This window comes from Pollicipes pollicipes, unplaced genomic scaffold (assembly GCF_011947565.3).
Source record: "Pollicipes pollicipes isolate AB1234 unplaced genomic scaffold, Ppol_2.1 Scaffold_3087;HRSCAF=3621_pilon_pilon_pilon, whole genome shotgun sequence".
NCBI classification, from domain to species: Eukaryota; Metazoa; Arthropoda; class Thecostraca; order Pollicipedomorpha; family Pollicipedidae; genus Pollicipes; species Pollicipes pollicipes.
In genome coordinates this window covers 29,116,298-29,188,386 of record NW_023596225.1, presented here as the reverse complement: position 1 = coordinate 29,188,386, position 72,089 = coordinate 29,116,298, and the positions used below count along the sequence as shown (strand labels likewise).

General features: G+C 52.9%; 1 protein-coding gene across 2 annotated transcripts; it reads right to left on the bottom strand.

Annotated features, from left to right (window-relative positions):
• Positions 1–35,999: 35,999 nt before the first annotated feature.
• LOC119089480 (putative phosphorylase b kinase regulatory subunit beta) lies at positions 36,000–71,019 on the bottom strand. 2 transcript variants are annotated; one of them, XM_037212196.1, is made up of 23 exons: positions 70,958–71,019; positions 70,080–70,331; positions 58,812–58,979; positions 57,857–57,992; positions 57,254–57,461; positions 56,891–57,087; positions 56,322–56,481; positions 54,724–54,921; positions 54,305–54,443; positions 53,837–53,854; positions 51,861–52,114; positions 48,837–48,983; positions 48,331–48,414; positions 47,635–47,822; positions 47,162–47,277; positions 46,594–46,742; positions 45,882–46,014; positions 45,229–45,371; positions 43,962–44,164; positions 43,288–43,422; positions 42,302–42,542; positions 40,619–40,726; positions 36,000–37,482 (listed from the first exon to the last, which is right to left on the bottom strand). In XM_037212196.1, the coding sequence occupies exons 3-23, from the start codon at positions 58,975–58,977 to the stop codon at positions 37,321–37,323; spliced, it is 3,285 nt and encodes a 1,094-aa protein (XP_037068091.1). In that variant the 5' UTR covers positions 58,978–58,979; positions 70,080–70,331; positions 70,958–71,019; the 3' UTR covers positions 36,000–37,320. The 2 variants fall into 2 exon arrangements, with proteins under 2 accessions (XP_037068091.1, XP_037068092.1); XM_037212197.1 differs by lacking the exon at positions 53,837–53,854.
• Positions 71,020–72,089: the final 1,070 nt, after the last annotated feature.

The window sequence follows — 72,089 nt, the reverse complement described above, 5'->3', positions numbered from 1 at the left end:
CGGTCTGTTCGAGGACACGAACCTGTGCGCCATCCACGCCAAGCGGGTGACCATCATGCCCAAGGACATCCAGCTGGCGCGTCGCATTCGTGGCGAGCGTGCTTAAGAGCGCTGAGAGCGAAATCATCAACTCGCATTGCGGGATGCGTAGCTGCATCCTCTGAAATTTTGCATTGCGCCACTGATTTCTAATATGCTCGTATTACGCGCTGTCCTGACATGGGCTTAAACAACACATGGGTGTAATCACGTCTCTGATATTGGGCGAGGACAAATCAGGATTGCATGAATCAAGCGGGCATCTGAGGGGCAAACTTCTCTGAAAACCAGATTTTAAATCAGAAGCGTGACAGCACACGCGTTCTACGAGCAAAATTTGAAGGCGATGATTTTAGCCCTTTTCCCAAAGGATTGCAATCCACAACTTTTCAAAACTTTACAGAAAATCTCTGCGTTTATTTTCTAATCACAAACTTTTATCAGATATTTTCTTCTAGCGATGTTTTGCAGAGATTTAAAATATGTTTGTGAAAAGACATACTTTGATAAAATGGTGGTTAATTGGCCATGGGCAAGATTATACTTGTAGGGACATGTATGGTGCCAGATCCCTTCCTTCCAATTTTTTAAAAGTTACGTAAAGGATTCGGCGCCATCTCCGGCGCGGACGCGGCAAAACAAACTCATATATCCTTGTATCGTTCCTGTTCATGGGTATGCAGTACTTACAGAGCTTACAATACTTACAGAGCTTGCTTACGCTACTTACAGAGCTTACAGGGCTTACACACCTCCATCATGATCAAAAATGAGTGACCCTTGAATGAAATGAGCCTTAAAGCCCGCGTGATGGTGATGATTATTTGGGCTTTGGGGCGCGCCGACTGTGTTGGTCATATGGCGCCCATGCCTCAAAGCCCGCCTTGCTTCACACAGGACCGATATAAACGATAGTGGGCTATTCGTTAGCCAACGCCGTTGACCTCGACACGATGCACGTGGCTGATGCCGAGCGATATGATTTTCCTAGAAATTGGTTGAACTAAAGGCATGGACTGAAGAAATGTCTATTAAGGGTCTTGTTTGGTAAAACAAACTTTTTAGTTGGATACATGTGGGTTACTTATTGCATGTTAATGGGATTGCGTGAATGCGGCATTCCCGTTGTCAGAGTAATAAGCATATACCAAATTTCGTGGAAACCTTATAAAAGATTTTTAAACTTTTCAGTGCATTAGCAAACCGTGAAAACGGCTTTTGTGAAAAATGAGGACTTTTCCGCTCCCATAGGCCCCCCCCCCCGCCCTCCCCAATCAGTTGCACACAAGCAGCAGTGAAAAGTTGCAGCACATGAGCGCGACGGGTATATTTGAAGTAGGACTGAAGACCTGCTCTCACAGCTGAGGTCCTGAGTCCTTTTGGTATTCAAGACATCTAACATTTTTTAAAGTTAATTCCATGCTTTTGGAATCCCAGAAGCGCCCGGATCCTATCACTTAGGATATCCAGCCTCGCCATGTTGGTCTGATCGGATGAAAAACATGGAAAGAAGTAAATGTGAGGAGTGTTCGAATTACAATAATTTTACGACGTGCCTGCGTTCACAGACGCGTTGTGAACGATGATTGGCTACGGGACTCCCACGTCACTTGGAAAATGCTATTTTCAAGAGGAGCTTTCACAGCCCATAGCTGCCACGCATTACGTTCTGGACTGCTGGGCGTCCTGGTATTCTAATTCACTTGACACATATGAAATATGTGTTAGCGCTACTGACACATTTTTTCGACACTATTTCCTTAAGGAATATACTACATTGCTGTAGCTGGTGATACGGACATGTCTGCGATGGGACTCTGGTAGGTGTGCGATGGGACTCTGGTGCGATGGCGCGGCCTTTATTGGTTTGTCTGCACTAGGTGTGTAGCGAGTGAGGTGCGAAGTTTTGTAGAGCACAGTAATCAAGTTGGCGACTCTTCACTGCCGCGCAAAATCTGAGCAGTACTGGAAGCTACACCAACCGCATCAGCTTAGATCATGGCATAGTTTTATGAAATAGGCTGTCAATGTGACTTGCCTTCAAGGGGTTACCTTCTACATTATTTATCGTAACGGGATGCATACACACATGCCTATATATATATATATATATATATATATATATATATATATATATGCCCTCAGGCACGTTAGCAGTAGTAGACGCCAGTGCTAGTGGTGGAAGGACCCTGGTCACCTGGGATACATTGTCAAGGACGCCAAATAACATATATTATTATTCATGATTGTTCCGAAAGACCTCACAAGGGCTTTTTGGCTTCGACCCCGGCCGTTGGAAGGACTCTGGTCGTTTCGGACCTTCGGAGGGGCTTGCTTAGCATTCGCCAAGCGGTATACAGCAGAATGAAGGACCAGTTTAGTGGCACTTTCTTGTCCCGTCTTTACTCGAAAAGTACTGGACTAGTGGAAAAATCGTTTTGGTGTCAACTGCATGGACACTGGCTTTTGGACATACCAAACTGACATTGCCATTGATCCGAGTAAGCATTGGTAGTTGAAAACGCCTTCTATGCCTGGAATCTCTCAAAATAGATATTCCAGACAAGTATGGACTTACCTCTCAAAAACTCGCACTGATGCTGATCCATGCCCCAACTTCGCCGTGGCGGGGGGAGGGGATATGTGGCGGGGCGGGGCGGGGAAAGGGCTGGTGAGATGAATGGGGCGTCATTTGGTGGTTCATGCAAAGGTTAAGAAGATTAAATAGGACATTTGTATGTCTGAAGTCAGGGTCAGGGTCATATCAGGCTGACATGCGCTCTGGTGGGGGTCAACTTGCTCCCCTCCCTTGAAGGTTTTTCCATGGATGATTTCATAAACGGCGCAGCGAAACCGCTCCAGATTTTGCATAGCTGTAAGCGATTGAATAGCAGGTCGACAAGTATCAAAAATGTAGTTGTACCTTGCAAGGTCACTGACCTACGGCAGGTTGAAGTCGGGCCATGGATTCAGTGAGGGCAAAGTCTAGGGAATTGTTCAAACTGATGCAACGACGGAGATTTAGACGAAGTCATAAACTGTGATAGTTTCCTAGGCAACACAACAATTGAATTAGCAAATTTAATTGACCCAGGGTAAGGTACAAAGGTCAAACCAAGGTCAAAATCAACATGCTTTCCCACTCTAGAGCTTGCTATATGAGGTAGTTTCTGGTGCTCATTTTGAATTCATTGATTACAGGAACCACATTGTTATATTTCATGGATTTCTTAAAGGTAAGAATAGGTACAGAACTAAAATGACCCAGACCAGCCTTTTATTTTGAAGAACATACTGCCCAGCGCAATCCTTGGCGTGTATCCAAATGCAAGGACTAATGCAGTCTTGTATGACTGTTCACCATGAACTTCATGACTTCACACAATGTCATCGACAATGAATAAGCACCAGTGACATTTTGCTTGAAACAAGCATCTAGGTTCACGGTGGCTGCCTGAGAAGATCTGGGGGCACTAGATACCAATATTTGTCCGTCCCGGTGGCTCAGTTGGTTAGAGCGCCTGCCTTTCGATTCACCCGCCCGTGGCGGGGTGGATTCGAGTCGCTTTAAGGCGCCCGCTATTTGCCCCTGACAGGTATGGCCTACGGCCGATGGCAGCGGTCGCACTGAAGGCCATTTGGCGTCAGAGGGCAGGACGGACCGTGCTGAGTATTCCGGTACGTTAAGCTTTCGGCACCAAATTCTGCCGTTGACATGGAATTGCGCGATCGGGTGGTAGGGGTCAGGGCTCACACAACAAGCACTGCCTAGCGTGAGCTCTGATCCCAGAAATCCAGCCATTCAAAGGGTGTGGATCGAATCTTTAAACAAATCTGAATTTTGTCCTTGTTTGACCTTATTTGACCCGAAGGTCATAGACTTGGAACCTCAAGTTCTGAAACAAGTGAGACTGCGTTCAGACGAGCACACACTGTGAATCTGGTGTCTCAAGCTTTCTTAGTTTCTAAATTCTCAGGGGGATCAAATTGACCTCCACCTGAGCGAAGGGTATTCAACCGGCTGCCCGGACGCGTGTTAAATGTTCTTTCTGCGTGCTCGCTCGGGTTTCACCAAACCACATCTCTTGAGCTTATCCCTGTAAATGTATCTGTATCATATGTTGCACGAACCAGTACGAAAGTATGAGATACAGTCTATGCCAGAAATAGTCGATTTTTGTCGCCTGCATGTCTGCAGCAACTTATCTGAGAATATGCGAGTACAGCACTGTTTGAAAGCCAGTATCGCTAACCTGCTGGACATCCTCTCGCAGCTTAGAGTCCAACAGCTCTAGACCCACAAACCAAATAGCACTGTAGGTTTTTCGTTGGTTGATAAGTAATAAAATTTCAAAATTGGTGTGATCAGCTAAAACAAAGCAGCCTGAGTCAAACCAGTAAATTCAATTGGTAAGAAGCGATTGCAAAATTTACATATTGCCTACTTACTCCAAAACTATCATGCTATTCACAAACACACTTTTGAAGGCTTCAGGTCGGCGCATAAGTGTATTTTGGAACCGAGTGAAAGCACACCACTCAAAGAGTCGTAATTACGACACACAACAAAATCACCTGAAATAATCACATTACCGGATGCTGTTATTTGAAAAATCGGCTTTCGCTGAGATCATCTAAAACAGTGCTAAATGTTTTCATTTTAAGTAGCAACATGACGTTAATTTCACTTGAGCGTAAGGTTGCGAACACTGCAGAACTATCGGGCTTTTGTTAGTGTTTGTCTGACTATCTTTCATAAAGCTCTTCATTTGCCAACAACGGCAAGTAATAAACTATTACCCCCAGGCACCAGCCCTCTGCTGTGATTTGAAGGAACTGGCAGCACAATCCACTCCCAGTTGACAAGTGCGTTTGAAACACGCTCTGGTTCGTCCAAGGTGAGCGCACCTTGCACCATCAAAGGCTAGCTTCAACAAAATTAATTCATACGGGCGAGGGGATCACAGCCACGACTGGCGAGGGACAGTGCCAGCTTAAGTGGAGCAGGGGCGATGAAAGCGCTCACGGACGAGCACACATGAACGCTACAATGGCTCGACACCCCAGACGCAGACTACAAGCATTAAGAGCGGAGAGTCGCCATACGCACAGAAGCACGGCTAGGAGAACCGTTCGGGGTCAGCAGCGCGGGCGTGTGCTGCGTGCCGAGTGACGTCACGGCGCGACCTCACCCGGTCTGGACGAGCTGACCGCGGCGCCGCTCCCAAAACAGCCCCCGGCGAAACAGCGTCGTCCGCCGCCGCGCCGCAGATCAAAGCCGAAGCCGGGCGGCGGAGCGAGCGCGGCGCCGCGTCCTGCCAACTGCCGCCCCGGCCGCACTTTAAAACATGACGCCGCCGGCCCATTCTTCGCCCGCCGCCAAGATGGCCGTCGTGTCACCATGGTTACACCTGCGCGGCGGCGGCGGGCTATTTTGGCGGCCGCGCACGAGTCGCCGCCCTGCCGAGTGCCCGGGCGAGTCCATTTCGGGGAGAAGCGCAGGAAAGAGAACGGCGCCCGCCGAAATGGACTCGCCCGGCCGTCGTCGGGCGGGAGGTGCCGCATCTCATTACCTGGCGGCGCGTGCTGATTGGCCAGTGGCGGACGAGGGGCGGAGTCGGGCAATCGGCACCGACGCTGCAGCATGAAACAGACGCCTTCAGGTGATAATTAATTGACGCGCTCAATGTTGGACGGTAATTGTAGAGGCAACGGGCGCCGCAACCGCGACGGACGTTAGCGTAAACAGCTGTTTGACGAAGCACTGAAAGGTAAACAGCGCACGGGGCGCCGTGTGATTTTTTGTGGTCGCTGCGTCGCGATCGACGCAAGCCGACAGAGATGAATGGCCGCTGGGTGTGAAAGCTGCCGTGATAAACACACCGCGAATTAGCCCGACCGCGGCTTCAAAATGGCCGCGCCCATAACGCTCTCAGAGAGGGACACGAAGGCGTCTCCGTGGCCGGCCGGGTCGCCGTGGGCCGCCAGAACCCGTGAGCTGCCTGCTCCTCTCCGTCTGCGACACAGCAAGGCTGTTTGCTTTGCCGCCCTGCCCGCGGTCTGTGCTCTAAAAACAGACGCCTGTGCCGGTCCGGGGGACCTTGCGGTGCGGTGCACGGGCTGTTGGCGGCCACGGCCCCGCTCTCCCGCACACGGCCTCCTCTGAGACGACCGGGGCTGGGGCGCGGCTCTGCGGGGGAGCTGGGGAGGCCGCCCTGCACGGACACGGCACGCAGAGTGGGTGTGTGGCGTGTCCGACGCGGCTGCGTGTCGTGCTGCGGACGGGCGGACAGCGCGTCGGACAGGGGACCCGTGACGTCATCCGACCCCCCAGGGTGCCTACAACACATCGGTAACGCGTGCCACAGGTGGCGTTGTTCTGCTGTTGGGTGCTGGGGCCGTACAACGGATCCATACGTGAAAAATCACGGTACACCCGCTTCAAAGGGCTCCAAATGGAACAAACGCCTTTTGTGGTCGCGAAACTGTGTTCTTCTGTCATTTGTCGAGCTCACTGTTTTAGCACCATCACAGTGCAATCGTGGTTGTTTATTTCATGTTTGCAGACAACGAATGTGCCCTCAGACGCCGTGCCTCACCTTCAATCCGCTCGAGCCCGAAAATATAGCAAATTTGTAACTTTTTGAGAGAGGTTTTGTTTCATGTTAATGGTCCACCAGATTCAAGTAGCTGGTGCACATGAAGTTGAATATTTGTCGAATAGACATGTCGGGGTAACTAAGCATCAGGGGTATAGTTCTCTTTGCATGGGGCCTCTAGCCACTCGACGTTAAGAAAAATATGGGCCAACTCCAAGTACCATGACATTTTTCGGCTACTTTGGGAGATGGTTTGATACTTTCTCGGTCCTCAGTCTACCTAATGCATTTCTTGAACTACTACCACCTCTTAGCGTGTCATTAACCGCAAGGAGGTTTCATCTATAGTTCATACGTTGCGGTTGTTCTCTACTACCCCTTCAGCCCCTACCCACAAACAGCTGGAACACCTCTCAGCTTTTGATATGCAATGAAACAGTTGAATACGTGTGATTCTTGTTCCCTTTTAAATCGACGGATGAAGCATGTTTGCCGCGAGCAAGTAGCGCGTACTTAACGCTTTCATTGACATTTCAAAACTGTATGCGCATTATGGACCCGAACAGCTGAATTCATTAAGACCCATTTATTATCACCTCGTCAAAATGTGGACTGGCCACTGAATGCGCGAACAGTGCGCGCCCCCTGCATATGAGTATCCTTTTGCCGTTTGAAGACGTGACCACAAGGCAGGTGCGGTATTTTCTTTTGGTGACAGGCGTGACAAATTCCGTGAGAACTGAGAATTTCGTGAGAACAAATGAGTGCGCTATATGCACCCATGGCCAACAAAAATGGTTCTGTTGCCTGATAATTCATGACTTTGCTGGAAACATTTCCAGCAGACCTATGTGACAAACTTCTAACACAACTAAGTTTAATTGACCGTTCGGATCTGGTTTCAATAAAATGAGGTGAGAATCACTTAACGTTCCCTTATGAATACCACTCGCGCACATTTTTTTTTCAGCTTGACACCGACTCTAACAGCATAATAGCCACGTTCATGTCTTCCACTTTTAGTTTGTTTCTACGACGCTATGCGGTGAGCCTGATTTAGTGCATGCAAATGAATTTCCTTCTCTTCTTTGCACCCTTTTCTAGAACGTTATTGAACCCTTAAGTTAAATACACTTCAATAAAAAAGTGATATACAGAGCCATACCATAAAACACGAAGTTTTCTCACGGAACGAGTTGCATGCCATCGAAAATACTTTTCGCAGACCACCGTAGCTAGCGACTACAGCGGTCATCTCAGTGCCCAATCTATAGGACGCTATCGGGATTGGAACCTCCCTTTCTCCTTTCTCCTTCATGTGAGTCCCCAAGAAAATGTGAATGTTAGTTAACAGAGTGTTGCGTCCCTGAACTGCGGAGATGAGGATGTAAACAGTGACAAGGACAGACAAGAAGACAGAAAGAGGGAGGAGCGACAGGCGGATGAGAGGGTCAGAGAGGGAGAGAGGAGAGAGAGAGAGAGAGAGGGGAGCGAGAGGGGAGAGAGAAAGGGGAGAGAGAGGGGGAGGGAGGGAAGAGGGGGGAGAGAGAGAGGGGAAGGGAGGGAGAGAGGGGAAAGAGGGAGCGAGAGAGAGAGAGAGAGAGAGAGAGAGAGAGAGAGAGAGAGAGAGAGAGAGAGAGAGAGAGAGAGAGAGAGAGAGAGAGAGAGAGGAGAGAGAGAGAGAGAGAGAGAGAGAGAGTGGGATGACTACTACGTGCTGAGGGAGTGGGATGACTAATCTGCGCCGACGCGCAGCGGCGGACTCTCCAGGTCACAGCTCCTGCCGTGCGGCTTTAGGTCTGACTCAGCAAACCGCGGCGCTGCGTTTATCATTCAGCAGACGATGACGAGACAGCGCCTTTCCCCGCGGAGAGATGACATGGGGGAGCTGTCGGCCTCGCGTCTGCAGGCTGCCGCGGCTGCCATGGCAACCAGACGGTGATATCATGCGGCCTCACAAAGAAACACACGCGGGGGACCGTTAGGTCAGATGATCTTATGAGGAGCAGGCACACGGGGCGCGATTGGGCCGAGGACTAATGCCCAGGGTCTGACTGAGCCAAATACGACTGAGGACTAATCCCCAGGGTCTGACTGAACCAAATACGACTGAGGACTAATGCCCAGGGTCTGACTGAACCAAATACTACTAAGGACTAATGCCCAGGGTCTGATTGGATTAAATGCATGTAACGGCACCTGATCTGCTTGAATAGTGATGAACGGAACGGGACTACAAGGAAAATGGAAAATGACGGAAAACGAGCCGCGATTTAAATAGATACTCAGAACGAGACCTGACCTACGTAACACAACAAAAGATGCGATCAGATGTAGCTAAAAACTTACGATGGGGCCTTGTCTGACTGCATATTGAGCAAGAACAGGTTAAAGTAAGCCTCGACAAAATGAACTCGGCCTAACCACACCTTACGAATGATAGATAATGACAGATGGGGGCCGATCTGCCTTGAAAACGGCAATTGGGAGCCGACCACAATGAACTATAACGACCGAGAACTGTGACGAGCATTTCTGATGAGCAATTACCGGACCTAACTAAATAAGGATGAAGGGGACCCGATCTGACCGAAAATAGTAAATGGAACGTTCATGTAGCTGAGTCGGTGGCAGCACTGTGCTAGACTCCAGATGGAGTCAGAATCGGCTCCGGAATCGACCGCCTTTGCAACTAGTCAAGGTGGAATCAAGGCCTCTGAATTTTGTCGCGGGTAGGGGTAGGAATGAACGCAATCAAATTAATAGTGTCTCGACTCAACTAAATGAAATCTAAGTAAAAGCATATGTGAGAAGTAGTATGACAGCTCACATGCAGGCTGAATGTGTTACAGCCATCTGGAGCCGCCCGGGGTTACGAAATTGACTGTCCAACATAGCTTTTTTAACCCCACACAACAGCAGTCTTCCAGATCGTCACCCGCGAAGTACATCACACAGGAACCAATTCCATAACTGAGCCTTTTCTTTTTGTGTTGAAATCGATGTCAGTACAAAGTTATGTCATGTGGTTTGCAATTCACAACCGAAGTAAGGCTGGTGCGCCTTGAGCCGAGGCACGAGTCAACTCCACTGATGCAAAATCAAGCGCAAATCCGGCTGTAAAAGCATCGCACCTAGACCAATCTGCGGCCCACGGTGGCTCGCGCCCAAGACATGGCGCTCGTGCGGCTGGTTTTCGACGGACGTTTAGCACCTGACCTAGAGATGTGACCGAGAGAGCCAGGCCGGGGCGGCCGGGCCGCCTGACCGCGCGGCGTCACGCGTGGTGCTTCTGGTCAGAACTGTCAGTTGAGCTGAAGCTGGCAAGCGGTGAAAGATATGGCCTTACGTAAGTTTTTTAAAAAAAAGATTTATCTCAAATGGTTTGTATGGGTGACTTCGGATTCAGAGTACCTGCTAAGCGTAGCTCGTTGCGTGTACCCCGAACCCACCACCCAAGTGTTGCGTCCAGTTCACCAGCTAGTTTTGCCTCCGCCTTTTCGCCAGACAGGAATGCGGAGGGTTTTACGTGCCGCACAATGCTGCGACACGGCCGCCTCGGGTCTGGGTTGAACATCGTTGGCCAGTTGCCAGCTGGCCTTTCCATTTTATTCGGGTCAAACAAAGCGCCCACTCTGGGACTCGTACCCAGTGCCGCTGGATTACGAGTCCAGCATCTTTCCCCAAGACCACGGAGGCGGGTTTTAGGTGTATTTGCGAGAAATATTGTACATGTAAATAAGACAGTATTAAGTCCGTTATTCCTCGTAGAAAAGCCAGGAAAATCAACAGACAGGCGCATTGATATTTCGGCTACATGCCTTTATCGAAACGAATGTCAGTAGCGAACTCAAATTTGCCAATTCTGCAGCTACTACTAGTAATCTTTTTGATAAAGGTACGAGGCCCAAATAGCAGCGCTCCTATCTATATCCAGTATCATCTATCATCTAATGAATGATGATGGCAATAAGTGTGGAAAATTTCGGGACAGGCCCCTTTTTATAATTAAAATTCATTCCGTGCGAGCGAGTTGATCCTCTCCCGGGGTTTTGCTAACTACCCCGATACAGTTTGAGGCAGGCCATTTAATCTTTTATTTTTCTTAGACAACTTGCATAGGCCTTATGTCATAATTTTGGGTGCATGGTGTGCGCAGGGGCAGTCCCAAAGCACGGTGATGGGAGGGACATCCAGGGAAATTTGAGATCATACCAAGATAGTGATCCCGTAATGTACACACCACCCTGTTTTAACAGAAGTATGAGATGCTTTCAACGAAGAAGAAATAGCAACATGAGAACGGTTATCGCAACACAGCAAAAGTAGCATGGCGGAGGCGGCTCTAGGTCTAAAAATGAGAATGATTCCAAAAAGCATGAACGGTTCTACAGACCGCTGATGCAAATATATCAGGGATATTTTCGGCATCTCGACGATAGCTTTAACCTTCAACACGCACAGAAACAACTAATGCGTACGGTGATAAAAAGGTGTTCGGGTTTTGCTGGAGAAGACATTGGCAGGAGTGCCTCCAGGGGTGGGAGGAGGCGGCTCGTGCGATCTGGAAGGTGAAGGCCTGAAACAGAATCTTACATTACATGTTTCCTTCAGTGGATCACCATTTAAAAGGCTACGCGAGGGGCGAGTCAAGGAAGGAAAAAATGCTGTGGTCACGCGTCAGATGTGCTGAGGAGTGGAGCAGGGGTGCAGACAGAGTCTTGGTCGGGGGGGGGGGGGGGGGGGTCCGCAGGGTCGGCAAAGGTGAAACACAGGACACAGGGCTGATGCCGAAAGCCGCGACAAACAAATCATTGGATATGATCCGCTAGAACTTGATAAAATACGTTTTCTTCGTTTCACTACTTCTTTCCTTTTTTAGGCAAACAGAAGCCAGAAGTCATCGGAAGATCCAATGCTGTTCGTATTTGAAGCCAATAAACTGAAGGAACCGTGCGTTAAATGACTGCATGGAACAAAGAACCGGTGCTTTTCATTTTACAATGGCTCTGCGGGCTCTTTCTGAAACGATAGAAGCTGGCGCCCTTGATGGAAATTTCTGGGTTCTGCACAGATATAATGAGATCCGTATAAGCATATCCCGTAGATTGAAATGGGGTCAACAAGGTGGCATTTGCATAGCCAACACATGTTCGTCTGGAGATGTTCAGTCCGCGTTCAGAATTGAGCATTGAAAGAGTTTTGTAAGATAGGCATGGACGTGCACGCTCGCAGGCCTTACCAACCGCACAAACAATCGATACCCGGCGCCACAGCTTCCGCACGCTGTGCCGGGTCCGTCCCGCAGCTAACACCAGGTGGCGGCCAACAGGCGGGACAAAACGACAGCGTACCTGAAAAAGGTGCCTTCGAAAGCTTTAGAAGATGCTTGTATGCTTAGGGGGTAGCCAGGACGAACATTTCACCTGCGCGAACAGCGACCTTTAGACTGATGACAGGAGCTAATTGGTGTTTATACCACCGCAGACTGGTGATGGACTTTGGTTGGTGGCCTGTAAAAGTAAAGGCAGAGTATCTGTTGTTCATGTTGCTGTAACTGTCTCTCTGTTCGGAGGGTAACAAAAAACAATACGGGTGAAATCTACGCCCCAGTTTAATCTTTGAACGGCTTGCACTGATTTTGAAAGACTTGCAAAAGCACTATTTCATGCCGGTCGTTCTCGCGCGTCTGGCGCAGGCCGCCTGGTGTTAGCTGCAGCGGCCAACGCCGCTCGGTTTGACGGAAACTGCAACGCCGACGATTACCGCTCTTGCTCCTGAGATTGCGAGTGGACGGGCTCAAAATCCTTATATAATTGGTCTTAACGATCGATTCTGTAACCGGATGGACATCTTCACGCAGACATGGGTGAGCTCTTTTTATTTTTGCAAGGGGCCACGTGGGTAGAACACTAGAGGAGCATTATCTTTCCCGATCAGGGGCAGTGCCAGGGGCTTTCGCGGTCAAGGGGCATTCCTTCCTAGCGCAGGGTGTCTACCGGCCACCAATCTGGCGACACGGGGACGGATAAAACGGCCATCAAGACGCCCTAAAAGGGATAAATCATACATTGGTCCCCTCCGTGGCGTCGGAGTTCCACTGACCCGAGGAGTTGGGCCCGCATCGACCCATGGGACTTTCATTGACGCAAAAAACCGTTATCACCGCAGGAGGTCTAATAATGTTACAAAAGCTCCAGGTCGGCCTACCAAAACTCCGACTGAAATAGGGCCGAGGGACCTGTTCGGTATTGGACTCTTCACCTACACAGGGTCCTCCCCTTGTCTTATTGTGAACTCTTATCGTAAGCTTTATCTCCTTTCAGGATCCCGACCAACGCAAGAGACCCTCTGGCACTCAGTGTCCCGTCCATCACCCTGTTCAGCAAATGTCCCACTTGCAGACCTGGGACTTCTTGGAGACGTAAGGCCCCTGTTGGGCACTGCGGACCCCGACCGACACAGGCGCCCTCATTGTCTCAGGGGTCCCAATCAATGCAAATGTCGGTCGCCAGCCTTGACTGCTTGTGAGATGGACCCACAAGAGTTGACCCAGTGGTGCTGGCAGAAGGGGAGGAGGGGTGCAGAGGTCCGCACCTCTTCCTTAGGTCCTCAGGGTCTCGAAGGACCGCTCGGAGTTGACGACCAAGGGCCCGATTTTAGATCCTGAAGAGGGCTGGTCGCAGGTCGTTTAGGGGTCCCGTCCCAGCGTGCCGGGCACACAAGTACCATTCAGGGGGCCCTTGCGCTCATTGGGGCTCTCTGAGTCAATGAGGCCCTTTATGTCGGTCAGTCGCTACCAGCACTGAGCGGTCAGCCCCGCGCCGGTCTGGGCCTAAGGGCCCATTTCTGAAGCAGGGACAAGGCTGCGGCCCGCGATTTATATCAGTTGGGTCCTTGGGCCAATGAAGGGCATCTGTGTCGGCCAGGGGCCTACGATCCAAGCCAGTCAGGGACAGTGTTCGAGAAGGCCTGAAGATGGGCCTAACTGGCCCTTCGGGACCGATGATCAAGAGTCTGATTGAAAGACCGAAGGCCCGTAGGGGCCCGAGGGGCTTGCTTGCTGTAGGTCACATTAAACAGAGCATTCCACCTTTTTGTACTTTTTTACTTATTGCGACATCAGACACGTACGATTTGATCAGTAATACCAGGCTTTTCGAAATCTTGGATAGCTCAAAATTCTGATCTGAAGAAGCTGACCTCACGAGAAAAATATCATTTGACTCTCCGTTTACCACTATGAAAGTAATGCATTTCATTTGCCTTGCTTTTCCAACGAGTGTGGTGTGCAGGCACGCAGCCAGAGCTTTGGCAAGGGGGGACACAGGGTTGACAACGGGCCTCCAGATAGTTAAAGGCCCCTCAAAAAAATCGCCGGACCTGACCCATTTGTTAGTGAAGAGGGCATGCTCTTCTTTGATAAGCTAGTATAGCATATATACATGCATATATATATATATATATATATATATATGAATTATTCATTTTTGCGGTCTATGATTGCAACAAAAGCCAGACACTACCGCGAGATCAATTCTGCCTGAAGTTTATGGTCAATGAACTGAAAAGATCATGTGTTAAACGACCGCATGAAATAAATCACCACTTTTCGGAATTGTTATATGGGCTGTTCGGAGATACCAAAAACCTCATGAATGTAGATTAAATATCAAAGTGATGCAACAATATGCCTTGACATGACCACGTCAAATTTGTCTGGAAATGTTCAACATTTAGTCAGAATCGATTAGTAGAGATTAGATCTTTTAACTTTGTATTTAATCAGAATCCATTAGACACAATGATGTGGCGTAGTTTTGAACAAGTGCACTCGCATATCTTGCAACAAAAGCCTTGTCGCCAGGCGTTACAGTCACTGTGAGTCGCACGGCGTCGGCCCCGTGGTCCCAGCCTTGGCCCCTTGGCCGTGGACAAATTTGAAGGAAGTACCTTTGAAAGCTTTAAGGCATAAAGTCGTACATCTAAAGATATTCCAGGTGTATATTTCACCCGTGCGACTTTTAGATTGATGACAACAGCTGACTGACCCTTACAGCGTCACGAGGTGGTGCTGGAATCTGGTGGTGGGACTGGAATAGCAAATGTGGAATCCCTATTTTTGTGTTGCTGTAACTCTTGATCTGGCCAGAGGAAATTCTGAAAGCTGCCATAAAAGATTCCCCCAACATAATATTTGAAATGTACGAATCAATTTTGAAAAAAAAATCAGAAACATTATTCTAGTTATGGTCGTTGTTGCGCGCACGTCGCCCGCCTCTTGGCGTTACTTGCCGTGGCTAACACCGTTCGGTTGCGCGGAAACTGCAACCAAGGCCATCGCTGTCTTTGCTCCCCGAGATTGCGGGTGTATCATTGGGACGCCCCTAGCTGCTGAGGCTGTATGACGCCACCTGCCTCTCTGCGATTGGTCTTACTGATCGATTCTGTAACCGGACGAACATCTTCACGCAGACATGAGTGAGCTCTTTTTATTTTTGCAAGGAACCACGTGGGTAGAACGCTAGAGGCACATTATCTTTCCCGATCAGGGGCAGTGTCAGGGGCTTTCGCGGTGAAGGGACATACTTCCTAGCCCAGGGTGCCTACCGGCTACCGATCTGGCGAAACGGGGGCGGGTAAAATGATCATCAAGACGCCCTAAAAGGGATAAATCATACATTGGTCCCTTCTGTGACGTCGGAGGTCCTCTGACCGGAGAACTTGGGCCCACATCGACCAATGGGATTTTCATTGACGCAAAAACTCCATTATCACCCAGGAGGTCTAATAATTTTTAAAAGGCTCCAGGTCGGCCTACCAAAGCTCTGACTGAAATGGTACGGAGGGCCCCGTTCGGTGCTGAACTCTTCACTGACACAGAGTCCTTGCATTGTCTTATTGTGAACTCTTGTAAGTTTATCTCATTTCAGGATCCCGACCAACGCAGGAGAACCTCTGGCACTCACTGTTCCGTCCATCGCCCTGTTCAACAAGTGTTCCGCTTGCCGACCTGGGGCTCCTTGCAGGCGCAGGGTCCCTATTGGGCACTGCGTACCCTGACCGACACAGGCCCCCTCATTGTCTCAGGGCTCCCAATCAATGCAAATGTCGGTCGCCCGCCTTGTCTTTGCTTGGGAAATGGACTCACAAGACTTGAGCCAGTAGCGCAGGCAGAAGGGGAGGAGGGGTGCAGAGGTCCGCACCTCTTCCTTAGGTCCTCAGGGGCTCGAAGGACCGCTCGGAGTTGACGACCAAGGGCCCGATTTTAGATCCTGAAGAGGGCTGGTCGAAGGTTGTTTAAGGGTCCCGTCCCAGCCGGCCAGGCACACAAGTACCATTCAGGGGGCCCTTTGCGCTCATTGGGGCTCTCTGAGTCGATGAGGCCCTCTATGTCGGTCAGTCGCCACCTGCACTGAGCGGTCATCTCCGTGTCAGTCCGGGCCTAAGAGCCCATTTCTGAAGCAGGGACAAGGCTGCGGCCCGCGATTTATATCGATCAGGGTCCTTGTCCCAATGAGGGACATCTGTGTCGGTCAGGGGCCTGCGGCCCAACGCGCCCGGGAACAGTGTTCGAGAAGCCCTGAAGATGGGCTTAATGGGCCGTTCGGGGTCTTTGATAAAATTGAAAGGCTGAGGGCCCCAAAGGGTCCGAAGGGCTTGCTGCAGGTCACATTAAAGAGAGCATTCATTTCACTTGTTGCTACATCAACCACGTACGATATGATCAACATCACCAACTTTCTCGAAATCCTGAATAGCTTAAAATTGATTTGAAGCAGCCGAAATTTTGCCGAACCTGCTCAGCACTGTAAAATTAATGCATTTCATTTGCCTTGCTTTCACAACGTGTGTGGTTTGCAGGCGCGCAGCCAGAGCATTGGCAAGGGGGACACATGGTTGACAACGGGCCCCCGAAAGTTAAAGGCCACTAAAAAAAAGAAGAAGGACATGACCCATTTGCTAGTGAGGAAGAGGGCATACTCTTCTTTAATATGATAGTGTATGATATATATATATATATATATATATATATATATATATATATATGTATATACATACATATAAATATACGTATATGATACATTTTACGGTCTGATCGCATTAAAAGACAGACCCTACCGCGAGATCAATTCTTACTGAAGTTTGTTACCGATAAACGGAAAAGATCATGCGTTAAACGACCGCATGAAATAAATCGCCGGCACTCTACATTCTAGAATGGTCCAGTAGACTCTTCTTAAACTGATAAAACCCAGAACTTTTTCAAAATTTTGATCTGGGCGGTTAAGAGATATCAAGGACCTCGCGAATGTAGATTAAGGATCAAAATGGGTGAACAACAAGCGTTGGCATGACCAGGCCATATTTGTCTGTAAAAATTCAACATTCAGTCAAAATCGATTGGTGATGCAAACGATGAGACATAGTTTTGAGCAAGCACACTCGTATATCTTGCAACAAAAACCTCGGATGTCGGGCGTTACAGTCTCTATGAGCCGCCCAGCGTCAGCCGTGGCCAACAGGTGGATGGGAGTGATGAGCCATTTGAAAAAGTACCTTCGGACGCTTTAAGGCATAAAGTCATGCATCTAAAGATATTCCAGGCGTATGTTTCACCCGTGAGATTTTTAGATTGATGGCAATAGCTGACTGGCCCTTACAGCGTCACAAGCTGGTGGTGGAATCTGGTGGTGGGAGTGGAAGAGCAAAGGCGGAATCCCTATTTTTTGTGTTGCTGTAACTCTTCATCTGGCCAGAGGAAATGCTGAAAGCTGCCAAAAAAGATTCTTCCAATCTAATCGTTGACCTGTACGAATCAATTTTGACAGACATTCAGAGACATTATTCTAGTTATGGTCGTTGTTTAGCGCACGGCGCCAGGCGCTTGGCGTTACTTGCCGTGGCCAACACCGTTCTGCTGCACGGAAACTGCAACCAAGGCTATTCCTGTCCTTGCTCCCCGAGATTGCGGGCGTGTCATTGGGACGCCCCCTGCTGCTGAGGCTGTATGATGTCACCTGCCTCTCTGCGGAGAATAGAACCCCGTACCTCTGGGTTCACAGATGCGCAGTGGTGAACGCAGGCCCGTTAACCACTACATTATCGGCATCCGGCGCGCGGGCTTCAACCTTTTTATGTTATTTGTTTCCCTAGTCAATTCTGCAAAAGAATATACGTTCTCAGGCACCCATGGGATGACCTTGTGCATTTTTGGAACTCATTTCGACCAACGCAATTCAACACTGATGAGACCGCTTATTTCTTTCCGGGAAAGTGGCACCTTGGGTGGAATGCTATGGCGCACACCATTGTTCCCGGTCAAGGGCTGAAGGGCCACCGCGGTGCATCCTCTGGCCGTCACTCTGGAGACACGGAGCGGGATCCCCTGACCGATCAGGAGGCCCTTAGAGGGATATATATCACACTGGTACGCTCCCTGACGCGGGAGATCTTATGACCGCCGCAGTGGACCCTGGATCGACGCAGGGACCATTGCTGACGCAAAAACATCACTGATCACCGCAGCCGGTCAAATAATTGGCACATAGGCCCCAGTTGGGCTTAACGAGCCGATGCTGGAACTGGGTTCGAGGCCCCACTGTTCGGTACTGGGGGCCCTGGCTGGCACAGGACTCCTCCATTGCCTCAATGTGAGCACTTACCATAAGTTGTTATGTTTTTTTTCATTGTACGAGGGCCCCGACCAACGTACCCTCTGTCATTCGGGTTCCCGTCCCCGTTCCTGTTGAGCAAATCTTCATCTGACCGATTCGAGGCGCCTAGGTTGACCTGTCGGGTACTGTGGGTTCCCTGTTAGGCACTGTGGACCCCTGAACAATAGAGGATCCCCGACTCATGTAAGTGCCGGCCTTGTCCCTGATTGGGAAATAGGCCCCCCATAGCTCAGACCAACACGGAGCAGACTGTTCGTTATTGGTGATCTCTGACTGAAATAGAGAAACGCTCTGTCTCGGGGGTTTCTATTGGTGCAAGACGTCCTCTTGCTGACATCTGAAACCACGGCCCTATGGGTGAGGGTCCTTAATATAACCCACAGTCAGCCCTTCGGACCCTTCAGCCTCCCAATCGGGCCGTTGATCTTTGGTCTCAAGAGACCTTTCAACCCCTCTTCGGACCCCCTCAAACACTGCATCGTTGTGTTTGTCAAACTCCTCAAACTCAAAACTCCGTCAAACACTGCACTGTTGATCTTTGGCCTCAAGAGACCTTTCAACCCCTCTTCGGACCCCCTTAAACACTGCTCCGACTCGAGCGGTGATTGAGACACATTTGCGAGCACAGCACTCTCTATTATGCGCTGTGGGCCACTGACAAATTCCAGGCCCCCGACCATTGTGACTCATTGCGCCAGCTTTATAGCTGATTGGGAAGGGGGCTCCTCGGTTCCATACCGACACAGAGCCGACTGTGCAGTACTGGCAGTGTCTGATCGACATAAAGGTCCAAATCGACTCGTAGGGTCCCTGACTGGCACAAAGGGCTCTCTGACTTATTTGAGGGCCCGTCTCCGCAGACTGTGTCCCTAAATAAGACTCCGACCGGCCCCTCGTACCCTTAGACCCTCCAATCGGACCGATGATCGTCGGACCCGCTGGGCCCTGTAGGCTCTTCGGGCCTCCTCGAACACCGCCTCTGGCCGACTCGGGCCCCCTACCAATGCAGAGCTCCCGTTAGGCGCAGTCAGGCGTTGACAGAACCTGTGACCCCGACCAATGTAAATTGTTGGCTCCGGCTTTGTTCCTGCTTGGGAAATGAGCTCTCAGGCCCATGCCGCCACAGAACCGACTGCGCGTTTCTGGTGGTGTCTGATCAACATATAGGCCCTTGTCGACTCAGGGAGCCTCTAATCAGTGCGCAGGGCCCTCTGGCTGGGAGTGGGTTGCCCGGCCCTGCGGGTTGTAACCCCTGAATGCAACTTCCAGTCGGCATTTCGGGCCCATAATCGTAGGTCTCCAGGGGCTCGAAGGGCCTCTCGGAACCTAAGGAGGGGGTCACGTGCCCCCTGTGCCCCCCCCCCCCCTCCCCCATCTGCGGAACTGGTGGTTTGTAATGTTTGCAATACACTTAAGTCAAAATGTTTGGGTACGAGATGCTACGGAAGCTTGAAAAGCTTTGCTTAGACAAGAAGATATGCGAACATGAAGCTATTATTACTCGTGCTCAACGATCCGTTATGCCCTGGTTTTGATTTCTCCCTTATGGTGTTTACCACTGGGTCAATCGCAAAGGTCTTTTATTCGCAACAGTAGAAGTGCGCACGGTCGTTGTCATGACGACGGTCGTTGCGACCGCAGGGCAGAAGCGTAGTGCTGTTGCAAGGCGTTGACAGGGTAATTTGGACTCGAACATAATTATCATTGATATCTTTATCAAGTATTGACGGTGCCGCAGTGACACTCTATCCAATGTTATTATTGAACACAACTAGTTCTGAGGTTTCGCCAGAGTATGTTTTTTTGGAATATGCTCCAGAGGTGGGACACTCCCATTAAGTGGTTGGACAAAGATGGAACACTCCCCACTTGCACAGATTGATAATTCCCTGGGGGAACGCGGACATCTATTCATCTATTTCGACCAGAGACAGCCAACACTGAACGGCCTGCCCCGAGCCGGTCTGAGCACTGAAACCCCATTTTCCGAGCAGAAACTAGGTCGAGGTCTGCTACTTGCATTGGACGGGTGTCCCAGAAACAGCCAGAGTCTCCTTGTCATTCAGAGTCCCACGGTGATCAACAGAAGATCCTGTGTCCGCAAGTGCCTCTGAGGCGGTCGGGGTCGTATATGAGGGGCCCGAAGGGTAAGGAACAAAAACGTGTCTAAGGGGCCCCTCCTTAACAAAGATCAAGGGCGCGGTTTAATGGCCAAAGAGCCCTGAGGGCTGACCGTAACTTACATTTAGGACCGCCGCCCGCAGGGGAGTGACCTCAAATGTCCGTCAGAGAGCCTCACGCACCGACAGTTTCAAATGTAACGTACCGAGGGATCTTTGACGTTGGTTGGGGCACTCCAGCAGTGAAAGGAGATATGAGAAGTCATGATGAGAGTCCATAATGGGGTAGTGGAAGAACCCTTTATCTTTCAGGGCCTCCAGTACCAAAGGAGGCCCTCCAGCCCATCTCTGCTTCAGGTCAACTGCTCGGGTCAGAGGGCCTCCCATGTCACGAAAGGAACCGATGTATGATGCATTCATGTAAGGGCCTCCGGATCGACCCAGAGGCCTCGCCGTGTGTCGCCAGAATGATGCAACGTGGCAGTCGGCGGGCGGCCGAGCTGGGGAGGAATGACTCGCTAGCTCTTGACCGGGAACGATGAGATGCCCCCTGTGTCCTATCCGCGGATCCTCTTGCTCGGGAAATGTTAAGAGGCCTCATTAATGTTCAATAGCATGTGTCGAAATGCAGTGATAAAATGAAAGAGGCCAGTCCATGCTTGTCTGTGCATCCACCTTTTTGCACCATTGACTTGTGAGACAGGTGATTACAAGGTTAAGAGCCTGTGCGCTCGCTTAGGAGCCAGCCTCGGAGCTTAGGGGCTGACTTAGGATCTTAAGACCTAGCTTAGGAGCTCAGGAGCTAGCTAGTGAAACAGATGTCACAATATATTATTTATATTATTAAGCAGACGTCATAATAGGTATGCCAATAGTTCTAGACCCTACACATTCACAATCTCAGGAGCACGAGCAGCGATGGCCTGGGATGCAGTTTCTGTAAAACCGAACGGTGTTGGCCGCTACAGATAACACCAGGCAGCGGCGGTGGGTGCGCGAGAAAGACCGTCGCGAAATAATGCTGCCGAATGTCTTTCAAAATAAGTTCGTACGGTCCAAAGATCAGAATTGGGCGTATCTTTCAGGTTTACCATTTTGGAGATTTCCGCCTAACAGATTAACAGTCACAGCAACACGAAAAAAGAGATACTGCTGGTACTTGTCCAGTCCCATCACCAGATTCTAGCACCAGTTTGCAGTGGAGGGCACGTGTCACCTATATTCTGTCCCCTCCCTGAGCCATTGCACCGGAGGACGTCTGTTACGTTATGTCACGTCACGTCACAGTTATGGACGGTTAGCAGGCTTGGAAGACTAGGTTAACTTAAAGCTTCAAAACTGTGCTTTCATTATAGGACAAAATATTGGCAAGCTTGACATCGACGGACAAAATATCACGAGCAAATACCGACACGTGAAATATCGGCACGCAAAATGTCTTCCCCGAAAACAATTAACACCGTAAAGTAACGGCACGCAGAAAATCGACGGAACAAATGTCCCAAATACCAATGCCAAACGACTTGCAATGACCCAAATATTAAGAATGTTGGGTTCAGAATCCCAGTCACGCCATGGCCCTGAGCGCTAGCATGGCCCATGTAGTCGCTGGCGTTTAAGAAAAAGAACGTAAAGACGTGGGCCGTGTTTTCTTTTATGTGGATAGATACACCGATCAATTTCACAACAAATTCGGTCCAGATTCGTGGGAATGCGGAGCAAATTTTACATCTTTCTATTTCCGCTCACCTCCTACCCCTCCCCATCCGGGAAAACCCTGGCGACTTGCCCGATGATTGGCGTCTGCATCGAATACTTTAAAATCAAGTTCATGAATGTGTCTAGAAAATCGGTCTGAAATCCCATATACCCCCCCCCCCCCCCCCTTCCCCCGAATCTCCACTAATACCAATGGGCATTCTTGACTGCCTAATATGCATACACAATCCAGTGCATAAGCACAGCTTAAATGCCATTGCACGCATATCAATAATCGACATATCATTTCCCGCTCAAAGTCATGACGATAGAGACATATGCTTCGTGCGTATTCAAACGGGAGACAAAATACTTAGATACGGTTGGAAAAATTGTTCGACCACAAGACGAGAGCTATCGTGCTCGTCTGGTGTGCTATGGTTTGCACAACGTTTCGGCCAGTTAGCTCTCGGGTCATCGTCACGTGTTGTGGAGCCCTGAACGTGACTGGACATGTTTGGCTGTCAGCTATGCTTGCGTTATAACCCGAATTCTCTCAATGGTGCCCACAGGGCCTGGGATGACGCTCATGAAAGTTAGGTATTCAGTTCAGGGCCTTGGTATGGCGGAGGATGGCCCATGGAGCACATGCTTGCATTGCATTGTCGTCTTTCAGCGGGTGCCGCATCTGCCAGAAACAGTTACCGCATCTTTGAGAACCACCGCAGGAACACCAGATGCTGCCAGATCCTCTGTCTCGTCTTTACCCGCGGCACAAGCAAAGATGGCTTCTTTGGTGATCATCACCGCGCATTGCACAATTCCATAAATCGACAGGCACGCAGTTCTGGACTTATTATAAGTGTTTAGGTATGTGGAATACGGTGCGTTGGACTTCTTCCGCCTGCTCTGATCAGCATGTTGAGAGATGTATCAAAATTACGTTATGATGTATCACAGCGTCTTAACACGCGCCCGGGTGGCCGGCTGGATACCCTTCGCTCGGGTGGGGGGTCAATTTAACCCCCACCCCGCTGAGATCTCGAGAACTCAGAAACCTAGAGACACCAAATTTACAGGGTGTGTTGAAATGTACCTGAACTCACTTAGGGCAGATTTTGATGTTCCTAGGTCATGACCTTTGGGTCAAATAAGGTCAAACAAGGTCAACTTCCAGGTTGGTCTCTAAATTACCCCAGAACCTAAATAACTGTCTCTAAGCAAAAGGCCTTATGCTCATTTGGGGTCAGTGACCTTGTTTGATCTCCTGAAGGTTATGGTGATCAAAACCATTGGGACTGCAGTATGTTTCGAAAAACAAAATGTTGCCCGGGGTCATTTCAGGTTAATGACCTGTTCTAACCTCTAAAGAGGTCCACAGAAGATATACAATGCGGTTCCTGCCATCAATAAATTCGAAATGAGTATCAGAAACTATCCCACACACAAGCCCTAGAGTAATAAAACAGCTTGGTTTTGTGCTTGGTCTGGCTTTCATACCTGACCTTAGATCATTGTAATTTGCTAATTCAATTGTTGTGTTGCCTAAGAAAGCATCTCAGGGCTGCGTGGCCTCGTCTAACACTCCATTGTTGCATCAGATTGAACGATTCCCTAGAAATTGACTTCGCTAAAACTATGGTCTGAATTGAACCTGCTATAGGTCAGCGACCTTACAAGGTACATCCAAATTTTGTACACCAAACAATCCACTATTCCGTTGTCTACAGCTAGCCAGAATTTGGCGCCGCGTAGCCGCGCCATTCGGAACCTGTTCCGGAAAAGCCTTTGGGGGGGGGGGCAATTTGACCCCCACCCGAACGCGTGTTAATGACCGTATCAGTGCCAATTTTTGTTCAGCCGTATCATCGCCTTATCATCAGCCGTATCCCAAATATTTGAAGCCAATTATTTACGCTGCCGATCTTCTACCCGTCGATATTTTGCGGTGTTGATGTTTCATGGATTCCGTATTTTGCGCGCCAATAGTTGCGCGTCGGTAGCTTGTGTGATGATATTACACCTCTTGATATTTTGAACTCGATATTTTTTCCGTCAAATGTTATCACGTCTGAATTTGGTCCGAATGCTTATGGGTTCGATGCATAAGACTGTCAAATTGCTTTAACGATGAGGCTAGACGCCATATATATATATATATATATATATATATATATATATATATATATATATATATATATGCTGGTGAAAGGGTCGTGTCCGAATTAAGACAGCTGGCCGGGGCGATTTTCCGGATCATTATAGGATTACTTATCATGGAGTCAACTTGTGTCACCTGCTTCCATTCCGCTGTCGATGAAGGTTTTGATTCCCTAATCCTTCCATTTCACTGCACAGGTTACGAGGGATGCCACAGGAGTGCCCTTGGTTCGCAGGTGCTCAGATGCGATGTAGACTGAGTTAACCCGGCATCGGCTGAGATGTTCGCCGCGTGCAACCATGAAGGGGCTCAGGTAAGTAAAACCATGTGAAGTAAAGTGAGGTGAAGTAAAAATGTAAAGTAAAAATCGCGCAGTGATGTCTTTGAATATTACAACAAAACTGTTGAAAAAGGAGGTATCTCTGATATAGATATCTCTCTCTGGGCGCTGGGCGCGATATCTCTGGGCGCTTTCGCCTAAATATTTATGAGCTGGCATCTTTCGCATGGTCAATGATGTTCCAGATCACGCAAGCTTTCTTAGAACCGTCCATAACTCGGAATGACCTCACGGTCCTCTACAACGCGTCATAATATTCAGATGGCCTTGTATCTAGGAACCAGACGAAAAGATACCTTTCGGCGCTTCAGAATTATGCCATAATATCAGGACAGTTCAAGGGCTGAGGCTGGACTGGGCCAAGGTCACTCCAGGTGAAGGTCAGATCACTTCAGCGTCATGCCTTCTTCACATGATGTACGGAATGTACTTGTTTGGAAATGTGCCAGCGAGCTAGCATACCGACTTGCTGATCACAAATGAGATCTGTTGGTGGAACTGGTGCGATGACTCCGATTGACAGTCTGACTGATCAGCCCATGAATCACACCCGAGCAGTTCAGAACATCACAGAATTATTGCATGTCGAGGCAGCAATCACCATCAGGCCTTCGTCGACATCATAATTCAATGACCTCAGCTAACATCGAAAACAAATTCCGGAATGTGCAACTTAACCACCTATCACCTGTTACGGGTTTAACGGACCTATGAATTGTACCAAGAAGGAAAGCATCAGAAGTGATTCGTGGTACCCTGAGTAAAGGTCAATTTACCCCCCCCCCCCCCCCCCCCCCAGCAGGTTGCAGGTTAAATCATGTTGATCCGGCCAAGTGCTGCTCATGAAAAGGTCAAAATCGCATTCGTCATACCATCCATTCATTCATTTTACGATTTGATGTAAAAAAAGTGTGACCTGTCCTTCCGTATTGCCAGATGTGATGCTTCAGAGAGCACGAGGACGCTGTGAGGCTCGTAGACTTAAGCCACCATGTTTTACGAGGACTTTTCTAAAATAAAATCACATTACACCCGTTGCACCAATTAATATTTCTGGACCCAATGAGTCAAAGAGTATATGGTTTCCTCTTGTTGGTATGCATCTATGGCATGTATCTATGTATCTATGGCATCTATGGTATCTATGGTATGTATCTGTGGTATCTATCATGTATCTATGGGGTATCTATGGCATCTATGGTATCTATGGTATGCATCTATTGAAATATGGCCCGCCGATGATATGACTGAAGCTTTCCAAAATAGTCCAGACAGCACTCTGAACTGCGCGATCTCCGCGCAGTCCGGGCGCTACCGGCCCCTGTGCCCTAAGCTGGCTTAAATTTTCAGATGTGGTTCGGAAGCCCTCGCAAACCAGCAGGTGCCTTATTTTAAATGTCACCTTTCAAAGGGCTGCGACATGCATCAGATAGTGGTTCTGAACATACCTATTTGCATCACAGATCGTCCAACATTTGGACATTTTTGTTACTACAGTCACTGTTGCTCTACCAAACAAACCGTCTCCATGACATCCTGACCCACGCCTTCTCCGGCTGCTGTTATCTTGTAAACGGCGTGTATAGCCGCTGGGCGCGGTGGCAGAGGCCTGTGTATCTAATCCCAGGCCACAACGATTGCAACAAAGGCGCCAATTTAAATGTGTTGCAATTTCAACAATACTTGCGAGATTATGGCAACAATGCCTGTCTGCCGATACCATCGGTCTTCCGCGGCGAGCACGCAATCCAGCTCTTCTCACGGCTCACGCAAAAGGTCGTTGGATAAGATCCCAAACTAACCATCAGCTACACAATACTGAATGGACGAGCGCCATTCAATTTTTATTTATTAGGTTTGATCCGAACCCTTTGAATGGATGGACTTCTGGGGTCGGAGTTCACACCAAGCAGTGCCTGTGTGAGCCCTGACGATTAACATCCGATCGCGCCATTCCAGGCAACAGCAGAATTGAGCAGCGAAAGCTTAGGGTGCTGCAATGCTCAGCAGGGTCCGTCGTGCCCTCTGACGTCAACTGACCTTCAGTGCGACCACTGCCACAGGCTGTAGGTCATGTCTGTCAAGGGCAAATAGCGGGCGCCTAAAGCGACTCGAACCCGCCCCGCCACGGGTGGGTGGATCGGAAAGCATGCACTCTAACCAACTGAGCCGCCGGGACGGACGGAAATGAAAAATGAAGTGCGGCGCACAAAAACAGCATCTGTTTCTGATGTAGTTCTGTTCGTGCCTGCCACAGTTGAACCCGTCAGACGTCCGTCACATTTGAAACGAAATTGGTAATCGATGAACACCAGCCCGACCAGACTACTTCGCATGCCAAGCAATGGATGTGATTTCAGCCGGTCGACGCGAACACGCCCTTCGCCGCCATACTCATTGTGAAGTGGCTGCGCTTTACTGACGCTGACGACATAAGCGTTAACATGATGCAGGAGTGTTTCTAAGAAAGGCGTTTCAAAACAGCGTCAAAAGATGTCCTACTGCAGGCAACAATTCCTGTATTACCCCCAGCCCTTGGGAACGCATTCTTATTACACCAAAACAGAAGAAAATGCTTCTCACAAATCCAAAAGTGAAACCCTGATAGGCATTGCAAATACAAGACCCTGCCAGCTGTCTGCCCTGTCATTTGTCATAAAAATTGAGTGCTGGAGAGTAGCATATGCCACCCCAGGCCGAACGCGGCTTCATGAAGCGCCGCTCAATCGTGATAGAGATGTAGCTTCTGGAACGCGTTCGTGGGGCTTATTTCGGGCCGACTTATCTGTGGTATCTGCAAATGCTAGCCTGTCCTGGGTCCTGGGCAGCTTTAGTTTGCAGCTGCAGACAGTTTAAGAATAACTTGATATTTGAATTTGATTTTTTAAAACAAAAAATATCAATTATATATGGGAGAACTGAATGGAGGGCGTGTGGGGTGTATGGGAGAACCGAATGGAGGTTCGGTAATGATCCTTGATTATCGTTTTGATATTTCCATGCTGCTTTCAATGCAACTGGTATTTCCTATCATTTAGATTGATCCGTTTAAGGATGGGGTACAGATGGAAGCTTAGCAGCTCAGCTCAGCTCACTCAGCTTGCAGCGCCACTGTGAGTGGAGAGGTGGTGACGGGGGAGGAGGGTTCAGCTGCGAGCTGAGGAACCTAATAAGCCCCCGAACCGCATCGAGATGTGGCCGTATGTCCCTGTCCGTATGTCATTATTGACAAAGGTTTTAAAGTGGTGGAAATTAGCGGGTTGACATTCCTAGTGATGCTGGGTTTGTCCATACGCTTCAGCGCATGGACAAACCTCGTCACAGTTGTCTGCAGAAGCGTCGCTGCACGGTATTAACGTCTAGTGCCATGAGACGGCGCACTCTCGCCCGCGAGTCCGGCATGCAAAGAGTTCGGTCAAATCGCAAATCGACGAAGGTGCAACTGAGTCATTGCCATCTGTGGGATTCGCAGACGGCGCTCAAGTTACAGTCCTCCGGGAAAAACAAAGCTGCAGGCTCTCGTAAAAACATGGAGGGCATCTTCCCACTACTGTTTGAACGTCTTTGCGCACGTCGAGTGGGGCTGGATGCTCCAAAAACCGAGATTTCAGTCCCAAACAGTTCTGCTGCGCTTGAAACATTTCTGATCAGCCCATTTGTTGTGTATGATGCTTTGTGCCGGACTGAAGATATGTGAAATGCCACGTCATCATAGCAAGTAGACGGCGGAACTACCAGCTACACATGGACAGCATGCACATAAATGCATAACAGAAGGCGCAGAAGACCATGACTTGTGGTGCTCGTCATGCTTTGGCTAGTGAACGCAACAACAGCCCACTATCAAATGTTTTTCGTAGCTCTCCCAACCGATGGCGGCACGCTGACTGGTCCGCTCCCTCAGACAGCGCACTCGATCCGGGACCTAACTACGAGCGTGCAGCCGGCAGCTCCGGCAGCGGACGTCTGGAAACCGCCGTCCAGCAAGGCGACAGCGCCACAAGACATACCGCCTCAGCAACACTGTGACGCGTCCGCACAGAAGCCGGGCGCCGTGGTGTGCTTCTGTCCGGCACGAGCGCACAACGGGTCAACACTCAAAGCGCGCGACACATCATTCGGCCTCCTCTTAAAGCGTGACATCAAACGGTAGTGGAACGCTGGGCCGCCGCGCTGCGATCACGACTGCCTCTGTTGTTGTTCCGTTCTGTTCTGCAGCTTTGCCATGCATTGTGGTACTACCTCACACTCGCGTTAATCTGTCTCTTATAAGCTATCCTACGCTATTACTGACTCCGCACCAGAGGCGTAACCAAGATTTTCGCAGGGAGGGAGAGCTCAGCGAGAACGCGTCGAGCTGTGTGTTTTTTCATCGAGCTGTTGGAGCCCTCTGCCAGGAGACATCTACGGTGGCACAGGAAAACGCAGGCCCAAAGGCGCCAAGGCCACCCTCTTCCTTTGGTTACATATGTGGTCCGTATGGCTAGCCAATCATACCTGTCGGTGCTTTGTGCAGTCGGCGTGAATTGCTGACATGCGGCTCGCGTGGATTATTTCTATGAGCTGCATGTCGCATCTTGAGTCACGCGCGTATGCAAGGAAGGCGATTTGTGCCGGGTGGAACGAATGACGCGATGCCAGACATGAGTGTTGTTGTCATAAAGATGCGGCCATAACCTATGTGAAAGGAGCCAGACGCCTTGAGGAATCCGCACAGATGGCTTTTACCAGCACATTGGAATGCCTATCTTTCATGTGAGCTTAATTGGCAGAGCGTTTGAGAGCTAATGCACAAATCACATTGCCTGAATATTAGCTGGCTATTGGCCAGGTCTGTTCAATTCGATCTACGTAGCTCGTCTATCTAAAATGACTAAGACTTCAGTGTCTGTGACCAAATGGCTCAAAAAGGGGACAAGTATTTCGCGACAGGCTTATCACGATCGACCGGGCTTCATATCTGTAATGTCTTCATAGCCCTATCTGTCCGGTGTATGTGACAGTGAACGGTGCTTGGGACTAATTCTAAAGAGACAATGCATTCGACCTCCTGACGATTTCAACACTGTTTGCTGTGGGTCGAATGACATTCAAATCGCCTAGTGACTTGTGTCCGTTACATTCTCCAGCTATATGCTGTTGATTCCAGCCTAGCCATAGTCCTTAGAACCCTTAAAAGATGGTTGGAGCTGTGAATTACTTGCGAGCGCACGCGAGCGGCCACAAACTTCGAGCCCCATTTGTCATTACGATTGTCTGTCTGCTCCTCCGTTCTAATGATGTTGGACTTGTGCCGCCGCGACGCCGGGTCGCTGCGATCTGGGCCCGTTTCCAGCCGTCTAGCGCAGCTTTTGTCACGATTAGCAAACCAACTTTCTCGCATCCATGAAAAGAGGAAATTCACATTTGTTTCCACCTAACTACAACAACAGTCGAACGCCACATATAACGCTTGCATCATTATATACATATGCGCATATATTGACACAAATGTATTCCAAATTACACTTAAACGTTATATGTATGCACACACACACATAATTATATATATATATATATATATATATATTATATATATATATATATATATATATATATATATATATATATATATATATGTGTGTGTGTGTGTGTGTGTGTGTGTGTGGTACACACATGTGAGGTACATATATATATAATATATATATATATATATAGATAGATAGATAGATAGATAGATATATATATATATATATATATATATATATATATATATATATATATATGGATCTATCTATCTATCTATCTATCTATCTATTACACATGTTAGCTTATTGGCACAAATCCCTTCCAGTTACAAATAAAACCCCTTGTTTATTTGCTTATTTTCTTTTATCGACAGCAGAGCTGCACTCCACTAACAGGCGAAGCCGCTTTAATGAAATACAATATACACGGTACACAGTATTATGAACATAACTGAAGGATAACATCTCAAAGCTAAGTGAAGATGCCACAGAGTTAAACATACTTGATCACTTGGACTATAAAATGTCAAAACCGTCACGACAAACATCCGTGCCAGTATTGCCCGGCAAGAAAGTTTTCTCAACGCTTGAAAGCCTGCAAAACGACCGCTCTGTGCTGTTTGCACACGAGCGTGAGGTACAGCGAACAGAGTCCGGGCGCGGGTCGATCGAGGCACCAGCAAGGAAAAGCAACTCAGCAAGGTTGGAGAGCCCAGTTTACCTTGGGAGATGTTTCTCAGAAAGTGCTGTGCTTTCGTTTTTTAAGATTAAATCGTGCTGCACTCTTCGTGCTGCTAGGGACGGGATTTTCAAATGAAGCAGCAGGCTGCCATAAGAAAAAGAAGCTGTTTGCCCGGAGAATGCGTAAGTAACCAAGCAAGAAATTTGCGTTGCACTCGATATAGCCGCGCTGCGTGGTAATTGACCACCCCCGCCCAGACCACGCAGTAATATTCTATAACCCATCGCACCTTTGGAAAATAAGCAGTCACAGCGCTTCGGTTGAATTTTGCGTAGCTGGTGCCGACTTGGAAAGACAAAATAAGGAGGCTGAGCACTTGGTTCCCAATACTGGCCATGTTAGAGGCATGTGCAGCGAAGGCTAGTTTGGTATACGGCGGTACGCCAAGGTCCCTGATTTTACACAAATGTTCAAATTCAGTTCTATGGATACAATACTACGTCTGGACGGGGCACGCCTGACGGGCATCGCGAACGTTTTACATTGTACAGGGGTGTGGTCAGCCCCCACCTGACCGACCACGCTATCAGATGATCAAGATCATTCTGCAGCAGCAGTCCGTCTGCTGGAGCCGTAATTACGCGGATAATTTTACCTCAGCGGCATACGGGTAATTGGCTTTCCTAGGGGCATACTTAAGTAATGGGGCTTATTACTGTTGAACTACCTCATGGCAGAAACCGGAGGGATGTTTTCACGAGGTACACAGCGATGAAATGGGGTCAGCATAAACAATCCACGTGTCAGTTAGTAGGACACTCGGAAAGACTGGTGCGAAAAGCAACTCTTGCGCCCTGAATTAGGCCATACCCATAAATTTACGTTGGGAGACCGCAGCCTTGCATTACCATGTACCACCGACAACATCGGCTTAACTCTGACCGGATTCAAGTCGTGCACCACGCAAACTGAGAATTTGCTCTATGTTAAGAGCTCTCATGCAGAGTTGTCGGCCTCCAATATACCAGGAGGTATTGGTTATGCGACGTGGTAAGAGAAAGCACGAGTGGTATTGACAGTGCTCGATGTTTCAAGCTGCGCATATGATCCCGAGTGAGAAGGATTGAGCAAGGTTGAGCAAAAACTTGCACTTGAAATCAAGACACGTGACGTGCGAAAAGCTAGAATCTGTGCAAATATTTCTACTAAAAGGAAGTTAAACTTCATAAAGCATCCGAACGTTCACATCCTAACACACGACACACAGTTCTGTGACACGGACTGCAAGGAACCCGGTCGGTCGGCTTAGCCGGAAGGTTACAATGACCCATACCCAGTATTAGACCAGACAGTTGCTTGCCACAACCATGACGAACCACGAGCATTGCCTGAGCCTCACGAACATCCCAGGAAATCAGGTTGTCACGTCCTAGCACCCAGTACACGGCACTGCTATGGGCTACCCCACAGGCACAGACGGCTGGGCCGAAAGGTTTCGATCACCCTTGCTGAGTATCAAGATAGAAAGAAAGCAGGCATCAATGTTCATCACAACGAACATAGAGCCATTTCTGCGCGTGTATAATGCAAATAAAGTTACCCAAACCAGGTACTATGATGACGTTGGTGCGTTCAGCCTCGGACGAGGATTACGAACGTGCGGTGATTCTAAGATATTGAGGTTCGCTTTGTCTTTAGCTGTTAGCATACATATTTAAAAGGTGGGTTTTGTGTTGTGCTCCGTTGCTGCGTGTCGGTCTACCGCGCGCTCCTCTGGTAGTGTGCGTACTTTCCGTAGATTTGGAGACCCAAGGTGTTCATTAAACCGGTAACGAATGCTATGCTCTGCATTTCCTGCACAGAAGATCCCTGGGCAGAGGTGACATATATGATGTACTGCATTCTTCCTTGTACATATCCTTTCAGTCAATTGACACATATGTGGCGAACCCTGCTCCCGGCTGGTCACGTTGGGTCTCTAGTACTGATCGCAGTAGCGTGGATTTAAAAGCAGGAGCACAAGTCCACGATACCATGAGCCCGTGCAAACCACTCGATCCTCAGCCGACATCGACCTGTTCGCGCCACTAGTCATCCATCAAAGGGAGTACGGCAAAAGAGGCAGACCCCACTCAGTGTCCTCGGTGTTCATTTTCAAGGACAAGAAGGGACATTTACGTTATACTACCCGTCTTGGACATCTGAGAACAGATGCCCAGAACACCGAGTGAGGTTTGTCGCTTGCGCCGCACGCTCTTGATTTAAGACTGCATCATGTTCACGCAAAAGCCGTAGAAAGATAAGGAAATAAATCATGTATATGAGAAACTCACTTTTACAGCTGACGAGCTGTGCAAACAAGCCAATGCCACCGTCTGATGGTTTGTGGTGGTTTGCACGATCTTAGGGTAGCGTGGATTGGTGGTCCTGGTTTAAAATTTGTGCTAGTGCGACCGGTGTTAGAGACCCCGACGCGTCCAACCGGGTGTAGGATTTTTCATACATATGTCCATGGATTGGAAGGAAAAGGCAGGCACGGAAGAACGTAGTGCATGCCATCTCTTGTAAACTTTGCCAAGGGATATTTTGTGTAGCAGAAACAAAGCGAAGCATTCGTGCCGGTTCGCTCGTTTCAACAAACACCTTGCGCACGCACCTTAACGGAGAGCATCCTCGCCCCTTAACACGCGCCTGGGTGGGATAACACGCGCTCGGGTTGCTCCCCCCCCCCCCCCAAGGTTTTTCCGGAATGGTTTTAGAACGGCCCGGTGTAACCCCTCCACATGTTACATAGCGGAAGACAATTGAGCAGCGGATCGTTTGGTATCACAAATTTATATGTACTTTGTAAAGTCGCTGACCTATGGCAGGCCAAAGTCAGGCCATAAATTCAGCCAATTGCTAGGGGTATCGTTCGATCTGATGTAACAACGGAGTGTTAGATGAAGCCCTGCATCTCCGAGATACTTTCTCAGGAAACACAACAATTGAATGAGCCAATCTTATTGGCCTAGGGTCAGGTATGAAGGCCCGACCAAGGTCAAAGCCAGCCTGCTTTAAGGTATCAACTAAGGGTATCAACCGGCCACCCGGGCGCGTGTTGAGGAACACATGGTAACCGACACCCAGCAGTGGAGCATAAGGCAGCAAATATAAATGCTAAGATAAAAATGTTTGCAACATCTAGACAGTGCGGACCTCGATATCATAGAATCGCTGCACATTCGTAATCTTCGTCTGAGGCTGAACACACCAACGTCATCATAGGACCTGATTTGAGCAGCCTCTGTATCTGTTGTGAGCATCGATGCCGTTTTCAAGTCTTTCTATCCTGATAATCAGTAAGCCTCTTCGAAAGCATTTCAGATTAACCGCCTGTGTTTCGGGGAACCCTTAACAGTACCGTGTATTGGGTGCCATGACATGGGAACCTGGACTACTGTGTGAGGTTTGGACAATACTCGTGCTTCCTCATGCCCGTGGAAAGTAATTCTCGAATCTCATTCACAGTATGGGCTATCAGTCACGCGGCTTACCTGCCTGTGTTTGGTGCAGCCCTTGGCATGCCACCATGCCGCTTACCTGCCTACCGTTTGTTGCAGCCCTTAGCATGTAGTGTCCAAATTGACGTGTACTGGCTTTCAAATGTAATTTTTGCCTAGCCTTGCTTAACCTTTTCCAGTTGTGATTATATGCAAGTCCAGCTCGAAACGTTGAGCACTGCCAATATAATCAATGTTTTCGCGATGGCATTTAGCCTCCTGTCACGGCACCTCCTTCAAGGTTGCTAGCTCAGCATAAGAACTTCAAACCCATGCCAAAAAACTGGGAGCTAAAGGTGCTTTTTGCTTAATTTCGCATTTTTTGCATCGCAATTGCATTTTAATATAAACATTTCCGCCAGAATCCTTCCCTCCCCGACCTCAGCGCTGATGCAGGGCATACTCCTCGAACGACACCTGACTTGGGACACCTTTAGGTCTGTTGTTGGTTGGCGTAAAAACGCGATGATCGGGTTTTGGTTCAAAACTCGACACCACTTCAGCCCCGACGCCTTTCAGCTCCCCGTCCGGAGCGCGCCTTCTGCGTCCGCCGCTGCCGGTCCGTCCGGCGCGCCCGGCTGTCACCAGGACGAAGCGTGATCGCTCCACACCTCAGCCACGCTGGTGACTGGTGCCCGCCACAGCCTTCGCACCCGTGCGGAGGTGCTGGAGCGGCACGGAGCGGTCGACGCGGTGCGCCAGCACGCCCGCTCACACGCTTACAGGATAGCGCACTGCGTCGCGTCGTCCCGCGCCCCGCGCCCCGCGCGCGCTCCTGAGAAGGCGTGCCGAGGCATCTCGACGGCATGCCGGAAGGGTCGCCGGCGGCGCGGCGGCCTGGTCTGTGACCAAGGAGTCTGTTGAGTCTGAGCGCGGTGTGGTACAATGCACCTGCCCCTTGTCAGACCGGCTGTCACCCGGTGGCAGCTCCATCCCACCCGCCGCCGGCTGGATTCGCTTGCCTAAGGGAAGATCCCTCTTCCCTCGTGCTGCGTTTTTCGATCTCATTTACATGATTGAATGGGGAATTCTAACAGAATGTGCCTTTGTGTAGCTGTGCACGTTGTCTTGACCCTGCGTGTACGGATTCTGTACCGTAAAGCCACAGCGTGGACGTGTTCTTATAAACAGTTATAAGCGTGTACACGAGCCTAGAAATATCGACCTCAGCGCAATTCAACGCTGCTCACGGTTATCGACAACAGCGCTCAGCTCCATTCAAACAAAGACCGATGACCGACTGAACTCCCCTTCGACGGGAGGTATGCCTAAACTTTGTGTAAGTCCTTGCAGCCCGAGAGTGAGAAAGGCTCGGGACCGACGACTACCAAACACCGTTCCTGATACTGGCTGCTGTATTGCACAGAACATTCCCTGCCAAGCTTCACTGCCAAGTCGCGCACTGACTACACAAAATGAGCAGGAACAGTATCGCCCTGCGGCATCGGCTTCACCACGGACGACGCACGGCCCGAGACAGCGACGTCACCCCGTTACTGACCCCGTCCCTGGAGCACAGCACGTGGGACGCCGGGGGCAGCACGCCTCTGCAGCGCGGCCGTCCGCGGCGCTCGGAGCCCACCGGAGCGTGGTCACCCGCGCCGCCGAGCCGGGGACCGCGCGGCGGCGGGGTCTCACGCCGCGGCGACACGCTGGGGAGCCGTGGCGGAGCGGGAGCGAGGAGGAGAGAGGAGCGGCGGGAGGGGAGGTCCGGGCGGCGCTCACTCGGAGGTGCCGGACCGGGCTGAGGACGCCTGCTCGGGAGTGACGATCACCCGGGGCTCGGAAGGCTCGGGCTTGGCCCCGGTGGAAGGGAAGCCGGAGGTCAGGTAGCTCAGGACGGTGGAGACGGTCAGCTGGAACACAGGCGGCCATCGGGCGGTCAGCGCGGTCCGCGGTCCGCCAGCGCGGCGGCAGAGACTCGCACCGCGCGTCACCACGGCGGCGGCAGGGCAGACCAGCAGCAGCATAGCCCGTGGCTACTGGCACATATCTATGCTACAGGGTGCAGGCGGTACCGAAACGGCATCCGTTGTGAGTGGCAGCGATGCGAAGCACAGACATTTCCTACTCGCTATATCCCTGAACTGGGCAGCGGCTGCTAACCTAAGCAAGTTCCAGTTGCACGCACAAATCGCCGCCCATCGGAACTAAGGCGTAACGTTTCAATATCAGAGCTTAAATCATAAGATTGCATACACACAGCAGCGTACCTTAAACCGACCATGTATATATAAACATATAATGACTAACAAAACCGCAATGCGTTCAACTATGTGATAACTACGTTAACAGAATGGCCGCCTGTGTACCGTTGACTATTGGTGCCGTTGTTGGCTGACCCGTCTGGCCTGAACGAAGACTAGCTTCCACTGGAAATTGACGTAATTTCCCATTTACAACGAAACCTACCAACATTCCTCTGGGTTAAAACAACAAAAAGCGCGCGAGCATTAATATCTAAGCGGCAGCACTCCAATGGAAGCAGCGCTACATATGCACAAATCGTCGTAGATCTGGGGATTCCAGACCAGACCTCAGCTGCTCGCCCGACATCGGCTACCCGTTCATCACGCACCATCGTCTGTCCTGCCCGTCTGGGCACCTCATCCCCCTAGCACTCCAGACGGCGCCGTCCCTCCCCTCCCAGCCACTCGCTCCGAGCCCGCGCCGCGCGCGGGAGACGGCAGGGTGCCGAGCCGGACAGTCCAGCGCCACCGGCGCAGGCGGCTGGCTCGGCGCGGCTCTCAGCCTGCACTTGAGGCCGACGCGCACACGCCTTCACTCCCACACACAAGTGACACACCCCACAGTCCGCGGTACGCCACCGAGAGAACACCCGCCTGGCCGCTCCCAGCTGCGTCACCACCCAGCACACGGTCCACACGCTCCCGGACGGGCACCCGCCTGCCGCCCTGCGGCGGTGTCGCCGCGTTTGGCGGCGCCCGGCCGGCTCAGGAGAGGACACATGCCTGCGGGCCGTCGGTGGTGTCGGCGTCGGCGGACGGCGCCGTCAGGAGATGGTGCACCACGGCCCGCGCCAGGTAGCCGGCCGTGGCCGACGGCGGCAGCTGGAAGAAGCCGCTCAGGTCCGCGGCGCTGCCCTTGCCGCCGTCCTGCGGAGGCAGGGGCGGCGTCAGGCGGGCATGTTGAGGGGAGGGGACATGAGCCGCGCAACACAGCCCTCCTGCGGTGGCAGGACGCAATACGAGGGAGACAGGGGGACAGGGCGGAGAGCTCTTGCACCGGGCGGAATAGTGTCAGGTAAGAGCACAGGGACACACGGGTATGGGGATCTCTTGCTGCACTGGCCCAGGTAGAGACGGGTGCCGATGCAGGGAGACATGGGTCTGTGGACAATGTCCTGCTGCACTGGCCCAGGCGGAGACAGTGCCGATGGAGGGAGACACGGGTCTGGGAACAATGTCCTGCTGCATCGGCTCAGGCGGAGACGGGTGCCACTGCGGGAAGACACAGCTCACAGGATGCAAGGCGCACAATCTTATCCTGCAGGGCTGAGTTCTGTTGTAGGACGGAGGACGCGGATCAATTTAAGTCAGCTAAAACAATCGATCCGCGGCCCATTAGACAACGGTGCCATCGCCGCAACTAAACCGGTTAGAACCTTGGAATTAGCCGGAAGCTAATGGCGTACATGTTAGGGCGTGTTGTCAGTCGCTTCACAAGCTGCCTAAGCGGATGTCACTGAAGAAAAAGAAATGATGATCTTGCCAAAAATACGGACAAACGCGTCCACGTTCAGAGCAAGGCGATAATATCAAACAAACGGCATTGCGATAGTGGCGGCGGCAATTTGTACGAATTTGGTATATTGTAAATGTTACTAAAGAAAACCCATCTGAAAGGCATCAGTCCATTTCACAAAACCAAGTCAAAGTATGCCTTAATTTGCCGATGGCCCTGCGGCAACTTAGCCATCTTCAGCTTCGGTCGTTCCCGCACCACCGGCGGCGTCGGTGGAACGAACTCCCTGCTGATCTGACACCCGGTGTGCTAGAGCAGATACACATGAAATAAGAACGGGGTGGTGTGAAAAACATACGAAATGTACAATCTGTACCCGAATTATTTATACAGAACTCGTGCAGTCGCCTTGTTCTATCGGGTCAAGCGGGGTCAGCAGCCGTTTATGCCGTCTCTGTGCGCCAGCAGCGGTGGACCGGCACGCCCGACAGACGAACGGAGGCCGGGGAGCTGCGGCGATTCTGCGATCTCCGCGGACGGCAGAGGCGACACAAGGGCGGACAGGTATTCAATTACGAATAGGTATCCGGGCGTTATGATGTCCATGGCAGCGACAGGTACGGCCCGTAAGTTATGGAGGACGTGTGTCGCTAAGGTAGACATAAACGCACAGAACGGAAAGAAAGCAGCTTAGGGCATTTTGGCAGTCCTGGGTAATACGCACTCCAAACAAAGAAAATTCCACCTTAATTTCAAAATTGAAAATGCTGCTCACTGGGTTAAGTGGGAAAGAAATTGTTGACTGAGTTCTGATACCTAATCAGTTGACAACTGCTATGTTGGTTGAGAGGGATTTCATGACACATTCCTGCGTAACGCAAAAGACCTTCACACCGAACGCTAAGCACGGCTTCTATAAAGACGGGCCAAACAGCACAAACCCCACGAAGGTTCATTCATTCTTGCCCGCTCATTCCAGCGGGTGACAGTGGAGCACGCACGGCTCAGTCTGGCGGAGTCTCCACGTCTGTCCCACGTGAAAACGAACCTTTTAAGCCTTCTGAACCCACTTCTGAACCACCCAACACGACATAAACGTAACTGCAGTTGATCCCACAGATAGCAACTCTAAACGCATCCCCAACGCAGCCCAGCTGCTGGTGGACAATAAATGCGAATATGGCGCCTGGCACCGCGATCCATCACTCCAGTTGTAATCGAACGTCAAGGAATATCCGAGCGCGAGCAGCTGCAGACCTCAAACTTCAACGTGACCAGAAACAATATCTGGACGACGCATGAACCATTGGAGCACACGACGCGCGGTAGAATCGTGGCGTCACATTGTAGTGGCACGGGGCGGGTCAAATGCTGAGACAGCTCAGTTCTGAAAAGGTGTCGGTTTTGAGACTGTCAGTTCAAAACACCAGTGGTGAGGAGTACCACGCTGTTCTTGCCCAACATGAGCTGGATGATTTTTTCCTCACGCCGGGCGCTGCGGCGGATGCGTTTACATTAACTGGCATCTGATATGACGTGAATATGGGGTCAATATGCCATCAGTTTTGGCAGGGAAGCGTCAACAAGGTAACATGTGATGACATTGTGGACGATCGTAGGCTGACAGTGAAGAAGTGTTCCGGTCTGCGTGCCACCGCACGGACAGCGGGGGGGGGGGGGGATTCATCCACGTTTGCCACGTTTCGTGGTACAGCTACGGCTTCGCGCTCCTCGACTGGAGTGATTGGAAGTTCAGAACAAACGTAAAGAGAAGCTCCTAGCGTGTGTAGTTTCTCCTGGATCACTTGCCGAGCTGAGCGACGCCGTCGGATGGCGTTATACCAGCTCCATATGGCGGAGGCACCGAACGGTACCAGCACACGCCCAGCCAGCGCGCGGACACTTCAGTAACACCGGGTGTTCAGAGCAGTCTGACGTGTCAGACAGCATACAACTGTGCTCATATGGCTACCTCTTCATAGTCCCAGAAAAATTGAGGATCGAAAAGGTTAACACCACGTGGCATCTTGATCTTTTTGTCCTCACATCTTTCTTATCATCAATATTTAATCCAACTATCTCCGTCACGCTGGATCGGCACTTTTTTAATCACTTTTTACACCAACATTTTTTTTCTAATCAAACGTCACAGATTTGTCGCGGAAGCAACTTGTTCTGAGAGGAACAGTACAGTATGAACGTGACATTATGCACCTCAAAGTGAAGGGGACATGTCACGTGCGGTTATATACTTTTCACTGCCACGAAGCAACATGAATCAAATGCTATGATCGGCTGGACTAGAATTGACTTGAAATTAGGGGTCAGCTCAAGTCATTCAAAACTTATTTAGATCCTCAAGCGGAAAAAGAAAACGTCCATATCTTGTGATACTTATTATTCCACACCTCTTCGCTACTCAAGCAGAGGTTTACCTTTATCGCACCCACTGCAGTAACACGGCACTCCCAGCAGCGTTCCGTGCTGTCCGGTAACTCCGCACACGCCGGTCGCGGGGCCGGACCAGGCCGGGCCGCCGCCACTGACCTTGAGGTAGAGGGCGTGCGCCTCGTCCACCATCTGCGAGAGCTCGATGCAGCCGCGGAAGCCCAGCTCCGGATTCCGCTCCAGGATGGTGGCGATCAGCGCGATCAGCTGCGTCAGGACACCGGCTCGGTCACGCGGTCAGGTCACGTGAGTCCGACCGCCAGGGTCACGGGCACCGGCGGGATGGGGTGGGGCACACGGCGCGCGCCACACACGGCGGGATGGGGCGCGGCACACGGGGCGCGCCACACACGACGGGATGGGGTGGGGCACACGGCGCGCGCCACACCACGGCGGGATGGGGCGCGGCACACGGGGCGCGCCACACACGACGGGATGGGGCGGGGCACACGGCGCGCGCCACACACGGCGGGATGGGACGGGGCACACGGGGCGCGCCACACACGGCGGGATGGGGCGGGGCACACGGCGCGCGCCACACACGGCGGGGTGGGGCGGGGCACACGGGGCGCCGCAGCGGCGGGATGGGGCGGGGGGCGCACGGCGCGCGCCACACACAGTCTCTCAGCGACACGTGGAAATCACTGTCCACAAACAGTGACGACACGTTAGTAAACGGCGTCCGGAGGATCAGACGGTCCGGTGCTGGTGACGGACAAGTCTTCAGATCCAGCTCATCAGAGGGAGCAAACGAAGCACGTGACAGGCCGGAAGCACTCGCATTTGTGATGTCTTCTGACGCGGGCTTCCTATCTTAGACCTCCGACAAATCGCCGACACAACAGCTACACAATCTTGCCGTCATGCCGCCGTGTAGCATGACGGCAGTTTGGCTAAATTTTGTCTAGCTGTTTGGCTAAACTTTGGCCAAACTTTGCACAGCTGTTTGGCTAAATTGTCCTATGTCCGGCTTCGCCGTCGCGGACGTGCGACTAACATAAACATCCGACCTACAGCACATTGCGTGCGCGTTCTGCCAGATAGCCTGTCCTAGTTCAGCCTCTAACACCACACGATCCCCAATCCGGCTCGCAACAACAGCCTACCCCAGTGAAATCCCTGACGCTGCGCTCTTTCGTCCAGTCTCCAACACTGCATCCTCCCGAAGTCCACTCTCTGACGCCGAGCCCTCCTCAATCTAACCGTTAACAACCGCCACAGGCCCGGTTTCCGACACGGCACTCCCAGTTCAGTCTCCGGCATTTTATCCCTCCCCAATCCAGCCTCCGACACGTCGGCACTCCAAGTCCCGTCTCCGACATTGTGTCCCTCCCCAATCCAGCCTCCGACACGGCACTCCCAGCCCAGTCCCAGACATCACATCCATCCCCAATCCCGCCTCTGACCCCGCATCACCGGCCCGCGCGGTCGGGCGCGCGCCGCTCACCTGCACCACGATCTGGCGCAGCTCCGGCTGCGGACACTGGGCCCGCGCGGTCGGGCGCGCGCCGCTCACCTGCACCACGATCTGGCGCAGCTCCGGCTGCGGGCACTGGGCCCGCGCGGTCGGGCGCGCGCCGCTCACCTGCACCACGATCTGGCGCAGCTCCGGCTGCGGGCACTGGGCCCGCGCGCGCCGCTTACCTGCACCACGATCTGGCGCAGCTCCGGCTGCGGACACTGGGCCTGCGCGGTCGGGCGCGTGCCGCTCACATGCACCACGATCTGGCGCAGCTCCGGCTGCGGGCACTGGGCCTGCGCGGTCGGGCGCGCGCCGCTCACCTGCACCACGATCTGACGCAGCTCCGGCTGCGGGCACTGGGCCAGCATGTCGTTCACGAGGATGGCGAAGCGCAGCTCGCTGACGGTCATGTCCGTGACGGTGGGCAGCTGCGGCAGGTGGCGCTTGCCGATAGTCAGGCCGCCGCCGGTGCGACCCAGGATGAACCACACCGAGCTGTGCAGGTCGCGCGGGCTCCGGCCCAGGCAGCCGTCGATCTGGCGCTGCTGGCGCGGCGTGATGCTGCCGAGGGCCGGGCGGAACGCGTCACGTGACGGGTACGGGAACGCCCCACGCGGGGGGGGGGGGTGCGTCTCGCGGAGGGCGACGGCACGACAAGACGCGACAGATCCGTAAGGAATGCGCAGGCAACGTTACGTCTAGATCCAGCGCTGCAGCTCTAAGCATGACGTAAAAGAGCGGCAACGGCTTCTAAATTGCAGGCAACATATTCTGCTTGCAATTTAGCTGATCATAGCACGTAATTTTCCAAACGTCCTTTAAGAGGCTAAGTGTGGATACCTACGCAAAACAGGCAAGCGTGGGTCCCTTCGCAAAACAGGCTGGTCAACCAGACCTCACTCGGCGTTGTCGCTACTCCACTGAGCTGCAAACGAGCAGACGGTGACAGGGCCTGACAGCAGTTTTCAAAACAAGGTACGGGTTCCCCGACAGCAGTTTCCAAAACAGTGTCCGCGTGTCAAAACGCTGGACCGACTGCGTGTCGCAACCAGCCACGGATGCTGCCCAAGCCGTCGGGCGTGAGACCGCAGGCCATCTGTCACAGTCCACCCTGCAGACAGACCACAGACCCTCCGATGCGAGGCCTGGCCTGGCCCGGCGGAGACCCACGGGAGCAGACCATCCAAGCGGACGGCCAGGCCAACAGGCGGGGGGCGGTCTCACCCGATGGCCTGACCCGGCGGAGACCCACGGGAGCGGACCATCCGAGAGGACGACCAGGCCACCAGGCGGGGGTCGGTCTCACCCGATGTTGGCGCCGTTGCTGCCCAGCGAGAGCACGTTGTAGAGCAGCGAGCGGACCTCGTTGGGCGCCATCTCGGAGATGGCCTGGTCGCGGCCCTCGATCTGGCTGTAGAGCTCCATCGCCTGCAGCACCCACCTGCGGACGGCCACGCCCGCTCGTCAGGCGGCACGGCACGCTCGGCGAGCCCGACCAACACGATAACGAACGATAGGCGCAGCCGGGACAGAGCACACACAGCGTGTCTAATGCTGGGAGCTGCACATGAATCGAGGTCACTTGGTCAAGCGTTTAATACTGACCAAGTCAATAATATAATCAGTGAATGACATCCAAAGATAGTAAATTTCCCAAATTGCCAAATTTCCGTGCTCCCGAATCCCATATTGCCTAAAAATCCCAACTTCCTTTCACAAGTAATGCTACCTCAGCACTTCCGTAAAAGCTCACATTACCATCATCCATTAACTATACCATTATTATCCACCACATCATCCATTAACCACATTACCATTAACTATACTTGGCCCTGCCACGAGCGTGCTCTATCACCACGTCCACCGACAACGTATGGGACGGCAGCTTCAGAACGCTACCGGCAGCCCCCCCCCCCCCCTCTCCCGCACCGTTACATGACCTCCGCCCTACCGACTCCTATTGAGCCGGCGCGGCCATACCCGATTCGGATGGTCAGTATGCCGGCGAACAGGTCCGGCCGGGTGAGGATGAGCCGGCCGCAGCAGAGCACCACCTCCTGCTGCAGCACCGCCTGCACCACGTCTATGGGCCGCACCGAGCCGAAGAACAGCGCCTCGATCTCGGCCGGCGTCATCGGCTTGTCGATCACCACCTCCGGATGGCCGATCACGCCGATCGTCGACTGCCGGCGGCCGCGGTCAGGTCACGGGAGACAGGGCACCGACTGGGGCGCACGGGGGTCACATGTCGACTGCCGGCGGTCGCGACCAGGTCACGAGGAGACAGGGCGCCGACTGGGGCGCATGGGGGTCACATGTCGACTGCCGGAGCCCGCGGTCAGGTCACGGGGAGACAGGGCGCCGACTGGGGCGCACGGGGGTCACATGTCGACTGCCGGCGGCCGCGGCCAGGTCACGGGGAGACAGGGCGCCGACTGAGGCGCACGGGGGTCACATGTCGACTGCCGGAGCCCGCGGTCAGGTCACGGAGAGACAGGGCGCCGACTGGGGTGCACGGGGTCACATGTCGACTGCCGGCGGTCGCGGCCAGGTCACGGGAGACAGGGCGCCGACTGGGGCGCACGGGGGTCACATGTCGACTGCCGGAGGCCGCAGCCAGGTCACGGGAGACAGGGCGCCGACTGGGGCGCACGGGGGTCACATGTCGACTGCCGGAGGCCGCAGCCAGGTCACGGGGAGACAGAGCGCCAACAATGGCGCACGGGGGTCACATATCGAGTCAAAAGACCTGGGTCACGTGGTGAGTCAGCTAACGACAGGGCGGGGATCAGATGGCAGGCACCCCGTGTGCGGTCAACGTCGAGACTGCTTATGGGCGAAAGGAATCCCTCATGCAAGTCGCATCGGAAAACTCCCGCACCAGCTATCGTTTTCGGAAATCTGCGGCGATCAGGAATCAAACCCACGAGCCTTTGATCACGAGCTATACTATCATATCTAACAAACACTCTTGACTGTCAGATCACTTCACCGCTAGATCACTACATCACCCATGGAGAAGCAGTAATGGAAGATCTAAACAATGGTCTACTGTAATTGAAGGAAAGAAATGCGACGCAACCACTGCCATCATTGACAGCTGACAGTGCTCGCTAAAGACAGCCTCCATCAGCAGACCAGCACACACCACCCGACCACCTCGTCACAGCCAGGGCCCGTCTCTCGCCGCCGTCCGTCGACCAAACAAGAGCACCGCTGCGGCCCGTCAGCTGACGTCACCACTGACCTGCTTGCCGCTGACCAGTATGGCGGTGAGGTAGGGGCTGATGCTGTCCACCACGCGGCCCAGCAGGCTGGAGCAGTAGCGCAGCACCGCCCAGCAGCGCAGCGTGCCCGCCTCGCCGTTCAGCTGCACCAGCCGTTGGTGCACTGGCGGCGGCGGCCCGGCGGTCAGCGCGAGGTCAACAGCCGGGTGTGAGTCAGGCCGGGCCGCAGGCCGAGACGCCGCGGTCCGAACACGGCGGGGGTCGTGCGCCACCAAACGCTGGGTCATTAGAGGAATCGGAATGGTAGCGTGCAATGGCGATAAGACGCCGGAGCGACACTGCCTGCGAAGGGCCTATCACCTTCTCACGGGAAGGAAGCAATGCGCTCCGAAAAATCGCGGCTCGCATCAACGGTGCGCATTTCGCACCAGCCACACTTAAAGCGTTCTCACAGAAACGGTTCCGGATCAACACGGAGCTCATTTTGAGCCGCGTGTTCACCAGCCTGGCATCACCAGCGGCCCACTACATCGATCGACCACAATCTGCAGCTGGCGAAGCTACGCCCTACAACGCTTGTCCACTTTGACCCGCACGTCTCGGGAGCCCCACACAGGTCACACCAGCAGCGACTCCTCGGGGACCCAAAACGGCGGCACCGGGTCGCCCGTACCGGAGAGTCCATCCAGCTGATGGTCGGGGCCGTGTCGGTCCATCAGTAGCTTGAGGATGAAGCTGCGGCCGCGCAGCGTGGTGATGCTGCCCCACAGCGACCTCAGCTCGCCGTCCGACTTCTTGCTCAGCTCCTGACGGCGGTCCGGAGTCAGGTCAGGTCGGGTCAGGTCGCGGACGGGGTATGCCGTTACTTGCAGCGGTCCGGGGACAGGTCAAGTCATGTCGCTAAAGGGGATAACAGCTTCGGATGCCCGTCCGGAGCAGAAAGGGTCAAGAAACAGACGCGAGCATCAATATCTCCGCCGTAAAAGGATATATAGCTTCTGACGGCGGTCGGGGGGTGAGGTCAGGCCAGGTCACACATACCGTCAGGGGCCCAGCTGGCAAGCATGGCGCCCGACCCAATGACGTCAGGTTAGATCACAGGCGGACGTCTCTGACCGCCATCAGGTTACTTCACCGGCATGAGCTGCTCGTCACATCAGCGGCATTAGAGCCACCGGATGCTCAGACACCCCACAAGCACACAACACGCGACGGCGTCCATCCGACACCTGCCGTCCTCCAGACCATCCCCCCCCCCCCCCCCCCCCCATCACACAGCACACCTCAGCCCGCCACACAGCACCCGGCCTAGGCACGCGGGGTTGGCCACGGCACCAGCCCCTTGCCCGCTGTACCCGCCGGAGCGGGGACCGCCTCCGACCGACCTCGATGGTGAGCGGCTCAGACTCCTTGTACGCGATGGCAGTGGGGATGTCGGTCAGGCTCTGGTAGCCGACCGTCTTGTTGGCCAGCTCCTTGAACGGCACCGGCTCCATGCCCCAGTCGTCCGTCGAGTCCATGAAGTCCAGGTGCTCTGCAGAGGCGCGCCGGGCGACAAGCGACGCGTTAAGGCACTGAAGGGCGGAGATCGTGAGCAACAGGCCAGTCTGGCTTTGAATGATTTATTGCGATTGGTGACATCGCGCTTAGAAGCAGCCGTTGCAAATTTCTTACCCTTGCGAAGACTGTCTTATCCTCACATTTATCGAGCAAACACCCTTCCCGGGCCAGCGTGGCGGCACCAGCCGCGTGTAAGATCATCCCGGTCGCGATCAACGCCCCAATCACTGATCAATCACATCGGGCGAGCGCGCCCAATCACTGACGATCTATGTACCTCGCACAGAGCCAGCACAGGATCACCCGACAATCGACTTAGCTCGGAAACGAGCCACAAGCCTGCGGCAGGAAGCTGCCCGCAGCGCCGCCGGAACGCGGCAGCCGGCCACTGACCGGTGCACGAGGAGGACATGAGGTTCTGCAGGCGGCCCACGCGGACCTTCACACCCTCACACGAGCCCGTCTTGAGCATGGCCAGCAGGTCCACCATCTTACGGAAGTTGGCGTCCCTGCAGCAACACGTGGGCGAGATGGAACTTTGTCAGAGTCGCAACGGAGACGGGGAATAGGAGAACGGTATCGGCAGTTGGCGTTTAATAAGACCCGTCCTCCGTTTGCTCCGGAAAAGAACCCATTCCACAAAACACTCCTAAGCAATCATCCCTTCATCGCCCGCATGCTATCACAGCAGGCTCTTCAAAATCACGGAGCACACATGTAACAGCGACTCGTCATGGCCTGCATCAAAGCCCAGTCGGCCACGACCCCGCCCGGTCCCAACCGGGCCCAAGCCGGCCCGAGCGGGCCCGAGCGGGGCCCAAGCGGGGCCCGAGCCGGCCTGAGCCGGCGCAGCAGCCGGCGCTAACCTCATGTGAGTCTCCTTCATGATGAGGCAGCAGGTGGGCCGCCCCGAGAGGCGCCAGTAGCGGCCAACGAACTGCACCTCTGACTTGATGTCGTCGATGAGCAGCGCCATGTCGTGGTTCAGGTAGAAGTCGGTGCTGTCGAAGATGAGCGGGTAGCAGAGCACCGTCTGCCCCGAGATGCGGTACACCTGGCGGCCCGGCCAGCGTCAGGCGTTTACAACGGCCAGGGCCGTCAGAGACTACGTCATTGAGCCAGCGGGGGCCGTCAGAGGCTGTGCCACCGACCGATACAACAGGAGTCACCGGAGGCCGGGCCAGTGACGGATGTCCGGGGAAGAAAGCAGAGGCGGTATCAGCGACGGATATCGGGGAGACGGTACAGAAGGCGTCGCCGCCCAAAGGCCCTCGCAGCATCTAACACCACCCGCCTTCCATCAGTCTCATCAGTCAGGTGGAAGCGCTCCACCGATTTCAGCTGCGTTACCCTCGAGTCTGACGCTCTTCCCACTAGAGTTCGTGACCTGGATCACGCTGGCCATAAGCCCTAGACCCCACTCCGGGGAGCGGCTTCCCCGGTCCCCACTCCGAGGACCGGCTGCCCCAGCCCGCACTCCGACGGGCGGCTGTCTCAGCCCGCACTCCGGGGAGCGGCCGCCCCGCTGTGCCCGGGCAGGGAGTGGCGCGCGGCTCCGCTACCTTGCTGGTGCCGAGGGCGCCGATCGGTCGCGGGGGCCGGCCCTCCAGACCCAGCTTGCGATTCACGCCCAGGTTGCGGTACACCTGCAGCGGGGGAGGGGGGGGGGCGTCACGAGAGTGATTGGGACGAAGGCGCACGCCTTGGCTGCGTGAACGCACAAAGCTCTTCCTCTGCAGCGAAAGGTTGTACCATTTCATTCCAAAAGACGATGTTGCATTGCTCCATGCTTTAAAACGATTAACTGGGTTCCAAGACTAGCAGCGAACAGGACACACAAGAACACGCCGTGAAAGTGATTCAAGCTGAGCCACCCACCCGTGGCGATTGGCTAACCCGGACTAGAAGCCGAAAGCAAAACACCACTGCTGTTCTCACAAGGTTCCGCTCCATGCCGGCATTGGCGGGCTCGTGACGCGTTCACGAATACGTGCAGAATCTCCCCAGGCCTATTACACGAGCAGTCCCCGGAGTTGAGTCCGGCCGGCCGGTCCGAGCAGTCACGCACCTCCACCAGCTGCCGTTGTGACCAGATCTGGACAGGCTCCACTTCCTTGGGCGTCTGCGACTGCACACCATAGGTGGCCAGCATGGCCTGCAGACGGCGCGACTCGGCCACCAGCACCACTTGCACCACCAGGTCACTGGCCGTGCCCTGAGGGCAGCGGTCGGTCAGCCCATGGTGTGAGCGACACCACCTGCACCACCAGGTCACTGACCGTGCCCTGGGGGGCGGGGCCCGGTCGCCCTGTGGTGTGGACGGTACCAATGGGATACTGGCCGTGGTGTAAGCCCATACACAAAGTCCAGTGACACAAAACGAAGCTAAGGACACAGAACAGCAGAGCAAATGCTGTGACACAAACCAAACGGACCGATCAGATCAAACCCAACTTCGGAATACTCCTCAGAGCCGCTTTGACATCAATGGCATGCCAACAAGTGGATGAAAATAAAAATATGCGCATTAGCAGCAATGAACACACAAGACAGATTGCACGTGCGCACGTTCAACGTCTGAGAAGCGGATAAAGCTCGCTCTTGGCGTCTAGGGGGCACGTGGAACGCACACACAAACATCTGAGAGCCAGATGGAACGCAACGACAAATATCTCAGGGACTCAGTTAATGTAGGTAAATGAGAGTACATGGGAGTATTAAAATACATGGGAGCCAGACAAAACAGACGGCAAATATATGAACGGCAGGTGAAACAGTTATATCTGAGGGGTCGATGACATGTGCGGTGCGGGAACCAAGGGACCAGGTGACAGCTATTACCATATATACAAATGCAGAGAAGCAGTCTCTGACAAAATGGCGTAGAAAAACTAAAGCTTGCAGACAACGGTATGACGGGGTCAAACACAGCTAACTGACAAGCAGGCAATACAATTGCGGCATAGAAAAGTACCTCGAACTGTATATATATATATATATATATATATATATATATATATATATAGATATTGTATTTAGCTTGGCATGCTCACGCCACTTTAGGTATGCGTGACAAATGCTTTTTAGTCTACAGCACTGACAAGCGGGTCGCGACGCCGTGTTTATGATATGATCATATGCAATTTAGCTTTCGAATGTGCCGAATTCCAGTTCGTCTTTCCAAAAGTCTCTTTCAAACCAAACTTCCTGCTCTCAGCCCCGCATGACTATCGCACGACGCTTCAAAGGCAGACAGCATGGGTGGGTTGCGGGAGGGGAGGGCGCAATATAGGGTTCCTCCAGCCTTCCCCGCGGTTGTAATGCGGGCGACCGCCGCGTCTACGGCCTCCTACGGACAAGCTACGGCGTTTTGCTACGGCATGTTGGGAAGGGCGAGGCCAGAGCGCCGCCGCGCGCGCGACAGCGAGCATGCATCGGACGAGAGACGGGCACGCACGCGCGCCGACGACGGCGCGTTACCTCGCTGCGGTTCTAGCGGCCGGCCGGGCGGCGCCGGCGCGTGTCAGTGGCGCCACGTTATGTGGGAGAAACGACACACGGCTGAGAGCGGCGACCACACCCGGGCACCGCGCGCGTGACGGAGAAACACCGCCCGCCCACCCGACTGCGTGGCCGCGATGATGGAGGTGATGACGGTCACTGTGATGGCGACGGCGGTGACGGCGACTGTGATGGTGATATGATGATGATATGATGATGATATGCCGACAGTCAGCAGGGCGATCGGCTTGCGGTGGCAGCCAATGGCTGCTAAAGCGCGGCCATGATGTCGGGGTGTGCGAGCGACGTAGTTGTTTGTGTACTGTTGTTGCTGCAGCCAAGTTGGTGCAATGTATGAGCTTTTGAGGCGGGGAATTAAGTGTGCTTTTGCAGCACTGACACGGCGCCTCGTTCAGGTGACGAAAATAAAGAGCATTTGCGTACCGTCCTGACTTTCGACTCATTTGACTATCTAGCGCTGCTTCAGAGCGCCAGCAAGGAAGGTGCTGCTTTTGGAAGAGTGGTACCGAACCAAACACATACCAATGTGTGTTTTACAAGCGTCGTAGCGCGAGCTCGCGACGCATTTTGTAACGAACTGACCAGTTTCTTACGAATGCAGACCTCATTATCAGTTTGTAAGCGGCAGTGTCCATTCCAAAAATGCCATCCACTCGGTTCTATAGGTAATCTTTCGAAGCACCCATTTTTCGTTAAGATTACTTTTCACCGAAATCAACTGAATACACGGGTGATGGCCAAAAATGTATTGAGACATTATATTTCAACCCTTTGTGTGGAGGTAACCCGATTCTTGTTTGAAATGGACACTGAACATTAGTGCTGAGTGACGGCACGTAAACACAACCACACAGGCCGTGAAACAAGGTGCAAAGTTCAGCGAAAATCCGGCGTGAGAATTACGTGATCATAAGTGAAACACACCACTAATAAATAACAGCCGACAATCAATGATGGCCAAATAATCAGCAAAGACATGGTGTACGCAGAAGACAGGTGAAGAAGAAAGGTAAGGTGGCAGACGGAGGAAAGCAACTTTGTACTTGAATGCCTACCGGTTCGGATGAGTGAAAATACATTAGATGTAGTAGAGACAGGCAAGGCAGACGACGTTTTTGTTCAGGAACAATGCAAAGGAACATCCTACAGACCCCGCGACAGGTGGGACTGCCCTAATCTTCGACGAAATGTCCAGCATTGACAGCTGCAGGTGGTGACCGTCACCAAACTGCGCTGCCTTGCTTTGCAATCAGATTCCAGCTGGCAAATAGCGCAAGACTGAGCGCGAGAATCGACAGAACATTGATGATCGAATTTTCTATGCGAAACATTGGCAATGACAGCGGGAAGTCCAGCACTAACACGTATCCTATGACTACAGCCATAGGGGCATTACATTGCACAGCAAGCGACTTTACTGCGCTCCTTCAAACCACCACGGTCTCCATCGGTACTGCGGCCCGTACACCCTCGCCGCCTGCCCCACTCCCTCCCTCCCCTCCCCGGTCCCATGCCCCCGGGATCAGCGACAGACCCGCTCCATCGGGCCTCCGCCCGGTCCCACCCTCACCTGGAAGGCGGAGTAGCGCGTGGCGCGGCGCGGCCGGTTGTATGAGGGCAGGTAGCGCCGGATCAGGTCGATCTCGTTGATGTGCACCAGGTCCTCCAGCAGCAGCTCGGTGACCACCAGCATCGCCTGGCCCCAGAGGAACAGGTCGCCCGGGCCGCCCACGGCGCTGGCGAAGCGCGGCTGGCTGCCGGGCTCGGCCCGCTCTGCCGGCACGTGCTCGGCCGGCACGAAGTAGTACTGCGGCAGTGTCGGGTCTGCCGGCCGGCCCGACACGCGTCACACGCGCTGCAGACGCGCCACAGGGGGGGGGGGGGGCAGAGGGGGACGCGGACGGGGCGAGGGGAACAGCCGAGCCCCAGCACAAGCGCTGGCGTTAGGCACGACGGGGTGTGGGGACTGGCGCAGTGTCCAGCTCGAAGTCATGTACCGCAGGATTAACCATGGGGGGGGGGGCACCGGGACAGCGCGGGGTCCGCAGGGCTGGCTTTGTGGACTCGCCATGCTTATGGCCGGAGAGCCACCAGTATGAGTCTAGAGCAGTGTGAGGCTATGGCGCGAGGACAGGACTACAGTGGAGACCGACTAAAGAACACAATTTTACAAACATCTCTGGAACTGGCACACCGACGACTAACCTGAATCGAAATCTGGCCGAGTCCCAGAGGGCACCGGCCAGAAGCGAATAACAACGCACATTGGGCTACGAGTGCTTTTACCTGGTATGCTCAGTATAAAATATTTTCATTTGTTGTACTAAGCATACCGCTTTTTTGTCCGGGCTACTATACATACTTGTATTTGTCTAGTGTACAACGTATACCATCTTTTTAAGCGGAATACGTATGCTGCGTTTTTGCGTACTGTACTCCGTCTACTGTTTTTTTGTGAGGTGCACTGTAAACGCCACGCGTTTGTCTGGTGTACGTAACAGGTCAGTGTTGCTGCGTGCCGGGGGGTGGCTCTGACACCGGATACCCCGCTGTCTCGGGTGCCGGGCGGCTGGCGGACATCTGCACGGCACACAGATGGCAGCACGCACCACCAGCAGTGGACGGGGCACGCTGATCTGCCATGTTAGCCCAACGCCTCCAGGTAGCACGGCAGCCCGTACCACGCATTCGAACAGACACGCCACACACCAGAGCAAAGCGGCATCTAGGAAACGCGTGACGACTGTGTGCGTGTGTGCGTGTGTGCGTGCGGCTGTATAAAACTTCGCCTGGGTATGCACGGTGGATAGGGATAACATTGTCCTTAAAAACTTTTAAAGCATCGATCCATCACAAACGCAAAAGCGCAGCTTCTACTAAGGAGAGGGACATGTGAGCACAATCATACCATACCAACACATTACAGAACCAAATCAGCCCATAAGTCCCCAAAACCAATGTGTTACAAATACCTTGATTCAGACGAAAGTAGAAGAGGAAATGCGCCGAGATCGTGAACAGAAATCTGGGGCTAAAATCTGACAAGCAGCGCAAAGCATTGAGAGCAAACGACAGGAGAAAGCACACCACACACAAACACACCACAACGCGGCGCCATCCACTGCCAGGGCGCCAGGCATATCGGCTCGGGGTCGACGGCCGACAAGCCCGTCAGCTGCCGACCGCCGGGCATGCACACTCACGAGGCAGGCGAGCAACGCTGCACACGCAAGCGCAGAGCCGCGGGGCGGCGGTGAACGTCACCGCGTGAACGTCACCGCGTGAACGTCACCGCGTGAACGTCACCGATACTGTGCGCCGGCAGGCGGCGGTGATCACGGGTCCTAGCGGACGATCACGACAGCCGTGGTGACTGCTGCTGAGGGTGCTGTCAGCAGGCGGTGAACGCAACAGCTGCTAGGTGATGGGCTTGACGGCATCAGCGGATGCCAGCGGACCCAGGACGGACCGAGCCACCCTGGCCACCTCAACAGACAGGCGGGGGTCATGCCATGCGGGACGGGTGCGTATCAAGCTACTACTCACCGCCAAAGCTCTCCTCCTCTGGAAACCGACAGCACGTGTTAATTCTCGCCGACGGGGTGCAAAACAAACTCGGACGGGTGCAAGGTCGGCGCGGGCGGGGTACAAAAGCGCCTGTACAGCCAAAGGCCGATCAGAGGCCTGTCGTTAGTTAGTCGGGGCGTGGCGTTAGATTTAAAGCCCGATCAGAGGCCTGCCGTTAGTTAGTCGGGCGCGACGTTAGATTTAAATCGGTCACAAAAATAGGCGACGTCACGCGTTATGGGAGTGTTACACCGTCCCCAAGCCATAAATCCAGCTACGCCTCGACGTAAAATAAGATCCGACCAAGCAAAAAAGTGTCACAAGCATTCAATTAACCTCAGCTCATTCCAGCCAACAGTCATTCCAGCCGCCATACAGTCGCCGCTCCCCGCCAGCAGCACGGTACCCCCATCTAACTGCATACGGTGAGGGCGGGTACGAACGTACCCGTGCGGCGATCGTAGTGGATGAGCGGCCGCAGCAGCTGTTTGTACTCGTCCACCTGTTTCATGTCGCTCCGGAACACGCCCTCGATGATCATGTACATGTAGAACAGCGGCCATTCGCTCTCAATCCGCTCAAACTTCTGCCGAACACACGGCACACAGACGGCGGTCAGTGCCTCCGTCCGAACCTGCACACGCGTGGCGCCGCGAAAACCAAGACACCTGTGTTGTATAAACGGGTTTCATCTCCAGTCAGGAGCGTCACACACTGTGTACACGCAGGCCTGTCACATCGATTCCACGACACAAATAAGCGATAAGGTCGGTAACGTTCAACCGCGCTCACCAATCGACAGGTTACGTCACAGAGCCCACTTCCCCCTCCCCCGCCATCTGCTCCTCGCCGCAGCTACGTCACACCTGGACGGTGCCGTCCTTGTAGAAGCGTGAGGACGTGTCCTCCAGCACGGTGCCGAAGCCGTCACGGGCGAACCGCTTGAAGCCATGTTTGCCGCGCAGCTTCTTGACGATCTTGGACTTGGTCTTGGAGTACAGCAGCTGGTCGTGCGTCCCGAACGCCGGGAACGAGATGGCCATCAGCAGGGCCATGTCGCTCGACTGGGGACGACGGCAGGGCAGACACGTCAGCTGACGACGACACGGCAGGGCAGACACGTCAGCTGACGACGACACGGCAGGGCAGACACGTCAGCTGACAACGACACGGCAGGGGAGACACATCAGCTGAGGGGGACACGGCAGGGGAGACACGTCAGCTGACGACGACACGGCAGGGGAGACACGTCAGCTGACGACGACACGGCAGGGCAGACGCGTCAGTTGACGACGACACGGCAGGGGAGACACGTCAGCTGACGACGACATGGCAGGGGAGACACGTCAGCTGACGACGACACGGCAGGGGAGACACATCAGCTGACGGGAACACGGCAGGGCAGACGAGTCAGCTGACAGGTCACGGTCAGAAAGACAGGCCAGCTGACGGGGACACGGCAGGGGGGACACGTCAGCTGACGACGACACGGCAGGGGAGACACGTCAGCTGACGACGACACGGCAGGGGAGACACATCAGCTGACGGGGACACGGCAGGGCAGACGGGTCAGCTGACAGGTCACGGCCAGAAAGACAGGCCAGCTGACGGGGACACGGCAGGGTAGACACGTCAGCTGGTGGGGACGTGGCAGGGTAAACACGTCAGCTGGTGGGGACACAGTCGGGAAGACAAGTCAGCTGGTGGAGACGCGGCAGGGTAGATACATCAGCTGGTGGGGACACGGCAGCCGACTGAAGCGAAGCCCCAGGCAAGTGTGGACGGGCTGAGGAGTCAGCACAGACCCGTCAGGGACCGGCAACAGCACAGGATATGGACTGGTGCAGCTTACTGAAGGGGCACGCCAAACGGCTACGGCCAAGCGCGCTGACAGAAATGCAACAACAAGGAAACAAGTCGCCCAGCAGCTACCAGCACTGACATTTCACCACAGCCAGACACACGCGTCCGACCTAACCGTGGCCATGGATAATGACTCAGCCTCGAGCAGGGCCGGACGAAGTCATGCAATCCACCCGGGCATCGACAGCCACTCCACCCATCTGACCGGGTACACCACGGACGAACACGTGACACGCGCGCCACCAGGGCCGTCACTGCAACGCGACGTGGCGTCCAACGCGCACATGCTTGGCTACAGTGACGCAAGCAGCAGTGTCCACAGCATCAGCACAGTGCATTTATTCGCTAAAGGCTCCTATCCGAGCTGCGCAAAACACCTAAAACACAACATGACGCCAGAGGGCAGTTACTGAAACACGCGACGAAGCCATCTTTACCTCAATCGTACACAAAATAGATAAGAGGTGGCGGCGGAAATTCATTTAACAATTAATTAAACCTTCGGTCGTCATCCTCCCAATGACCCCCGCTGAGACGTCCAGCGCAGTCGAGCCGTCGTCGACCTGACATCACTGGACAGCGCCTCGGGGCCTTCACGCACCGTGGAGCTGGACTCGCGCGGCAGCAGCGTCTCGAAGATGGTGCGGTTGCGGTTGTGGGCGTCGATGTCGACGTAGATGACCGACTGGGAGCCGCCCTTGTCGCCGAACAGGTTGCAGCCATTGACGGCCTCCAGCGCCGACTTGGCCAGCCCGATCGAGCTAGCGTGCAGACCAGGTGTCACGGGTCGTGTGTCAGATACAGGACAGAGATATGGGCCGTGGCTCCTACATGCGACCGAGATGTGGGTCGTGGGTCCTCGGTGGGACGGAGATGTGGGTCGTGTCAGAGGTGGGGGAGAAATGTAGGCTGTGGGTCAGAGGTACGACGGATATGTGGGTTATGTGTCGGAGGTGGACGGGGATGACGTGCAGTAAACGCGACAGAGGAGACATTGCTCCACACCGAAATTCAACACCCTTGATGGGGTGTCTTCCCTCACCACGGAATGCGAAAATCAAACGGTCATCGCTGTTCGTCGCCGCCTACTGGTCGTCGCCTCGCTGCCGCCGACCGCGAGTCGCTGCGGACCGCCCGCGCTCCCCGCCCCGCCGCCGCCGGCGGCCTCACCTCGCGTGCAGCTCCGACGAGCCGTTGTTGTACTTGCTGCCACGCTGCCACATGCCGAAGTCGGGCGTGCGGTAGGCCCGCTCCACGTAATACACCAGGTTCTGTACCAGGCTGACCTCGTCCACACTGAACACGATCTGCAGTCCGGAGGAGGTCAGCTGCACCAGGAACAGCAGGTACAGCGACACCACGTCAATCTGCCGGGTGGAGAGGAGCCGTCACCCACTTCACCAGCTCCGCCAGCCCCGGCAGCTCTCGTCCCGGCGCCGTCTTCCCACTCAGCACAGCACCGCACAGAGCGGCCGGGGCCCCGTCCGCCCGGAGCCGTGCCGGCGCCTCTGTTCCCTCGACGTCAGGACCCACCTGCAGGTGGTTGTACTGCTCGCAGGAGAGCACCTCGTCGCCGGTCAGCAGGTGGAACTTGGAGTGCAGCGCGTTGTGCGGCGTCTGGTTGGCCTTGAAGCGCTCCACCTTGTCGGCCTGCTTCATCCACGAGAGCAGGATGCCGCGCATGCACTTGACGGCCGACTGGCCCAGCTCGAACGTCTTGCCGCGGTCGTCGTCGATTCGCCTGCGGCAGGCCAGACGAGGTCAGGAGATGTCAGCCGGGTCGCCGGCGGCTCTGGAGACAGGCCGTGGTGCAGCAGGGGAAGGAAGAGCAGAGTGAGGGAGTCACGGCAGCGCGACAAACAGGCGGCAGTGAGGTGAAATACCTTGGTAACTGACACCACTCGACGGCTGTGCACTTTTACGTATCTTCAGCGCTCCCAACGTCACAACTGCTTGAGCCTACCTCGCCCATCGCTCGCTAACGGTACGCTCGTTTTTCAAGTATCGGTACGAACACAAACACACCGGGCGCGTCCAGGTTGCCAGCGTACTGACCACCGTCCCGAGCCCAGCGGACCCGTGGCTGGGCCCACGCTCTGCCCCCTGCGGCGCCATCCTCCCCGCTGACCCGCTCACTTGTATGCCTGGTGCAGGCACCAGATGGCGAAGGTGCAGTAAAGGCTGGTGCGCACGTCCGACACCACCCGCTCGGCCGAGCTCTCCGGAAACTGGCCCGTCAGGAAGCTCTGGTTGGCGATCAGCTGGCGCTTCACTGGCGGACGGACAACGGGGCTGGGTCAGGGCGAGGGCTTGGGTCAAAGTCGCGTCAGGTCAGGGTTGGGTCAGGGGCCACGTCAGGGTCAGGGCCGGGTCAGGGTCAAGGTCGGATCGGGGTTAGGGTCAGGGTCGGCTCAGGACCAGAATTAGGGTCGGGTCACGGTCAAGGTCCGAATCACACAGGGTCTGGATCAGGGTCAACGTCAGTTAAAATCAGGTTACGGTCATGGCCGGGTCAAGGTCGGGTCACGGCCACGGGCATGGTCTGGGTACAGAGTCAGACTTAGTGTCACGGTCTGGGCAAGGTCAGTTAGGGTCAGGGTTAGGGTTAGGGTTAGGGTTAGGGTTAGGGTTAGGGTTAGGGTTAGGGTCAGGGTCAGGGTCAGCGTCAGAGTCAGAGTCAGGGTCAGGGCCAGGGTCAGGGTCTGGGTCAGTGTCAGGATCAGTGTCAGGATCAGAGTCTGGTAAGGCGGCGTCTCTGGGACATACTGTATCAACTGGCGCACCACTGGCAGCCGGACGCTCCAGCCGGGTCAGCGTCTCCAAACAGACGTGACCGATACGGCTGTCGATAACCACGGGCTGTTGTGTCAGCACCGAAACAGCCCGCACACTCGCCCGGTGGCGCCCGCTCCCAATCGCTCGCGCGTTTGACGGCCAACGATCAGTCAACTTAAGCACAAAAGTAGCATTCTAGACAACGTTACCACCCTCTCCCTACGTTTCGCCCTCGTCCTGAAGCCAGATTCAGCCTGCCTCCCCGGCCCCGCCCGGGGTCCCGCTCCACGCCGGCCCGCCGCCCGGTCGCACTGACCGACGCCGTAGTAGTGGTCCAGCCGGGAGACGGTCTCGTCATAGTTCTTGATGCGCGTAAAGGTGTCCGGGTCAATGTCGCCGATGCTGAAGGTGCGCCCCATGCGCCGGCTGTGCACCACGCCCGAAAGGTGGGCCACCGTCGGCGAGGCGTCCAGCGTCTTCATGGCTGCGGGCGCGCAGGACCGTCACTGGGCGCACACGACAGTGCTCATCGGGACCGCCCTTGGACGATCCTGTTTGGGGTTTACGAGCGCACCGTGTCAAGCATAGCAGAGCTACTGGGACCGTGTCACGCTCTGCTATGCTCGACTGCTCAGCGTTCTTCCACTAATAATGCGAGTGTGTGGCACACGGTCCACGACAGGGCTTCTGAGAGATATTCATGCCACCGGCGGGTAATCACACGTCATCGGAGAGCGGTCATCGGTGAGGTACGCGACGCTTGCCCTGAAGTGGTCATTAGGAGCAGGCATGGACACACGGTCACGACCGCAAACTACGACTGCAAAACGTGTTTGACCTAGCTCGATCCAAGCCTACGGGTCAACCATAAGATTCAACAAAACGACGTAGGTATGAGTTGCAAACTGCATACCGCCCGTTATGTTTACGGGAGGGGGAAAAGCTCGCACAATTTATGTGTGAATTAGCACTGAAAGTCGCCCCCTCCCCCTTCTCCCGGCCCGCCATGCCCGAGGTACCCGAAGGCAGGTCTTTAAGAGTGTGCAATATTAGGTCCCGCCTTGAATCCTAATAGCCCGCATAAAGCTTGTGAAACGATGTCCACTTCTGACTGCACAGCGCACTTGGAGGAAATCATCTGCATACAGCCTTGCTGAGATCCAAGGGCGGACCCAGGCGCCTCTCTGGGAGGAGCCAACGCCGGCTTGGGGACGGAAGAGTAAAAAAAACTGCACTAACCTTAATGCATATAATCCGGGTCCTGCTCTTTTATCTCAAGGGCTGTCCCTAGCTTAACTTATGTCCGCATAGATAAGCTTATGTCCGCATAGGTTGTTCCCATTTCCTTAAAGGTTACAAATGTGAAACAAATTTAATCAGCCTAAGTAACATAATTTTCTTCAGGGTTCGTAACGTGAAACATACTTCCCCTCCGCATCGGTTGCTTAAGATTTTCTCAAAGTCCAAAACTGTGCAAACTTCTATTAGCATAAGCAGGTTCTTTTTCAGCGTGCACAAATGTCATCCTTCGTCCGACTCCGACTATTTTAGGGGGGAGGCATAGCCCAGCTGTCTCCCACACACCCCACCCCTGCCCTCCCCCCGGACCCGCCCTTGCTGAGGTCACACATCTGGGGCATGGCGCAAACGAACATGCCTCATCAAAGCCAGTCCGGCACCCCACTGACAAGCAACCTTCAGCCGGCGCCACACAATCGGGCACACAACCAGTGGCAAGAAAGCCCGGAACAGAGGAAACGTGGCGGAGGCCGACCGGTTTTTATTGATTGTATTCAGCGCTGACCGGTTCCCGTGTGGCCTCGACAATCGCCTCATAGTATTCACCGTCGTGACTTAAGTCACGCTGCGGTAGCCGGGGGGGGGGGGGGGCTATTTTACCTTCGCCCGCAACACAATCAACATGTGCGTTAGTCGGGCGCTTGCCTGCCACATTCGTTCACTGCAACCCCCCCCCCCCCCCCCCCCCCCTCCTTGTAAGAGCAGTCCAGGAGACGGCTGCGTGGCTCCCATCGACGCGGCACCCACACTGAGGCCATGCGGCCCCGCCTCTGGGGCGGTGGCCTGGGGTCGGTCACGCCGGGTGACAGGATTGGGTTATGATCATGTCACACGATCGGCTGGTGATGTGTTGGGACAGCGGGCGCAGGAGTCCAGCAGGCGCGGCAGTCTGTCGCAGACGGCAGGCTGCCTGGGACGCCAGCCCGTGTGAGACGCCAGCCCGTCTCGGACGCCTTGATTACCTGCCCCGGGAGCCGCCAGGGAGTCAAAAAGGGGCAGCGGGTTGATCTGTGGCAGTATGTTCGAAGAGCAACGGTTCCAACACCGTTCAGCTTCAAAGCCAGCTTCAAGATCATGTGCAAAACGACGATGGCCAAATGCAGTACTGTCGTTTGTGCAATTACGCAAGACAGTGCTTGCAATTGTAAGAGATGGCGGGAAGTTGGGAAAGGAAGCGACACGACAGGCGCTCGATTTCGCAAGCTTCTGATAACCATTCGCACATCTTTCCAAATTGCATTGCGCAAATTCTTGAAGCAGCATAGCATACCAACAGCACCATATATTCCAGTGTATACAAGCCAGAGACAACACGCAAACACACGAAGTGGCCTCCTCACTCACTTTAACAACGTAGTTCCCAATTGTCAACAATTGGTTACGAAAACAAGACTGCGTGGTTACGCACAGCTTCGCGGAACTTCAAACAACCACGGTTGTTCTATTAGCACGTCCGGCAAGCGCGACCCTAACCATGGCCCTTCACACCATCGTATCCACCGATCGTAACCACCGAGCCATTATGCTCCCAGCGGTAGTACTATAAACCGGTCCGGCCGGTAATGCCTATCGCGTTCTCCCCCACACAATCTCACCAAACTTGCATCTCTCAGTCACCGAACTCATCGCAACAGCGGCAAACACCGCTGCCACTTCGCCTAGCTCCAGTGCAAGAAATGACGCCCCGTTCCGCTTAAGTAAACCGCAAGTGCGTCAGATCGACCAGCTGTCGCGAAGCGGCGCAGGACCATCCCTGCACAATCACCGTCTGAAGCCGGTGACGCAGCCAAACGCAGCAATCGGCTCCACCTATCTCGCCCCCCGTAAAGACGGACGCCCTCCCTAGCGCCGGTTCGCCGTGGTTGGCGGCCGCCGGGCCCGCCGCGTGGCGCACGCAGCTGCCGGCCGGCCGGCCGGTGGTTTCGCAGCGGCTGGCGGCGGCCGGGCCCGCCGCGTGTCGAGCGCAGTTGCCCGGCCGGCCGGCCGGCGATTTCGCAGCAGCTCTCCCCGAGGCGCGACCAGTGGCTGGCGACACACGCGCGGCGCGGCTGGCCACTGGCCTCAGGTGTTGCGAGACTCCGCAGCCGGCGTTCGAGTGGCGCAACCGGGCACGGGTGGTGATCGAAACACACCGCGGTTCCACTCGCTAGGATGGCCCGCTAGTGATGACTGGTTTATGACAAGCATTGGGACGTGCGTGAGCGGTCCGCACAGGGTATTCAGAAGCAATGATGCAGACGGAGGAATGGAGCATATTTACATGCGATGCGAAGCTGTGAGTGCATTACAGTAACCTGAAGCGTACTGTCGTGCGCTGAGGCAACGGTGCGATTTTTTAGTGCTAACGCGCCGGCTCACCCCATATGTATTACAATTTTCCAACTTGGGTCTTGCACAAACAGCCGACTGGATTTGCTGATATCACAAACACGTAATGTAAATCAGTCATGTGATCTGGCAAAAGCGCGTGGCACAGAACGATGTCTCTGAGACCCGCGCACCGCCTTTTCACCCTTACCTAGAAGAACGCATGCACACATCTTTTTAGTACTGTTCAGCGTTTACAAGGTGCAGATATGATCTGATTATGTTGTCCCAGGCGACAAGCGGAAGAGGGAAGAGAATGTCATGGGCACTCAGGCAATACTTTGGTCAAGCAAATAAACCACACGCGGTCGGCAATGTGCGCATTTTCGCCAGATAGCACACTGGTGTCACTTGTATACCATCTATAAACATATGGATAACATCACAAAACTTTCCGTTTCACGCAGTGGCGGAGCGTTACAAGTCCCATCACGTGCATACTTCATCTCTGATGTTGCCATCTGTCCATCAGTGGTACCGCATCCGCCGTGAATGCGTTGTACCGTGCCGTGTAACAGACCACATCCGGCCCTCATGGTCTGCGAATACGTACTCAGTTCTGCGTCGACAGACGTAGTTGACATACCGCGTAGTAGACATACCGCGTAGAAGACATACCACTGTAACGGTGACTAGCCGACACCACCACCACGGGCCGTGTTTCTGACTACGTTGTTTGTCCAGTCACCCCGCACGTCTTCGTCATTGACACGTGTTCGATGCGGGTGCGATGCTTCCCCAGAAACACAAAACAAACACGCCCCACACGAGACCGGAGCGTGGTCATGAGGCTTGAGTTGGCCAGTTAGACTCCCACTGCCTAAAAGGACATCGGTAGGTGGCCAAAGAGCAGTTTAGTCGTGCAGACATCATGAACTCCATACCGCTGAGACATGGGAGCACTTGACCGCTTAACCTGGTCACATTCTTGAGCGATTCGTTCAGCCGAGACGACTGACTCAGGACATGAACGTATGAACCACGATTCACACACGAGCACCTGCCTGCCTTCATCGACACGGCGACGCCTGCGTTCTGCACCGAAGAGACGATACATGACACCGGCGAGTCTGTTAGCAACAGTCATATGAAGGAGCGACGTAGGGCGACTCGGACGTGTTCAATCACATTTCAGAATCCTGCCGCTCTAACGTAAGGCCGCGCGGTCACTCGGCTCGGCATCTTCCGACCACTCACGTGCGGACCCTCGGACCCGCTGTGGGCCTCCCGGTCGTTTGACTAGGGATCCTCCGACCACTCAGCTATGTGCTGCGATCTTCTTCCACCATCGTCCGTAAGACTCGCTTCGCTAGCGTCCGAACATGATTATGCTATATTTACGCGTGTGAAAGTTCGCGCCACATACACTTGCGGGGGCCGTTCTATTACTGTCCAGGCTTCTGCCTGCCCGTGCCGGTTCCACCGTCGTCCGTCCGCGTGGAGTCAGACCGCGTGCTGAGCGCAGCTCTCGCCCCACAGCAGACACCTGCCCTGGTCCGAGATGCAGAACCCGATGGTGGCCAGGATGACGACCAGCGTGCACATCATGCACGGTCGCTTCTCCAGGAGGCAGCCGACCATGTAGAGCGCCACCAGCACGGCGTGGTTTGACAGCATGAACGGGTGAAGAGGCTTAGGCAGGAACAGCACCGGCACCAGCCATTGCAGGCAGAGCATGACGAACGCCTGTGGCATGGGGGTGCCTGTGAGCGGAGGGGTCAACGGGCTGCCTGAGAAGCTCACTGGACCGTAAACGAAGTACCTTCAATCGTGAATGAACAGGACCTCAATCAGCTACGGCGTATCTTATCCATCAGGACCTTAATCAGCTGTTGCGAACACACTCTCCTTACATCCAATGCCACACCATGTCTGGGAGATCCAAGTGTTTAAAATAAGACGGCGCGCGAGTTCCGACGTAGGCCCTGAGCGCCTCTCCAAGTCGGCACGGGCATTTGTATGTGGTGCCACAAGGACACATTCGCATGCCTCTTAACTTGACAGGCACGCACCCCTCCCCCCCCCTCCCCTCCCCTCCCCTCCCCCCTAAGGCATTGCTCGACGCATGCGCTCTTGGGTTCCTGTGACCTCCTGTGAAAATAAGCGCTGTTTTCGCTATTCCCTACACGTGACGAGCATTCGTAACACGGTTCCCGACTCGCTTCTGACCATAAGCTGCGGACAAGTGACAGCGACGGGATAGCACGGGGGAAGCGGCGGTTAGCGTTGTCCGGCTTCAGCGACTAAACAAGCTACTAAACAGTACACAGGAACAGCGCGCAAGAACCGGGCCGACCGCGGCGCGGCAGACCCGATGGACGTCCTTGGTACCGGTTTCAAAAACTAATTGTCAGCCCAAGGTCGTCAGAAAAACAGGAACACCACCCGAGCTAGGTCCAGTACTGCACTGCCAGCCCGGAGCACCCTCTGTGAGCCAGCCTCCTGAAGACTGGGGCTTATGAGATACGCCGCCTTAAACCAGTTAAAACTCACCCGCAAGTCCTTCACTCCAGCACCACCAGCACAGCACCAAACACTGCCACGCCGAGTCCCGTCGAACAGGCCGTCTTGATGTGCACTCAGCTCTCACCTAAACGGCTGATGGCTTTTGATCCCGACGCGCCATGAGCCAGACGTCCTCCACACTCTACTGACGTCAACAACAAACGGGAGCGAAATCAAGCTCTTCACAGAAATGGGCCAAGGCGCCGCTATCAACCAACACGCAGCCGGAAACGCGCGTCGTCCACCTGTGGCACCGCCGCCGCAGCCCCTTCGTCAGCTTTCCAACGCCGTGCCTCCGCCGGCGGGCCGCCGTGGCCAACTGAGGTGTCAGACGGCACCCGGCCGGCCGACGGCCGTTACGTCAGCGCGCAGCCGTCCCGTCCCGGCGCCGGCCTGACAGAGGAGCCAGCGGGCCGGCACCGGCCTGACCAGAGGAGCCAGCGGACCGGCACTGGCCTGACCAGAAAAGCCAGCGGGCCGGCACCGGCCTGACCAGAGGAGCCAGCGGGCAGGCGTCGGGCTGACCACAGGGCCAGCGCGCCGGTGCCGGCCTGACCAGAGGCCTCAGATGCACTCAGGTGGTCTCCGAATATCAGAACAGAAGATAACACGCCACGAGAAGGTTTTATTCAATTATGCGTACCGAGCTCAAAAGTCCAATAGAAGTAGCATTTTTTTCTGGAAATAGCTTCATCAGCATGAAATAACGTTCCAAAATGCGCGGTAATGGCACCGTATTCTTTGTGGAAAATCAGCTGATGCAATGCTGTGTACCTCTAAGATGTTGTTTACTGAGATATGCTGTTATGAAACTGGGCCGTTGGACACGTGAAATAAGTAACTCTTTCATTCATGATGAAGCTAAGTGGTTCGTATCGTAACTTTGGACAGCAGTTTTGGTTAAGTACTCCTCTCTTCGAGAAGCATAGAATAACAAGCCTGACAGGGACTGTGGATTTCATTACCAGTGACGTGACTCGATTAATGCGTATCTTTCTGCAGCTGACAGATACCCATAAAACACAGAAACATGCATATGCTTCCATTTCAGGATAGAGACACACAACATCCAATCCCTCTAAAAACAGTAGATATCTGTCCGTGGCGCCGAATGGTCCAACGGTGAGCGCTGAATATTTACTTGTGAACATTAAATGTGCTGCAGTCAAAACTCACTCCAATAACGCGTACCCAAATGAAAAAGGGTGAAGGGTACGGGGCATGAACCGGCACGCTTGTAACGTTTATGGTGTCGCATCTGTTGACCCGTAGCGAAATGTGTGGTGCATTGCCATCACGCGATGAAAGGTTAGTTTGTTGTACATGGTGTAATCGTCTTACGTCTCACCAAAAGCAGTTCACATATGCGGACACGATTTAACATCTTGCAACCTGCACCAAAAACCAATTTGTTCTAGGGTCTAGACCGTCAATGATGGCAAATCCCACATACATGTATTTTTTTGTTGTTGTTAATCAGTGCCTTAAAGCACGCAGAAATACCGCTGTAACACGTGGACACTTTAGGTAGTTTGGCGCCAAATGTGCCTGGCTTTGTTGAGAAAAAAACTTGTCAGATATGCTGGAGGCAGCATTGCGTACCAATGTCACTTAACACGTAAACATAACAACACGCATTTCGACGACGCTTCCAGCCCAACACCGAATCGCTGCAAGACCCTTTTATCAACCTGTTAGATATGAACACCACAAAAAAGGCGCAATGTATTGACTGCAACAATCTCCCATGTATGATGGACGATAAAAATACCCCAGCACTGGGGGACTCTGCGGTGTGATCGGTTTCATTAAATGCGCAGCCCATTTTCACTCCCCACCGTGGGATCACTGCACGTACTGAAACCTTATTTCGCGCGGCTGCACCAATTTTTACACAAAGATCCTGCCAAGATAGAAAATGCACCGCCTTGATCTACCCTCTTCTCTGCTATGGAAAACTCTACGCAATCACCCCAACGGGCAGATGTCCATTGGTTAACATATGCGCGCTCATTCTCTGGTAGCGTTGTTTGGCACTCCGCCAGCTGTGGTCTGGCTACGCCTGACAATTCTAAGCGACGAAATCGATGAGTCTGGGGTCCACGATGTAGACACCCTAACCCTGCCATGAAAAACGCAAATGCTTTGGGCCGATATTGGTCACCAGCACGTCTCCTGGTCTTCTTGGCCTGACCTCTCCGTTTAGGCCATATCGTTTCGCAATCGAGATCGGATGACTACTTGTTCGGACCTATCCGCCGTTGTCTTGGAGTGTTAATATGCACACAACGTTCCGATCAGCCAATATTTCAGCCATCGTCAAGTGTCAACAATTGGAAATCCCGGTTAGGGATCCGGAAAGAGGATACGGTCCTTTTCGGTTAGCTGGGTTGGAAGAGAACTGGATTCGCGATCAGAAGACCCTGGTTCAAATCTCAGCAATTCAAAGGAGAGAATTCGGGCAGAGAAGCATATATGGTTGAAATTCAGCCCTTCTCGTGAATTCCACCAGCTGACAGCGGCCGCACAGTTAACTGACCGAACTAACGCGCACATACTAAAACACCAGACGAGGACGGCAGTAAGACGATACGACAGTAATCTCTACACCCGTGACACTGATAACCCGTCCCAATCCTTCCGTAAAATTGGAGAGCGCTTTCCGAAAACGTGATGTTGGCCAGTCTCCCGGTGATTTCTGGCTTCGCCTACAGATATAAACTATTTTGGCTTCAGTGTGTGTGTTGTTACAAACAACGACCGGCGTGGCCGTGTAACCAGGAAGTCATGCAACGATTGCTCGGATTTAGGAGACGGCTCGTAACGCCACAGGATCGTTCGAGCCCATGATTAAAACGCTGTGTTGGGTTTATTCGCGGGGATAAAAAATTTACTGGATTGTAACGACGCGATTTTTATTCATTTAGTACCGTACAACACTGTGTTATTCTAGCACCATACAAGTTCACCTCATTATCTGTAGCCAACTAACTGCTATTCTTGTTGTAAAGGCGGACATCTGATGGGTTTTCGGCGTCAAAATTTACTTGCATAGCACGTCGTCCGAGCTGTCCAATTCGGCGCCAGGGGCGGTGGATGCCATTTCCCCTTGGCCCGGTGCAATGACAACGGATTCGGTACACCGACAGTTTTGGGTTCGAATCTGAACCGCGAGGGAACTACGTTTTCAGACCAATGTCTGCGTGTTCGGCTTCGACAGACGCCTCATCGCATGACATCTCACATGAAATGTGAAAAATGCAAAATTCACCAATTGTTAGTAAATAAAAAATGACAGCCACTTAACTGGGACTTTGACTCGCATATCATGCATACATTCAGCAATTAGGGCTTGATAAACTTCGACCATTTTGACATGTTTCAATCATTTGTTCTAAGGTGATGGCTCTAGGGACGCTGTGCCGCGACTTCTGTGGTAATTATACGGTTCGGTTCTTTACGGCATATCGCCTATAAAACGGTTCGATGAGCGTGAAAGAAGTTAAACGCTAGGACGGCACGTGTGTGTGTGCCCAAGCTCTAGCATCTACACACACACAAAATCACAGTGTATGTGGGCTGGTGGGAGGGGTGTATTTCAGTGACCGCTCATCATTGATAACTGAATGAGCTGTCTGCTCCTCAGGCGAAAGTGCAGGTCCACGAGGGGTCCTCCCTCCCCCCCCCCCCCCCCCGCCCTTACATCTGGCTGCATCCCTGAATACTATGGCCAATGACTGCATTCTTCTATCCTTGGCATATGACAAGAAAGTCAAGTGATACACAAAGTAATACTCATCTGAAGTGAGCAGTGTTCACTTCCCATTTCTCGCTCCCGGAAATTGGTTGAGCTTGAAATAGACAATGCATCAATACAAATCAATCGTCCCGCATACTGCTCGCAAAGGCACCAGCTTCCTGGCAAAAGGGACTATATTCGTACGCGTGCCAGCGACGCCCACGTCCACTGGTACCGAGCGACGCCAAGCTAACGTATGAGCTGCGGAGGCGCGGTGGGCATCACCGGCAGCATTCCGGCCTTCACTGAAGGTCATTCAGAAACCTGGCTGCAATCTTATGCCAGCCTCCAGGATTCAGGATTTTTCTTTGGGGGGGGGGGGGGGTGGTAATCTGTTATGTAGCCAGTCCCTGTTTTGGAGGATGTACAAGCTAGCCACCTTCTGTTTTGGATGGTGCATAAGCCCACTGTGTAACTTCCCTCCATTTTGGAGGGTGTATATGCACTGCCAAAATTGCATGCCTTAGTTGTCCTGCTAATGGCTTCATGTAATACAGAGAGGTTTAAAAACACCCACTCTACTTACATCTTCAGCGATCCTGCTACTGCAGGCCCTGGATGGTACATTTAGTCCTAGCACATTGCATGAAGGTATCTTTGTGAATTAGTAACTATCACTGCAACATGCTTATCTACATATGTCATCATTGTATCATAGCTATTGATGAATGTTATTATTGCAACATACCTATTTTATTGTATTTGCACATACTTCAGGCAACCATATACTCATATTTGCACATTCTATGGCTTTGTCAGCGAATTGGATATTCTGGCTACTGAGCATAATAATGGAGAAAAATTTCCAGTTAACTGTAGCCTTCACCCCACATAATGTGAATGTGGTACAAACTTGACTGTACATGTACAGATGACACAGGCTGCAACTGTCAGGAAGTTTCAGGGGTTACTTACACTCAGTCATGAAAGCAGTTTGCCAACAAAATTGCACAATAATTTATTGTTCTCACAAACCGTCAGCAGCACACAGATGTGGAGTAGGAGAGATTGCACGACTTGGTCAAACAAAATAGTATTCAATGCAAAAAAGTCAGCTTAAAAATCACCCAGTTTCACCAGAATCTAAAGTTTACAAAACAATCAGGTATACTGTCTGTACTGTTAAGATGCATAATATTTGTGCTTCTAATACCACAAACACTTTGTAAGAACAATTAATTTTGGTACTTTGTCAGCTATGCCATGAACATCAGGTAAAAATGTGTGCATGACATCTACATCTATAGACCTTAAATCATAGACCTTAAATAGACCTTAAATACATCCTGCCCATATTTCACACTTATTGCCTTGTGACCATTTCTTCTGCTCATTGTTATCCAGCTCGGAACAGTTTGAAATAAAATGGCTCTAAAACAGTCGCAGGCCTTTGTTTGGGTTTAGGTGACCTACAAAATATCTTCAATTCTGATGTGCTGCCTGCAATCATTGAGCAAAACAGTTTGGAATTGTTGGACTTTATTGAAAACAACTTACTGAAGACTATAAGGTTGACCAGTGTAGAAGTGAGGAAGTTTAAGTGGTAATTTTATAGCAATCTTTTAAAAAATACAGGCATGACAGACACATCTTAAACTATGACTACCAACTTACCTCGAGATGTGACAAACTTAGGTGAATGTTGATCCTTGTGTAATTATGTAGTTTGATTTAAGGAATATGATCTTGCCTTTTCCATTAGCTTCTTTGCAATCCAGTTTAAACCTTTTTCTAAAGTCCAGTTAAATTTAGGAATGAAAATAAGCTCTTCTAAAGTCTTGAATGGTGGCTTAAAAGCACAACCATGGTCTTGAGGCTGATAATCCAAATGTTTCTGGACAGAGCCAGATTGATACTAGGACTGCACTGAAATGTTAACATTCAGGTTTGTCAGGATAAAATAACTGTACAAATAAATATATGGTGTAGCCATGAAGGGGGATGCCCTATGACGGGATTGGATTTTTCCATTAGTTTTTCCAAAACAATATCCATTACTTTTAATTTCCCATTTGAAATGAAATTTTCAGACTTTATCTTCATTCCAAACTTTATTCTGAGCTCTCCTGCCCACATACATTCATCCACAGTCTCATATATATGGGTACACCCGTGTTAACTCAAGAATGAGGGACTCCCTACCACTGACAATTGACAAAAGTCAATTAATAACTTATCACTTCATGTTTAACTTTTGCACACACACTGCAGTTACACTTGAGTCTGGAACATGGCTGAGGTGTTAACAAGATGTTTGTGGTCCGGATATAAGACCCACAGGCAGCCCCACTTTCTGAAATTTGGGGCAGCACCGCCCCCGCGACGGGATCCAGCACGATTTGTACATGGGTGGGCGGGCATCCGACGTGCCACAGACTAATGTAATCAGAATCAAAACGACACATTCAACGAATGACTGCTGTAAGCTTTTGTTGTTAATCAGAGACACACCTTCAGGCGACTATTATGCAATGAGGGTAAAGACGACTTACATCTATTGTCCAACACCAAGCGTCGAACACATGCACACATCCCGACGCAAACACAGTTGACCTTGAACGAAAGTCTTTCGTAACAGCTGACTGATGATGGAAACAAGGAGGGACTAAATCCCCAACAAAACATGCTGGCGATAGCATTCTCCGACCTCATGAAAATGTTTGCCGTAAACTCTTCACTAATCTATGTGCCATAACTTTGCATACAGGTTCAAATCACTAAGGGACCTCCTTCGTGCCGTCGACCACCAGGTGGCGGGCGGCCGCTCACAAGACAACAACAGCAACGTGCACCCGAGCAGGCGCGGAAGTGGCTGGCGGACAGCTGGTCGATAATTGCCTAGTCCAGCAAAAGGACTCCCGGCAAATAAGATCACTCAAACTTCTACAAATCGGCTCCGTTCTCATGCATTAGGAGGTGCCACTTCGGCTGAATTGTTATAAGTCCAGTAAGGGACCTTTCCGACCAGTCATACGGTCCATACGACCAGCCATATGAGGGACCAGCCATACGATCAACCTCGGCATGTGAGAGGTGGATTCTGAGGCACGCCATACGTCCCGTGCTCTGTTCAGTCCAATGTACTCGACATAATGAGAAATTGTACGTTCATACAAACAGAACAATAAAAAGAGACAGCTGATTCATGCGGTCAGTCATGAGACTTAATTTTGCTATGTTCAAGGTAACGATCTGATCAGATATGGCATGTTTGCCTGTTGATGGTTACAGAAATGGCAAACCAAACACAGGTCAGGTAGACTGAGACCAAACACGTAATAGCTCCCAAAACTTGGCTTAATGTCATGTGGTAGCTGTCTGCAGTTGCTGGCAGAACACCGAATATTCATGGGCAATTAGTAGATGATTCATCATGAGGGATTGACTGGCGAGGAGCTTCATCTGAAACAAAGCACTGTCCCTTATCGAACAATTGACAATGAGTGACAATTGGGGTGCACTGGCTTCCTTGAGCAGGTTTACATATGCAGAACGGTATTATGTTTTCCACACTTTTTCATGAGTATGACAACCCCCCCCCCTCCCTCCTATTTCCATTCAGATTTAGAGAAGAGATAACTTCTGTACTGAAATGAAGCCAATTAACTTTAAAATGCTAGGCAT

Bases quoted from the DNA above. Each gene is read 5' to 3' on its own strand.
- LOC119089480 (XM_037212196.1), bottom strand. From the start codon at position 58,977: ATGAAGACGCTGGACGCCTCGCCGACGGTGGCCCACCTTTCGGGCGTG. The intron at 47,823-48,330 runs GTAGCGGAGCCG...CCGGGCCGCCAG, and splicing joins GCGCCCTCGGCACCAGCAAG to GTGTACCGCATCTCGGGGCA. The intron at 40,727-42,301 runs GTGAGCGGCGCG...GTCCTGACGCAG, and splicing joins TGCGTCAGATCGTGGTGCAG to CTGATCGCGCTGATCGCCAC.